This window comes from Coloeus monedula (genome assembly GCF_965178545.1).
Source record: "Coloeus monedula genome assembly, chromosome: 12".
Lineage (NCBI taxonomy): Eukaryota > Metazoa > Chordata > Aves > Passeriformes > Corvidae > Coloeus > Coloeus monedula.
Genome location: NC_138792.1, coordinates 4,701,181 through 4,770,476, shown reverse-complemented (window position 1 = coordinate 4,770,476; position 69,296 = coordinate 4,701,181). Strand labels below are relative to the sequence as shown.

General features: G+C 55.6%; 1 protein-coding gene across 5 annotated transcripts; it reads left to right on the top strand.

Annotated features, from left to right (window-relative positions):
• Positions 1-19,302: 19,302 nt before the first annotated feature.
• DLG3 (discs large MAGUK scaffold protein 3) lies at positions 19,303-69,065 on the top strand (the record flags this gene model as incomplete). Of its 5 annotated transcripts, XM_082289174.1 has the most annotated exons (21): positions 19,303-19,629; positions 33,318-33,371; positions 41,179-41,229; positions 44,260-44,384; positions 44,855-45,024; positions 45,398-45,534; positions 45,857-46,001; positions 46,145-46,304; positions 49,776-49,932; positions 50,319-50,421; positions 55,815-55,929; positions 59,471-59,647; positions 60,323-60,398; positions 60,971-61,070; positions 63,858-63,899; positions 64,604-64,654; positions 65,446-65,547; positions 65,724-65,896; positions 66,464-66,573; positions 67,160-67,251; positions 68,959-69,065. In XM_082289174.1, the coding sequence occupies 21 exons, from the start codon at positions 19,303-19,305 to the stop codon at positions 69,063-69,065; spliced, it is 2,574 nt and encodes an 857-aa protein (XP_082145300.1). The 5 variants fall into 5 exon arrangements, with proteins under 5 accessions (XP_082145300.1, XP_082145301.1, XP_082145302.1 ...); XM_082289175.1 differs by lacking the exons at positions 33,318-33,371; positions 60,971-61,070; positions 63,858-63,899 and adding an exon at positions 62,767-62,812; XM_082289176.1 differs by lacking the exons at positions 19,303-19,629; positions 33,318-33,371; positions 41,179-41,229; ... (6 more) ...; positions 50,319-50,421; positions 63,858-63,899 and having other exon boundaries at positions 55,832-55,929.
• Positions 69,066-69,296: the final 231 nt, after the last annotated feature.

Genomic DNA, 69,296 nt, shown 5'->3' with positions numbered 1-69,296 from the left:
TCATCACACAGAAACTGGGTGGTAAAACAGAACATGCAGCTTCATCTTTTGCTACCACAACATCCTCTTATGGAGGCTTTTCAGGTATTGCTGCTCTTAAAGTGCACGGGTGAGGCAGACTTGTGTGCAATTTGCGATGCTCCTAAGAAATGAGGGAAACCAGCATATATTTAAATTATCTTTAATGCCACGTGCACGTGTCCTAAAATGTACTTCTGTCCTTTGCTGCCTGAACCCTGTCCACCAATCCTGAAACTCGTCTAATCCCTGGTGCCAGCAACAATTCTCTCTTCTGGCAAGCACCTAAACTGGGCTGAGGGTTTTGGAGGTGGAGAGTGGCTGCTTCAGGGGACAAGTTTCCTGCCCTTCAGGTGCCTTGCCAGCTTGGCTGCCCAAGGCTCTGTTCCTGCAGCAGATGGGTGACAAAACGGGGTTGCCAGCAGCAGCACACCCCCACAATGGGGCTGTTCAAATCCTGTTTTCATTCTTGCAAAGTTTTGTGTGTTCCCAACGTAATCCATGCAGCCAGAAGCCGCTGCTATCCTGTTACGCAATTATTATTTTTATAACCAGGCGGAGAGATGTTTTAGCACGAAAACAACGTCCAGTTTCTCTGGCTGTGAAGTGAGTGCTTGCTGTGACCTCATGTCTGATTTGGGAGGGTTTCAGGGGCTGCCAGCAGCCTGTTTGGCAGCCAGGGGGCTGTAGAGGGGGTGCCCCAGGTGCGATGGGTACATCTGGGGACTCCCACTCCTCCCATCGTTGCTAGCTGCCACATGTCTCCCAGGGCACAGGACAGAGCCTGGCAGCACAAAACAGCAGCTCCGAAAGTGGCACTGATGCCAGGCAGTGGCACGGTGCTCCCTGCGCTCGGGCAGCCACAGAGCCTGGCTGGGCTGCCCTTGGGCACCCAGCTGGCCTGCCAGCAGCTGCAATTTATAGCAGCTTTCCCCCTCCAGCTGGGTGGTCAGCAGATAGGGCAGCCCCTGAGAGCTGGAAGATGGGGGTTGATGCAGCTCTCGTCCCATCTGCAACAGGGCTGTGCTGCTGAGGTGCACGGGCACATGGTTAAGCACTGGGAAAGAGGATAGGGAATTGTGTCTGGGCGTGCAGCCCTGCTCTGTGAAAGCATCCCTGGTGGCACAGGCAGAGTGGGAGCTTCAGATAAAGTTTATTCTAAAAGCTGTTGAGTCACAGGATGAAGAAAGGACACCCTTCCTTTCTAAACTCATCCTCAGAGAGGAGCCTGGGTGCAGCTGGAGCTGGACTTTGTCAATGGTATATGTCTAAAGGATTATACAGGTGTAATTGAACCTTTATACAACTTTGTCCCACAGGATTGAGGATGATAAAGCTAATGTATTCCTATAAATATATTAAATGATTTGTTTAAATTGATTACAATAATGGAAAGGATTAGAAAAGAAAGAGCTTAACCAGAATTATTTACTAAACAGTATGGATAACTATAACTACTACTGTAGTGCACTGTTTTTGAAGCAATATTAAAGCAATTGTATTAAAGCTAGCTAAACAATTATCAAATAGAGATTGATGTTACTCACCCATACCAATGACCAAGGGCAAATCTCTGACTCACCCCTCAGTGACCTTGAGGGGTGTCCCCACTCAAGGGAAGGATCTTCACGCAGCTTAGGGAGGTATGATAGAAGTCCTCACTGTGCAAAAGTGTGACTGGCCTTTTATAGTATAAAGTGATTGACTTTTTAGATTACGTGTTATCACTTTTTAGATTACGTGTTATCAGACTTAATCAGCAAAATACACTTTGTGCTGAAAAAGGCGTGAGCAGCTCTTTAGCTTCTTCTTCTCTCCACTCCTGACTCACTTCCATATCAGAGTGTGCACATTTGTGCTGCTCCCAGCTTCAGTCAGGGAGCATGTCTTGCATGTCCTCCTGGTGGGGTCAGAGTTTGGGCAAGCTGGTCTCAGTATTTTTCAGCACTAAGAACAGCAGACCCTCCTCACTTGATGTTATCACTGCTCCACAGACCCTCCTCACTCAGGCCTTCACTGATGAACTTGTGAGACAAATTTCCAGCTGCTCTATCCCTGCTTAGGCAGAGCATCCTGTTACACCTGGGAAATAGCCCTCAGGCAGTGGTCAGCATGTCCCTGCTTACACTGCCAATGCTCACCAGATCTCCTGTTGAAATCTTTGTGATGTGGGCGTTTAATACCTCGTGGTGCCTTGGTGTGGCATAGTTTGAGGTGTGAAATCACAAACTGGAGGGCAAGTTCAGGTTCTTCATCCATGAGTTCCCAGGGAGCGCCACGGGAATGGCCCCGTCCCCCTCAAGCTGAGACCCACAGCTTGCCCCTTGAGTCACTCACAGACGAGGAGCTCTCCAGCTTCCTCCGTAGCAGATGCAGGTACACAAAATAAACTCAGGCTCCTGCTGTGTCTTTTCCTGCTTCAAGTGATCATTTGTGCTGCCTTGAATTTTTGGCCCTGCTGACTTCACCAGGCTTCCTGTTTCCCAGGTGCTTGAAGGGATTTATTACTTTTTTTATGGCTTTTGGAAGGCGTTTACCAAACTCTTTTGGCCGACCTCTTGGAGCTTTACCTTTAACCTCTCAGCATTTACCATCCATTCTGGTTTTCTCATTTAGATGCAGCTTCAGCAGTTTAGATGAATGTCTTCTCATTTTCAATAGCCTCTTTTCCTCTGCAGTCAAGCCTTGCTTTCCTCCCTTTTGCCTTTACAGTATCCTCCAGGCAGACACTGCATGTCTGCTCTGTTGTCCCAGTGGGTCTCTCTAAATAGGCTCAGAGCCTCCCACAAGTTTTTGTTAGCCCTTTCAGTTTCTTCATAAAAACAGGTTCTCACTTTTGATATAGTTTCCTTTTTGAAATTAAATGCTTCTGCAATGGATATATTGACCTCTATGGAGGTGCTGGCTCTGGAGATGAACTGGGGGCTGCCAGGGGCCAGCAGCTGCCGCCTGAGTGTGCAGCAGTGGGGGCTTCCTTAGGGAGGAGCAGAGCCCACTGCAGCCCTTCTGCTCCCTGGAATCATCTGTGTGTGACCAGGAGAGGGTAGAATCCTACTGGCTGGGCTAGGAGAGGGTCTGGGCTCCCAGAGCCCCTCTGGAGCTATACCTGGGCAGCTGCTCTCAGGTCCCACTCTCACCCCATAACTCTCTGGAGCAGTGAGGGCTGGGACACCCCATTGTCATGCCTCTCTTTGGAGCTACTACGGTTTACAGCAGCAGACTCAGGTCCTTGGAGCCCAGAATGAGGGTGTTTGATGTCTCTTGTGGCACTGTGTGGGTGGGAAGAGGGGAGATATCAGGGAGGGAGCTGGGGATAAAAGAGCTGTAGTCATCAGCTTTAGAGCTTGTACACTGAGTGCCCTGTGCCCTCTCTGCCTGTTCCCCTGGGAAGGGAGCCCCTCCACATGCCAGGGGTGCTGGGGAACAGTGGTGGGGAGGGAAAAGCCCATCAGCATCAGGGCAGGCAGGCAGGGGCTGCCTGGTGCAGGAGGCTTTTCAGGGCAGAAGGGACATGGGACCATACCTGGGGCTGGCACAGCCTGGAGGAGAGCAGGATGGGGTGGGTTTTGGACTGATGCTGCTGAGCACAGTTTGCTTTTAGTCTTTGTGGACTGTGTGGTGATTGCTCCATGGACATTCCCATGCCTTCCAGAGCCACTGCACGGTGAGCCAGGCACCCCACTACACCTCTTGCCTTGCAAAGGGGATGTGGTGGGCAACACTGCCAGCACAGGGAGCCAGCAGAGCCCTCTCCCAGGGTGCCAGCCTCTCACAGAGGACTCAGATCCTGGGGACAGAGTGGGAGGCCACAAGTGCTGCACCCCACAGAGGCTGCTGTCAGGTATCAGGCTGCCTCCCAGTCCTGAGGATGTTTCTCCTGCTGTTTTGCAGATATCCACGAATTCTATGATTTCACGCTGCGCTCTGCACCCCTGCAATCTCCGAGCCTGGATGCACGTCATGGCACAGCCAGGCAGCAGCTTGGGGACAGCGAGTCCAGCTCCACAGTCACACCCAGAGAGCCCCAAAACCTACCTGAGGTAAGAGCCACCCTCATGGTGCTGCGGGGCCAGACCCTGCACACTCCTGCACTGAGAGGGATTCAATGGGCACAGCAGGCTGCTGGCCACCACAGCCTGCCCAGCTCGCATCCAGGCTGTTCCCACACATTCTCTGTGATAGCTTGTCTCATTAATGAGGCAAGCTCTCTGGTTCACAAGTGTTAATTGAATTACTCGTAATGCAGACAGCTCCAGCTCTGGCTCCTGCTCTGCAGTTGCAGCTGGATTAGTTGCTCCCGTCTGACGCTGTCTCCCATGGAGGCGTTTCAGCTCTCTGATCCAGCCACTTTTGATAAGTGAAGTAGGTTGAGTCTTTCAAGTTTCCAATTTCAGGATTTTTTCCCAGCTCCCAGATAACTTGTGTCTCTCTTATTTGCATTCTCTTAAATTTTCAACAGCCATCTAAAAGATACAGCACCAGGTGGAGAGGCAGGGATTGAGCAGTAGGGCCTCAGTTATCTCAAAGGCACCAAAGTAAAGGAAATTGCCTCGTGTCTTTGCAGGCCTTCTTTCCATCCCCCACTCACTGCCCTACCATGGGATGCTGTGGGTTCCTCCTAATCTAGATACACTTGTGCAGAAATGCAAAAATTCAAGGATTCCTCCTTTCAGTGAAATAACCCTATCAGATAAACACCATTTTCTGCCTCACAGATTGAACTGGCTCCCCAACATATACCTGGGGGGACTCCAGATTTGAGTGTCACACGGGGAAGATAGAGCTGAATGATATCATCTAGGGAAAAACAGGAATTTAAAGGAGTTTGGGGATCAAAAACAGAGGGACAAAACTGCCCACAATCACTGCAGGAGATACGTGTCCCTGTGACTCAGGAACCACTTTAGTTCCATCTGTTCTTGACCTTCTTCACACTGCCAGTCCCTCTAGTTAAAGTCAAACCTACAAATCTCGTATGTGGTTATGAACACATTCTTAGTGATGTTGTACGATAGGCACTGGGATCCTGCTTTGGTTTTTTTGGGTGTCCTGTAGCCTTGATCCACCCAACAGTGAACTCTGCTGGCAACAGCCACCAGTCTCTGTGGCCAGGCCAGTCTGTGAGTCCCCAAGGAGATGTGACATTCAATAAGGACATTTAAAAATCAGTGTGGAAACAAGCAGGGAAGCAGCTGTGGGCCTTGCACAGCTGGTGTGAGTGGTGCCCCTGCTCCCTCCACTGTGCCCTGTCTGCAGGGGGGATGAAAAAAACATCCAGTCTCAGGGCTTGCTTGCACTGAACACAGCCCAAGCCACTGACACCGTCAAATCCCTCCTCCTTTCTCCAAAATAATGTGTTTGAGGCATCTTGTGTGCTGAAACGTGAAATGCAACCCCTCAATGGCACAGCCCCAGAGTCCCTGGCCAGCAAACATCCACCATCACCTGCAGTGGCCCTGCTGGCCCTGGGGCCAGTGCCAGGCAGACTGATGCGAGAGATGGGATGCCCACCATCGCTAAAGACACTATTCCCCGTGCATGGGGGAAAGCTCATTTTGGCCCTTCCAGAAGCAGTGGAGAGCCTGGAGGGCAGCTGGCCTGCCTCTACCCACGTGTTCCCCCATGTCTCGTTTCAGGACTCCTCCCGGGACCGTGAGCAGAGGCTCCCCACGGGAGCTGGGGACAGTGCTCCGGGGACACCGCCACGGCTGGTGAGGGTGACAGCACGGCGGACGGAGGCACCGGCCAGCGTCTGCAGCCTGGTGCTCAGCTCTCACAGCACCCTGCCCCAGGTGAGCCTCCGTGCGCCCCACGCCACCTCCCGCCCTGCCAGCCCTGCCAGAGGCTGGCACTGAGGGAACAGCGCCGGGGCCGTGTGCCCTCAGCACTGCGGGGATGGCATTTGCCTCCCCTGGGGCTGGCAGCGTGTCCTCCTGGCTGCCCTGCTGATGCTCACACCAGGAAACCAGGCGGTCACCTGTGCCAGGGGCTGGATGGCACTGAAATCATCCCCTTGCGTTAGCACTTGCCGTGGCCCCGTGTCAGCCCTCAGGGCTCAGAGGGGCAGGTGGATGTGGCGCAGAAATAAAGAGGCTGCGTGGAGCTGGAAATCCTCCCAGGCCCATCCCTCTCGCCCCCAGCGCTGGCACGCTCCCGCGTTGCAGATTTCCGTATTTTTTTCTCCGAGCTCTTAAATGGCAGGTCCGCTCCTCAGCTTCCCGGGAGCTTTTCTCTGCTGTCTTGTTTACTTGGAAACACCATTTATTTGGATGTTCATCGTAAAGCTCAGCTTCCACCTGGTGCAAGAAAATCGTTTGGGCTACACATTTGAGGGGAGTTTTAGGGATGAGTGAAGGGAAAAATGCACTTTTGGGAAGGATGAAGTGGCCAGGAAGAATGGAGCTCACCACAGATTTAAAATTATATGAAAACGTTGTTTTTCTTGGCAAAGTTCGAAATAATGCTTGTTTGCTAAGTCTAAGTCTTCTTCCAAAGTATTTTAAATACAAAAATTGCACTGCCTCTTTCCTGTCCTTTTTTTAAATGTTTCCCTTCTTTTTCTGGACTGCAATAAAATGGGTAACACCCCATTTTTTTCTCTTACTGTTTAATTTCTCCTTTTCCTCTTGTTTCTCTCTACATTTTCAATCATTCACCATATCTTTAGCAGTTTTTCAAGGGCGAGAGTGGTTTTCTGAATATGACAAGAAGATGAGCTTGGCTGCTGATTTCCATTTGCCAGTGGGTGGGAACCACCACCACAGGGGAGTCAAAGGGCAAAACCCATGAGGGGGTGAGAGCCTGAGCAATTGGGAACAGATTCTGTTGTGATTTTAAGGGATTTTCTTCCTAACTGTTCCAGGCCATGACGTGCAGCAGCTCTTGCATCCAGCCCCAAACGTCTGGCTGAGTTGCAATGTCTCCTTTAGCAGCAGACATCTAGCTTTGATTTTAAAGCTTCATGCAATGAGGAATCTGCTCTGTCCCTGGCCTGGCTGGCCTGATGATTATTTATCCTTCACATTAAAAATGTGTATTTTACTGTTAGCCTGGATTTCTCTTGTTTTAGCTCCCAGCATCAGGAAATTTTGCTGCCTTTGTTTGCTAGGATAGAGGACCGTGCAATCAGAAATGTTCCCAACATGTAGGTATTTATAGATGCATTTAAGTTCCCTCTTAACTTTCCCTTAGATAAACTAAACAGATTGGCTTCTTCACTCGCTCGCTGTTGAGGCAGGTTGTTCCAGACCTGAAATAATTCCTGTCATTCTTTTCAGCCTCCTTCTTTCCTAGCCTGTGTCAGCATGGGGCTGGTCCTCAGTGCCAGGTGCTGGTGCTTTTGGGGTCACCCATTTGCAGGGACTGCAGCTGCCAGCCCCGAGCAGGGGGTCACTGCCCTGAGAGGGAGGAACAATGGGGACCTGGGTGAGCAGATTGGGACTCTGGGAGGACTGTGCTCTGGCAGGGCTCTTATCTGCAACCTCCTTCATCCCAAAGGATGGTCATTTCACAGCATGGCTGCAGGCAGAGCAGGGAGCTGGAGGTGGAGAGCTGTGAGGATGGTAATGTTCAATGCCAGGCTTTGCCTTGCCCGTAGTCCTGCCTGAAACTTGGCTTTCTGCAGAAACCCAGCAGCTTTCCTGAAAACTGGAGCCAAGCAGTGCTGGAGAGCTGCAGGCTTCAGCAGAGCTCCTCTGCAGCAGCCCCTGTGCTGGGATGCAGAGTCCTTTGTCACAGTGGTGAGCCTTTTCCTGGGATGTCACCTTCACTGCTGAATACAGGCCTTGCCCTGACAGAGGGGAGCATTTCTAGCAGACCCCCATGTCAGCGATTTGGACCATGAGACAGGATCAGATGCCTGGGGCAGCCTGTGCTGATGGACCACAACACACGCCCTGTTTCTCATCCTTCACTCCTGCATGAGGGCACTGAGGACACCTCAGCTCCAGCCAGCATCACATCCCTTGTCGGTTCTCAACAGCCCCAGCACGCAGGACAGCACCTACACACCCAGCTCCTGCCCTGCTCCATGGGGACTTCTTGCTTTCCAGCCTTCAGTGTGTGCTTTTTTTGCCACAGGCATTTCCAAAGCAGGTTTCAAAAACTAACTGAGATGGCAAATTGCACATGGAAGAACCAGGGAAGCTTTTATAATAAGTGATAGTTAATGCTAGGGCAGGGGAGCACAGGCTGCAGGGCAGAGCAGCTGCCACCCTGGTGCCATCAGCCCAGGAACAAAAGCTCTGGTGGACACCCTGCCACTGATAAAAGGCAAGAAGATGAGCTGGCTTTTCCTACCTGAAGTAAGTGCAATTCTCTTACTGCATCCATCAATGTAAATAAGTTTTCCGTTATCCTGGCTTTGTCCTCTCCCCTGCCCACAGCTCTCCACGGCATTGTTAACAGAGCAAAAGCTACCGTGACCTGCTTCAGCCAGGAAGATGCATGTCAAATATATTGCCTCTCCACACAAATGCTTCCAGGAACAGGAAATTTCTGCCTGCTGGTGAGGATATGGGTGTGCTCTGAATAGCCCTGCAGTGTGCAAATGGCTGCTACAAAGGAAGAGGTGCCGGTAAATACAGCAACAACATATGCTTCCTGTTGAGGTTTAGTGGGCTGAAACCATCCCTCCATGTGAAAGTGGATGTTCAGTCCTCAATGGGGCAAGAGCAAAGGGACTTTGCCAGATAAAATGCCCTGTTGAGGCTAACAGAGGTGCAATCCTGCCTGAGTGCTGGGGCTTGTGGGGTTTTATTTGCTGAATCCTTCCTTCCAACCTTTTTCCGAGCCCTGTCGTTGCCTTAGCAGGTCTGCTCAGGGCTTTATGTGCATGTGCAGCAGGAAGACTCACGAGGATGCTCCTCCTGTGGCCGGTGTTACTTGCCTGTGCTCCCAGGCTACCAAGGAGGCTGCTGCTCTCAGTAAACGCCGTTTTCATCCTCCATGCAGGGAGCAGCCAGCTGTAAAGATAAATGAAAAAGGAACAATGCCGCTGATGAGCGGAGCTGTGCGCCTGCGAGGAAGCGCTGCTCTTCCCCTGCCACCCCTCTCCTGCTTCCCAGCGCGGCTCTGCAGCCACTCTGACTTCATCCCTGTCGCCTCCCCTCCGCCTGCCCGTGCATCCCTCCCGTCGGCCAAGGCGTCCCTCGCTGCGCTGCCCGACGCCAGCGCCACAGCTCTGTCCTTGCTCAGCCTGACAGCTGACACGGAGCAACAGCAGGTCCTGATATGATGGAGAGCACTAGCAAGGCTGCTTCAGAGGACAGGCATTCCATGCATGCTCTGGAATCACCGGTGAATAAGAAACCTCGCTGGCAGGGGTCACTGCTGCTCCGGCAGGCTCCGGGTGTGTGGGATGCCTCTGAGCGTGCCCGCAGCGTGAGAGGTGCAGTCTGTGCTTCAGCCCTGAGGCCAGAAATGTCCCACTCCCCCTCCCTGTGTTCAGGGAGGACACAGCTCTGGCAGAAACGCCCTGTCAGGGTGTTAGGAGCCCTGTCTGCTGCACCTGCTGCTGAAGAAGATGCATCCGGCTGCCCTATAAGTCACGGCTCAAGTGCCAAAGAGGTCCATGGAGCTCCCCGGGGCATTTGGCAGAGAAAGGCAAGCTGTGCCGCCAGCGTGGCGACCAGCTGTCTGCTTCTCCCGTCCTTCTCTCAAGTGTTTTTTCCTCTTTCCCAGTATGCCTTTGGCCAGAGAGAAGGGCGTGCCCGTGCTGTGCCCCTTTGCCTGGCAGGAGCAGCGGGACAGGATGAGATGGGCGTGCGGCAGATGCTGCAGCTGCAGAGACGCCGGCTGTGAACTCCCTGCTCCCCTGCCTTGGCTGCAGCCTCACCGCTCTCCATTTTCTCTGTGAGATACAGGAGAGGGGAAGCACCAAGGAGCTGTTTGCTGTTGCATGGGGCGTCAGGGAAATGTAGCAGATCTCTGTTGCTGGCAAAGTCTGACAATGAGTGCAGCCCCAGCAAGAAAAGCCGCCTGTCAGGTTGCTTGGTTGCACGCGCCCTGCTGTCCCCACCACCCCATGCCCTCTCTGTGGGCTGACTGGGCAGGCAACTGAAGCCATTGCTGCAAGCCAGACTTTACCAGGCCACTGCTTTATCTCAACCTGAGCCCATCAGCATTGGCCCTGCAACCCCAAAATCCCAGGAAGTGGCTGATGCTCAAGCAATGGGAGCACAGAAGCAACCAGCTCCTGGGGGAACTGACCCCTCCCCATTGCATCCCCCATGCAAGATTGAGAGCATGCTTATTTTAGGAGAAGCAGAGAAGAAAAGCAGCAACCCACAGCCCAGAGGCTGCTGCCCAGGGTCACTTGAGCCACTTTGTGCCTCGAGGTCACTTCAGGGCATTCAGATGCTCTCCAGCAATTTTGTGTTTTGACACTGCAGACACAGGCTCAAAAGCCAAAGTGCTGAACTCACGAGGGTGTCTGTGTGTAGGAACACACACAGATTGAACCACACATCAGCCCTGCGCAGCGGGGACACCCAGCTGGGCAGCCGGCTGCCTGTGTCCCAGGCATGCTGCTGCTCAAAGGTGGGGTCAGCAAGGGCTGTGTCAGTAAGAGCTGTCACTTCAGTGGACATTTTGGGGTTGAATGGCCTCAGCTTTACTAGAGGCTCTTGCTGTTCCTGCTGCAGAGATGAACATGCTTAGACTTCAGTTCTCCCAGCTCAATATCCAGCTTCAGCAAAGGATGAAGAAGTCAGTAGAGCCACCAGGCTGTCAAACCAAAATCTCATGCATGGTCACCTATTCCTACTCTACTTGGGGACTTTTTGTCTAAAACCAGCAGCTAAAGGAAGATCCTTGCAAACACAAAGGTGTTTCTGTCTGTGCAGCATAGGAAAATCTTGATGGATATGGTGTCTCCATTCACCCAAGTCATTGTCGTTGTTTTGATGGTGTGATTGCATGCAGCACTCCCCATGTGGTGGTGGAAAGGGAACAGTGAGGGGGAAGCTCTGAGCAGTGTCCAACAGAGAGCCATGCTCCAGAGCCATCCAGGCAGGCTTGGAGTCCATCCATCCTCCCTCCAGATCCATGCTTCAGCTTTGTTTGCCTCCATGTAGTGTCTGTGTCTGCCTGTCCCCAAGAGAGCACAGCTGCTGGAACAACTTGCACACTGACATTCATGCTGATGGGTTTCATGTGTAGCTCTGAAAGCAAGAACCAAGACCATTCACAGGCATCTCCAGCAGGATGGGGACTGATCAGGGGCTAGGCCCATCAGTGCCTTGGCCAGGAGCTCAGTGAGCTGCTGCAGTGTCCCTGCTGGGTCTCTGTCTGCTCTGCTCATCAAGTTTGCCAGATGTGCTGATGCAGGGTCCACACAGCAGCACCCAGGTTCCTCCTTTCCTGCTTTGTCTTGTCAGGTGATGAACCATATTCCTGCTGCAACCGAAGTGAAGCACTGGAGACTGTCTCCTGTAGCACAGACCCACCAGGGGCTCTGGAAATGTGGAGCCTCCATGCCCAGAGCATGGGATGTGCCACCCTCTCCTCCACCCATCCACGTTGCACTCCCCCTCACAGCCACCCCAGCACCTCAGGAGGGTGAGGACAAATCCCCCAGGTGCATTTCTTCAAAACAAATGAGCTCTCCTCACCATTTTTAGAGAAACAAACCAAGCTTGAAGGCAGATCCTGGCAGGCCAGCTGCTTTCTATCTGGAGTGCTGGAGCTGGGGGAACGTCACTGCATCTTAATGGCATCAGGCTGGACAGAGATCAGGATTCTGGTGGCAGAGGCAGTACTGGAACTGTTATAAATAGAGCAGCCACGATAACTGCTCATGAAGGTTTATGGTCTTTAGGATTTGGAGGATCAGTATCAAGCTATGCTGTGAGATGTATTATCCTCGGCATCAGTAGGAGCTAGGGGAAGTACAGGGGGAGGACAGTAAATGAGCGTGGGTTTGGAAATCATCCCTCTTGTGAATCTAAGCGTGAGCCCTTGGAAAGGTGCTCTCTGCTGTGTGCTGGCTCCTCTTGCCTTGCTCTGCCTGCTCTGGGAGGGTTAAACCGTGCATGGCTACAGCAGTGGCAACATTTCAAGCCAATCTCTGTCTGCCCTGTTGCAGGAAGCAAGGATTTGCCCCAGGACAGCACCTGCCAGAGCCCTGCAGCCTGCAGGTACAAAGCACCTTGTAGGAGTCTCGCTGGCATCGCACCTAAAAATTATTCCAAGTACTGAGGCTCAGGCAAAGGCCTCCTGCAGTCTGTGGCCTGGATAGCTGTAGGGGCTGGCACTGCTCAGGTACACCGATGTCTGTGCCCAGAGCACTGGCATGGAGACCATTCTGCCTGGCCAACATCGCTTCCCCAGCCTCACAACCAGCTTCCCACCTGCACGTGTCCAGGAAACATGGCAATGTCCTGCCAGGCTGTCCCCCCCTTTTAAGGGGTATTTTTAGACCAGATCATTTCACAGCCCAGGCTACAGCAGACTGAGGGAGGAGCTGTGGCACAGCAAGGAGGGGGCACTGCACTGCAGTGCAGGGGGAGGCCAGGCTGGACCTGGAGCTGGGTTTAGTGCTGAAGCCAGGGGCAAGCTCTGCCCGCTGCTTCACGTGTCTATTGCAATGCCATTGTTGCACTGTTCATTCCCTCTCCCGTGGCACGTACTGCACAGCTATTTCCTCACCGTGCAGTGGTAGATTTTGCACAGCTAAGTCTCTCGGGGTGTTTCTGCAGGGAGATTTCATAAGCTTTAGGGCTCCGCTGCTGTGGGAGTGCTCCTGCATTCCTGATCTGGGCTAGAACAAGAGTAGGGTGATGAAACAGCTCTCCCAGCTGCCTGCTCCCCCTCACACCATGGCTTGGCAGCTCATGGCCTTTGGGGGAAACTCAGCCCAGCTGTGTGCTCTGGCCAATGTGGACGTCCAGTCCCTGCGACCTGACCATCCCATGTCCAAGCCCTGAAGTCAGGGTGAGGGAAACTGGCACATCACCTCTCAGTACCATCCATCCTCCAAGGCTTGTGTTGCTAGCGTGTCCTTCTTGAGGAAGGCACGGGTGTGCATGTGCCTCAGGAACGGCTCCTCACCCCGCGGCTGGGACCCGCGTCGAAGGTCACCTCGGGGCTTCCGAACGGGCCGTGTGGGGACGGGCGGGTGGCGGCAGTGCGCCTTTAAGAGAGCGCCGTGCGCGGGCTGCGGCCCTGCGGCACGCGCGCTGATTGGCCGGGCGGGCGGCGCGCGCGGCGGGGGCGGGAACAGCCATTCACAAATTTCCGAGCAGATCCTCCTCCCTTAAAGGGGCAGGGCCGGGCCAGCCAGGCGCCCACCTCCCGTTCACCGCGGGGGCCCGTGGCTCCAAGGGACACCAGCATTGGTTTTTCTCCCGGCGGCTGGGCAGGTTTCCCTGCCGGGAAGTGTGTTCTGGAGCAGCACTGCCCGGATGAGGCACCAGCATCCCTGTGAGTCACTGGCTGTGGGCTGTGGGAGTTGCAGAATGGGCTTTGCTCCATCTGGAAGGGGCAGATTGGAGCAGGGCTGGCCAGGGGAAAGAGAGAATGCGTGGACCCCACAGGGTTCCCCTTCTAGTTCCCCAAGCAGCGTGGGAATAATCGAGGAGGGGACATCTCTGAGCCCTGGATGGGCGGAAAGGTCTCTCTGGGCAGGTCTGTGCTAGATCTGGACAGAGTGGTGCTGAGCCCTTGCCTCCCTTTCAGAGCCACACGTTGAGCCACTCTGAGGAGGGTACCCGTCCCTACAGGGATGGGTCCTGGTGAGGAACCCCTGAGAGTCAGCCTATGGGGCTTTGTGGCCCCAAGGTCGTTTCAGCTTAGGCAGAGCCGGCCAGTAGATCTCCACTGGCTTGTACAGCCCAAGCGGGGTGTGTTTGGCTCCCTCTAAGACTCAAGTATGTAAGAACACCCATCTTGGGACTAGTGAAGGATGCAGGGAAACAGGATTTCTGGCGGTGTCACACTAGGCACAAGGCAGACATCAAGGTACAGGACCAAAAACACAGCAACTGATTCTCTTAAAGACAATGAGATTTCTTGCTGTGACCCTGGTGTGGAGTGGTGAAGTTGTGCCCTGGTCACACTGTCAAACCTTCCCTCTGCTCCATCATTTTCTAAAGGAAATGAGGCACACAGAAGGAGTGGGCACCCACAGACCACGGGACACATCAGTGCTGTAATTGCCGTGCCCATGCAGCAGCAAAGCTCCCTCCTGCCGTAGAGGGAGGTGCACAAAGGCAACCCACGGCCAGCCCATGCTTCAAGTGCTCCAACACAAGGCAGGAGCATCCCTGCCAGGTGATGGGGAGAGCAGCTGTGGGCATTGTGAGGCTCTCAGCAATTCCATAAAGCCTGCTGCATTTGATTGCTATTAAGTAACACCTCCAGGCTCTCCTTTACAGGCAGGGAGCCTGAGCCCTGCTGTAAGGACCTGCTTCAGGTCTCCATCGCTCCTCTCCCCGCCCCCAGCACAGCCATGGAAGACATTTAGTTGTCCCTGATGTGAGTTGCAGAAACCAGCCAATGGTGTCTATTGAAGGCTCTCGTGCCATTGCTGCCACAAGAGAGGATACAGCAACTGGGCGATGTATCCGGGATCATTAATAGAATAAAAATGGTTTTGCCCTGGAGGAGAATAATTTGTTGGGCATCTGCACTGAGAGTGCTGAGAGCTATTGGTCCCTTGGTATGCCTGGTTATTATTGCCCCAGCTGCACATTTTCTGGTGTGAATTGCTGCTGGTGGCAGGAACAGCCATGGAGTGAGGTGTTTCTTATCCTGCCCCTTCCCACTCACCTGTGACTGCACAAACCCTCCCGTGCTCACAGGAACCTCCAGCCCAATATGCCCAGTAGCTGTGCTCTACAGAGCACCTCTTCAAGTTCCAATTGACAAGCTCCAGACCCAGCAAAAGGCAAATCCCTGCTGGGTGGGGTCTGTGGTAGTGCTAAGGAACTGACTGACAGACTGAGCCAAGTTCACTTGGTTCCTTTCTTTGCTGCTCACCTCCTCCTAGCCTGCCCGCCCAGGTATATTTCCCTGCTGCCTCCCCGGGCTGCATGTGCTGGGTGTCTTTTTGCAGGTGATTGTGATGGAAAAAGGTACCTCCCCCATGCAGAACTGTCCTCCACGTCCTGCTGAGCGTTACAAAGATTGCCTGTCCGCACCCAGGCTCAGAGCTGACATGTGGCTTCGGTTCCCCTGGCAGGATCCAGCTCCTCTTGGGTGATAGTCAAGCACTCACATGACTGCTGTTTCTGCAAGGAGCTGGCTGCCTTCAGCCTGCCCCATCTTCTCATCCACTGCTCCTAGAAGGGCTGTAGGTACAACAAACCCACAGTGCCTGGTCCCTCACACTTGCCTTCCTCTTCCCGCAGGACTTCATGCGAGAGGAAGGAAGCGGCAGCAGGGGCTGAAATGCCGGTGACACCAGATAAAACCTAGCTCTGTGCCATCTTCATGCCTTGTAAATAGCATCACCTCCGGGGATTTCTTGACACTTTGCTGAAATTAGCACCTGTAAAAAGAGCAGCTGCCAAAGCTGAATTTAAATAAGACTGGGAAAGTACCAGTAGGAAGAGGGTAGAGAATGAGAGTACTCTTGTTTTCCTTGAATCACTTCCCTCCACGAAGGCACCTGCCTGGAAATCAGCTCATATCTCCTTTAGCCCTGCTCAATGCTCACATCACTGCAGAAAGATGCCCACAGCTGCCTGAAAATGCTGGGCACTGTGCCTGCCCTGCCAGGCAAAGGCCTGGGCACCCCAGTGCAGGTGCCCACCTCCTTTGGTCTCCCAGTAGGGCCACCCCCAGTTGCCAAAATGCCACCACTCACTAAAACAAGCTGGAGAAGTACAGAATGTGGGTGCCCCTGGCCAGCCAGCCCTGGCCTCCTCTTAGGCTTGATAAGGTACCCCAAGTCCTGTGCAGCATTCGGGAACGTTGCAAGCAGGCAGCAGCAACCACGGCTTAGTTTTGCCCTTTTAATTGGGGCTAGCAGGTGGCACATGCAGTTCATGACAAATGATTAGGAATTAACTCTCATAGCAGCTAAAATGGGAAATGTGGGGTTTGGGGATGGGAGATGCAAGCAGGTAGGGAAGGGCTCTAAAGAGCTGCAGCAGCTGAGGCTCAAGACCCCTCTGTTTGCAGGTGGCGATGAGGCACTAACAGATAAGAGAGCTGGGGGAAGTGGAGTGGGGTGGAGGCTGTAATACTGCACTCCAGGGCTGGCAGCGAGGGTGTTTCCCATGTGGGGATGCCCATTGCATGAATGGCTGTGAAGGCTGCCAGAGACTGAGCATAGAGAGAACCAGACACCTTCCTTGTGGAGGATGCACCAAAAAAAAAAAAGGGAGGAGAAAAAAAAATCAAAGGCTTCTCTTTATTGTTCACTCAGATCCTTATTAAAACATTTTTCCCTAACAGCTCTTGTCCTTTGCTTCTGCGCTTCCTCCCTGAGTGAATGCCCATGTCCTTACCTGCCCCCATCCCAGGACAGATCCAAAGGAGATGTGTCTGGAGCAGGGCAGGTGTGAGCAGTTGGGGTGACAGACTCTGCTTGTGCAGTTCCCTGGTGCTTTCCTCCCACTCAAGTCAGTCTCATCCAGACATGGGGTTCCTGACTGACCTTGGCCCAAAGATGGCTTTGGAGAAGGCCCCTGGCAGTGGAGAGACCTCACTGGGTGGCCACTGCATGATCCCTGCAACCTAACCCTGCAATCCCAGGGTGGGAACTGCAGTGGGAAGGAGGTTTGCAGCTGGGATGGAGCAGTAATTAGTTATGGTTGTGTTACAGGTACTGAGCACATCTCAGTGATGAAGTGATCTCAGAGGTGCTGCAGAGTGGGTAGCCGAGATGGAATTCCTGTCCTTTTGCTCTCATGTGGGAGACACTGGCCACCTGCCCTTTTTTACAAGGCTTTCTGCTCTACTTTGGTGCAGCAATCTCATCTCTGATTCAATCTGGCCCCAGTCCCTCCTGTCATTCCCATCTGATGGCACAAGGAGCAGTAGAAGATGTGGAGATGATCCTTATTTCTTAAAAGCTGAAAGTGTAAATACCTCTCTTAAAGCCAACACTGCCTGCTTTCCTGCCATGCACACAAACATGGTTTTTCATTGATTAATTCTGAACAAGCTTGCTTTGCGTGCAGGCATCCCATCCTGCCCTGCCCTAGTGACCTCCTGGGCACAGCTGCAATGTCCTGTGGCACTGAGCTCTGCAGGGTAGAAACACTTTCTTGTGTGCAGCCATTGGCTTCATCTCACTGCGTCTCTCTGGGTCTTTGGGTCAGTGCCACAGTGCCCCTGGGTTCCATAAGTGACCATCCATCAGCAAGAGCCCAGGGGAGCAGCAGGGTGAGCCTCACCTGTGGAGCTGTTTCCAAGGGCTCAGCAGCAGTGCTGTGTTCGGCTGCTCGAGGCCACCATGGTGAGGACAGCTGCTCTAGACTTGCTTGTCCAGGAGTACAATGACTGTCCTAAGCTTGCAGCTGGGAAATGTCAGTGTCTGAGCCACTCCACCACTCCGTGGCATTAAGCCACCGTGTGATGGAGGTAACCTGAGCAGCCTGGAGACAGTGAAGTGCAGGCAGTGCTGGATAGGACAGGTTCTGCACCGTGCAGTGGGGAACGTGGTGCTTGGGGACAACGCCGATCCTGATTATGGGGTGTCCTCTGCCCCCTCCCCTTCACCCAGAAGCAACAATTTCACTTGATTGCTTGGGAGCAAACTCTGCAGGAGCACTTCTGTCTGCAAAGGTGAAGTGCAGAAGTAATTTTGTATTGCAGTTTAAAGAGCTAAAGGAGCAAGGAGTGGGCAGGGGCATTTTATCTGACCAGCCATCATGCACTTCCTCTTCCCACAGCCCTGCTCGTGCCCAGGGCCATATTACACCAGCTGCAGGAGGCTGGGAGGAGCCTTGCAGACCTTGGAACCTGAACTAGAGTGTTGCACCACCATATCTTGTGGCTCAGCTTGTGGCCCCCTCCTGCTTCTGTGTTTTAGCCATGTCCTGTGCACATTTCATTGCTCTTCTACATATTTATGTACCATTTCTTTAAATAGTTTTTCACCCACCCTAGTGCTCTTTACAACCTTTAAGCATTAGGAGGCCGAGTTCAGGTTCTAAATGGTCAGATGTGGGATTTTGTAATGGGTTTTCTCTTTCCCCATCAATTTGTCTGGATGACTCTTGAGTTCCTTCCCGTCCTGCACTTCTGTGCAAGCGGTGAAGGACTGCCTGAGCTGCACTGGGAGCAGCACCCCTGCCCTGCTGCACCAGCAGGCATTTGTGCTCTGCTTTTACCATCCCCTGATGGCAGTAGGTAGAAGGCCCAGCAAAGACCCTTGGGGTTTCTACACCCCCAATGCACCTGTGGCTCATGGGGCAGTGGCAGCATCCCCAGGCTGCTGTTTTGGATGGAGCACGTGTGGTAACATTTCTAAAAAGGCACGGTGAGAACTGATACAGAGATGCAACAGAGGTGCTGCTGCCAGCCTAGCAACCAGTTCAGATCTGGAAAAATTATTTCATACTCCAGCGCAGACCACAGCTGAAGCAAAGTGAACCCCTCTTGGCGTCAATCACAAAGCTGGCAGGGCTGCCACGGCCGCGCTGGGGCTGGAGGAACGGCGTTTCACAAGGGCTGCCCGGAGCGCCGGGAGACGGGCTGAGGGCAGCCGCAAGGTGATGCGTGAGGCAGCGCAGGATTTCTGCTCCGCCTGGGTACCGCCTGCGCGGGGAGCAGCGGGGGCGGCGCGGCCGGGGACTGCCCGGTGCGGCGGGGATGGGAGCGGGGATGGGAGCGGGGATGGGAGCGGGGATGGGAGCGGGGATGGGAGCGGCGCCCCCGCCGCCGGGGCGGGGCGCGGAGGCTCCGCCGGCGCGGATTGGCCGCTGCGGGGGAGGGGGGGCTCCGCGCCGCCGCAGGTGCCGCGGTCCGCACCGAGCCGAGCCGAGCCGGACTGGGCTGAGCCGGGCCGGGCTGAGCGTGTCCGAGCTGCTGCCCCGCGCCCCGCGCCGGGAGCGGCCCCGGGACTGAGTGGCGTTGCGGACGATGCCGCGGCGCGCCCCCGCGGAGACCACCGCGCTGTAACACCATCCCCCTCCCTTCCTCTTCCTCCTCCTCCTCCTCCTCCTCCCACGGGGCCGGGGGCGCCGAGCGGGCGAAGAGGCGGCAGGCGCGCCTTGCGTGGGGCGGGGGCCGCTGCCGCCCCCTGAGCATCCCTCCCTCCTTCCCTCCCTCCGCCCCTCCGCGCCGCCTCCCTCCCTCCCTCCCTGCCGGCTCTATGGTGTGAGGGCAGCGATGCACAAGCACCACCACTGCTGCAAGTGCCCCGAGTGCTACGAGGTAACGCGGATGGCGGCCCTGCGGCGCATGGACCCCCCCTCCTACGGCGAGTGGCAGCACGAGCAATACGGCTACGGCGGCTACGGCTCGCAGACCCTGCCCGCACCCGGGGGGGCCGCGCCCGCCGCCCGCGGCAAGGCCAAGCTGGGGCCCCCCGCCCGCGACCCCGCCGCGCTGAAGCCGCCGCCGCCGGCGCCGGGGAAGAGCGCGGCCAAGGTGAACGGGAGCGGCCCGGGCTGGTGGCCCGAGTGCACGTGTTCGAGCCGCGACTGGTACGAGCAGGTACGGGCCAGCCCCGGGCAGCGGCTCCCCGGTGCGGGACGCGACGGGGCGGGCGGCTGCCGGGGTAGCCCGGGGTTCGTGGCGTGTTTCTGGCACGGTGCAGCATCACTCCGGGGGCGTCGCGGGCAGCCGGGGTGGATGCTGGCGCTGCTGGGGCTCGATGCCGGCGTTGTTGCGTTGGCCGTCGTCGTCACTCGGGTTGGCCGTCGGAGTCGGTCGGGTTGGCGTTGCCGTTGTTCGGGCTGGATGCTGCGGTCCTGCCCAGCGTCGGAGCTCAGCGCTGGAGCAGCCTTCCCAGGGCCGAACGGGGCCAAATGGATCTTGCTTGGCACAAAGTGGTCGTCGGGCGTGATGTATTTTGGACACCATACCTGAGGTGCTCGCTGCTTACGATGCCGTTGCCTGAAGCCGTGGCAGCATCAAGGGCATCCCATCATCCTGTGTTTAGCAGGCTTGGTGCGTGCTGCCCGCTGGGCAGCCTCGTGGGTTCGCGGTGTTGCTTGCCAGCGCTCCCAAACTGTCACCCACTCTCCATTGAGTTGTGGTTTCCTTGCTCTGCTGCTACGTCCCTGCTCCCCGAGATTATTACGTAACCCTGCTCTGGTCGCTGGCGTGCTGTGTGCATTCTGCCCCATTTCACTGCCTCCATTTCTTCCCACACACATTCATTTTATTAGTGTTCTCCTGGACCCATTCTCGGGCTGTGTCTCTCTCCCCTAAATGGAGAGACCAGTCTTGTTTTGAACCCACAAGCCAGCTTAGAAAATGGTTGGATCTGTTTGCAAAGCATTAAAATGGAGGCTAGACCCTGCCTGAAAAACAATTTACCCTGCTTGAGAGAAAGGCATTTCAGTTTGCTTCTTCTGCTTCTTTCATTCATTATCTTCAAACCTCACATGATTTCTTATTGATCCTTCTAATTATTATTTCAAGATGCTATAGCAGGCAGACACACGGGAATCAATGGGAATTCTCTCCTCCTCTGCTCTCAGGAAACACAACCCTCTTCTTCCCTTCCTCTATTTTTTCTTCATTACTGTCTCAGTCTGTAGCTCTGGTTGAAATAATTAGATTCATAGCTGATAGCTCAGATGATATTTACAGAAGGCACCAAAAACCCCAGCCACCTTCCTATGAGCCTGGTCCTGCTTTCTGTCGCTTTCTCTGCCACTCTTTGCATCAAAATCAGCCTCAGCTCTCTCTCGCCTGCTGATTCCTGGCAAGCATTCTTCCATCTTTCCTCCACTATCTCTTTCCTTCACTCCATCCAAAGCAGCAAGCTTGGGGAGCAGAAAATCGAAGCATGTTTGCTCCCTCCTTTCTCCTCCTGCTTGCATGAAAGCTCCGGCCCAGTATTCCTGGTAAGACGATTGCAAGCAGTGTGAGAAGGAAGTAGTGCCAGCTGCATTGCTGCCGTGGCAGGCTGGGCAGGGGAGCCTTTCATGTTTTTGCAATGGTGGAAGAGAAATCATTGTCTCTTTGTGGTGCTGCCATGGAGCTTGGGCTGCTCGGAAAGTCGTCCGCGTTGGGAATCTCTGCTCTGCCTTTGCCTTTCTGAACGTGAAAAAAAAAAAAAAAAAAAGAAGGAAAATCAAAAGCTCCTCGCAGCATTGCAAGCAACAGAGGATGCCTGTGTTTGAGGCTATGTGGGCATAGCGGGCTCTGCATGTAGAATATGACGTGTGTGCTATGTGCAGTGCCTGTATCCGAGCAGGCAGCGTTGCTCCCTGGTGTGGAGCAAATGTATGCCGTGAGTAAAGCTTTGCAGCAAATACCTCGGCAACGCTCTCCTCCTGATCCAAGGGTGCGAAGTGCCTGAGCCCTGAGGAATCCATGTTCTTCCCAGTCCAGTGGTGGGCAGAGGGACAAAAGGTGGTAACATGGAAACATATAGGCATGGCTTGTGCTCTGGCAAGCAGGTCCGTCCAGTTGGCTCTGGGAGGCTGGGAGATGTTGGGCTCTGGGTAGATTTGGCTGGATGTTGCAGATGCAAAGCAGTTTCCTTCACAGGCTGCCTCCGTGTCCAGGAGAGCCTTGGCTGGAGGCAGGGCTGCCATTTTTCAGGGCTGCCCCTTTAAATGAGCTCACTGTCCCTGAAAGCACTTCCAGCAGCTGAGGTGGGAAGGGGTGCACAGGCCAGGAAGCTCTCCCGGGTAAGCAGGGATCTGTTAACCTCCTGGGGAGCTTCACCACCTCTCATTTAAGCCTTTTTTCTCCCCTTGCTTCTTCACTCAAGCAGAGAAGCATGTGCTAGTTCTCTGCCACCAGAAACGTGCTCACAGTTGCATATGGTGGTGTATGTTCTCTGACATCATGGCATACTCACATACTCTGTGTGCAGCTCCACGGCATGTGAGACGTGCCCACACGTCCTGCCCAGCACACGGCACGGTCCCAACGTCAACCTGCACCTCCTCCCACTTCCAGCCCCCGTCTGTTCTCTCCTCCTGCCTCTCCCCTTCTCTAGGACACATTTTAGCTTGCTCAGGCAGTGCCAGTAACTGAGAACCCCTAATCCTCACCGGAGGGAGGGAGGAAATCTGTGAGCTCTAGGTATCTCATATCTTTTTTGCTTTGCTTTTCTTCTCCCCTCTGAGATCTCTTCCATTTATTTTCCCTTATCTATCCATGTTCCCTGTTCATTAGTTCCCGGTCCCTGCACTTGATGTCATTGCTGTCCTCCATTGTTTCCATCACCATCCCTCCTGTTGGCCCTGTGCCCTCCTTGTCCCCCTTTGCTTGCTGGTGGGGGACTCAGTTCCTCCCCTGCCAGACTGGGGTGACAGGAGGACTCCTGGCTTTGAGGGAGGAACAGCAGTGTGATCCAGGGAAGCATCCCTGATGTGCAGCACTAGAGGAGCAGGCTGCTCAAACCCCTCCTCTCCCCTGCACAGTGACGCCCACAGCCCCTCAGGAGAGGGGTGCTCAGCTGCCTGGCCATGCCCAAGCCCCTTCCCCAGCACTGCTCCAGGAGCTGAGGGGCCAGAAGTAGCACCTTTCCCTCCCACAGGAAATGTCCAGCCCTGAGTCTTAGTTCACTCTAAGGACTCTGGTGCCAGGCACAGTGACCAGAGAGAGGCCCCCCCATGAGGGTCCCAAGGGTCTCACCAGCATTTTCATGTGGGGCATGGGCTGGGGAAGGGGCCTCACAGTTCCCTGGCATGTGGTGAGGAAGTGCCCTCAACCCCCAGGGCTGCCCCAGGTTTGCTGGCCCTGCTTGGCCAGGAATGTAAAGTCCTGCTGCCTCCCTTTCTGTGGTCCCTTTCTCCCCCTTGGGGTGGTCACGAGGATGCAGAGGGGAGTTGGAACAGCATTGCGATGAGTCCTTGACCACGTGCAAATACCCAGAGCATGCCAGGCTTGTGTGGCCTGCACCCCTGGCAGAGGTGTTTCATGGCCAGGCAGGTGGAAGAGTGGGACAGATCTTCCCTGCCCACCATCAGCCATGAGTGCTTCACTGATTTTCAGGCGTGGTTTTCAATGCACAAACGTTGCTTGTTGAGTTCCTCCCATGCCCTGGGCAGTTAACTGCAGTAGGTAGGCACAGGACAGCACATCTTGGCCAAAGCACCAGCCTTTGCTGAGCCTTCAGATGATGTTGGACCTGGGGTTTCTGTCTCTTGGGACATGGGTGGCAGGGGAGGAAAGAGCCTTGGAGAAACCGTGGGGGTTCAGACCAGGGTTTCTGAGTGATGAGCAGGTATGGCTGGAAGGAAGGAGGGAGAGCACCAAGGGGGCAGGCAGGAGGCCAAATACAGGTTGCTTTGTGGGAAATGGCTGAAGCCCCAGATGTTCCCTGGGGAGGTGCGAGGGAGGGTGAGAGGAACAGGGTGCCGGGGACATGGAGGCAGTGGAGGTGGTGAGGTTGGCAGGGTGATGTTGCTATGGCTACTCCCGTGCTATTCATAGAAGAAATTAGCTAAATCTTTGCACTGAAACGTGGAGGAGGAGAGAGGAGGAAGGCGTTCTCCGTGTTTGGAGGGAAGGAGAGAAGCCAAAACAGGAAGGGGGTGAAGTTTTCCTTCTTTTCTCTGTGCCTGCACTGTGGAGGGGCATTTCAGGGAAGCACCACTGCCTGAGCTGCCCAGCGCTGGCAGGACGTGGAAGGATGCAGGCAAAGAGGAGCTGTCCCGTGGGAAAGCCCCCCCCGCAGAGCTTCCACACAGAGCCCCACATGGCAGGATGAGTTCTGTATCGTGCCAGGAGCACAGGAGACATCCTTTTAATTAAAGACAGCCAATCTGTGAAAGGTATTTTTGGCAACCTAAATGTAGATGCAACTGTAGTGAAACTTGTCCTTTGCGTCTGGCTCCATTGCTGAACACAGTGCTTGTCTGTTCCTGGCCCCATCCATTTGCTCAGCCCCTGCTCTGTGATCACTGCTGGGCCCCCTGTCCTCCCTCCACCTCCAGCATCTCTTCCAGCCTGTCCCCCTGCCAGCCGGAGTCCCAGGGAGTCTTCCCTCTCCCTCACTCCTCATCACACTTCACTCCCTCGTGAGAGTTTGAGTCCCCTTCCACAGACCTGTTTGTCACCTCCTCACTCATGATGTGTAAATCTGCGTGTCTGTTCCTAATATATCCCCCTCCATCTGATCTCACCTCTCGGCTTGTTTCTTGGGCATCTCCATCTGGTGATCCTGCCGTCATCACCCAGTTGAGTTGCTATAACCAGGTACTGAGCTGCTCTCCTTCCCCCGAGCCCAGCCTCACATCCATCCTCAGCCCCTTGCCCCGTGGACCTGGGAAGAAGCTGATTTTTCTGATGGTTTTGATGTTCCTTTCCTGCCCCTCAGATGAAATCAAGGCCCAGATAATGCTTTTTAAAGTCATCCCCCTTCCCTGTGCCTCTCCTGGGAAAACCTTACCACACAGATGCTGAGTGAGCTGGTTCTCCTCACCCACCCTGGAGCATCCCATGTCCTGCTGTCACCCATAGCCTGGACTGAGGAAGGTCAGATGTTCTCAGTGCTCCTTCACAAAACATGTTGAATTCGTTTAGGAGTGGACAGCTGAGGACATTTGTCTCCCTAGTTTATTTATTCACCTGTAAGACTCTCCCCCCTTTCTCTGGGCATATGAATCCCTTGGAAAGGGGCTGTACACTTGTGCATGTTGGCTTTTCTGACTCATCCCTTTAATACAGTAAGGGATAACACTGGAATTAGAGAAGTGAGTTGAAGGACTGAGCTTAGCTCCTCTCCAGCTGGATTACCTGCCAGCCAGCCCAGATGTGCACACTGCAGCCCTCGAGCTGTGCCTAGGTTTGGGGTCTTGAGCTGCTGGAGGAAGTCCTGGAGCAGCCCAGGGAGAGGTGCTGGAGCTGGTGTCCAAACAGGCTGTGGTAGAGATGTGGCTGCTGCTCTAAAGGCAGCATCTGAAGCCGCACAGGTGGGAGAGACCCCGTCAATGCAACATGTGGAAGAAGAGCAAAGTACCTGCCAAAATCAGGAGGATGTGCCCCTGTCACACTGCTGGAGGAGGAGGTGGAGAGCACGTTGGTGAGGCATGCAGGGCCAAGCACAGGCATGTTTCAGCAGGGGTGTGTGCTATGTGGAGGAAGTTGCTCCTCGTGAAGAACCTGGGGGCAGCAGGAAGCCCATCAGCCTCCACTGTGACAGCATCTGCTGTCATCCCTGGTGGAGGGATGCCCCCGTGACTGCGCTTTCCACCAGCTCTTCCACCACGACTGGGACCTGCCTGAGCCCAGTCCTGCCCAGTGCCAGGGATTCAGCGGGGATCTGCTGGCCATCCTCAGGGCGTATGGTCCCACAGAGGGGTGCATGAGAGGGAAACCCAGGGGACAGCTGTCCCAGAGGCCCAGTCCGGGTACCCTGGGCGCAGAGGAGGGTGGGAGGAGGAAGCGGAGCAGAAACTGTCACTGTTCCTGGAGAGTTGCCTTGTTCGGGTAAGCCCCTCGGCACGTCGTGTGCTATTATGGGAGGAGAGAAGCTTCCGTTCCTTCCAGAGCTGTGAATGCTCATTTAGAGAGAGGAAGTCATTAAGACTAATCAGGACGTAATCAGGGCCGTGGTTCTGTGCCGGGCGCCCGCTGCGCACAGCTCGGTGCAGGATGCTCTCCAAGGGGACCGTGGTCTCTGGGTGCCAGGGGAGAGCAGGTCCAGCACTGCTCCACGCTGGGCCACCAGGAGCTCGGTGTGGGGGATGAAGGTGCTCTGCCTGCCACCCCAAACCCCACGTGCTGGCAGGAGGAACAGTGAGCCTGGGGCTCAGCCTGGCAGCTGTGATTCAGGGATGGGTGAGGTTGTGCCAGCACTGTGGGTGCAGTGGGCTGTGTTAATGCTCGCAGCTGGTTTTAACACATGCAAAGATGGGATGATGTAGGGAGTCCTCAAGGGCCCTCGTTGCAAATCCAGCAATATGCTGTGAGCGTCTATCAGGGACTTAGAGATGAAAACTTTTAATACAGCGTTTAACAAGTTCAGAATACCTGAATTTGGAATGAACTTCACAGTTTAGCTTGCAGAGCTCGCTTGGTGGGGCTTGCAGAGGAACTGCTCCAAGGGTGTAATTATTTTTGGGAACATGTAGTGCTTCAGAACACCCTGGACCAGGCCCTAGATACCTTCTTGTTGCCTTTGTATTAGCTAGAATTTAGCTTGAAGCTCTGTTGGTGGATCTTGGTTTGCCTTTCTTCCCACAGAAACAGGTTTCTTAACACGTATTAACTGGGTGTGCACGGGAATTTACCAAAAAGAAGAAATTAGGATATTTGAAACCCAGGAACCAAAGAAATCTTTATTTTACCACTGTTCCTTATTCACTTTTTTCCCCCCTATACATGTGTATTTGTCTAAGAGGAAGATAGAAGCATGTGACTCTTTCAGATAATAACAACTCTTCCTGTGAAAAAAGGAATCAAGTCAATTTTATTTGGTACTGCCAGGTCAAAGAGAAGCCACTGAAACCCAGCACCTCTGCAAATTGGGTCACTTATTTTAGTGGGCTGAGCCTGGAACAGGATGTCTAACTTTCAAGTTTGAACACCCTGGCCTTAATGGTTTCTAAATGGAAACTTGGATTCCACAGAGCTTCTGTTTGGGAAGCTTTCTTCCTTCCCTACTGCGTAAAGGCTTTTTCCAGTCCCTATTTAAGCTACTCTTAAAAAAAAAAAAAGGCACCAAAACAAAGATTAAACCTTCAGTAGCTGCTTGTGTTCACATTACACTTTGGACACTTCAGTGGCTTTGCCAAAGATCCTTGTGACCAGGGACCTTTCAAGTCCCGTGTTCCCTGTTTCCGGCTGGCCGCGGTGCTTTGAGCCAGTGCCGAGGTGCAGCCATGGGACAGGGGCTCTGCTGCCACGGCCCCAGAGCCTGCTCATGCCACCAAAACGGGCCAGCTCAGATGGGCAGCCTGGAGAGAAGGGCTGCTCTTGCCTGCAGGCCACCAGGCTGGCTGGGAGCCGAGCACAGGGACACAGGCAGCAGCTGGCGCCTGGCTGGGTGAGACTGACGCAGGGGGTCTGGGCACCTGCAAGCTCCACAGTCTGCCCCACCATCATTTCCTACATCACTGATGCCATGTTTTGAGCTGTGCAGGAGGGCAGGGGCAAGGCTCAGCCTGTCACTCCCCTTCATGCAGGCACACTGTTGGGTGATGTCCGCCCCCTGCCCAAACCGTGTCAGCCAACAGGCTGCTCTTGCAGTGAAAAAGTGAGAAAAAGTGCACAGAGAGTTACTTTATATCCAGCCCAGTTAAAAGGATGGGTGATTCATCTCTGGCCAAGAACTTCTTCAGCCTCCAAAAGTTTCCGTCCTCTGTTTTCTTTTGCTCCCTTTCCCTGTCCCAGGCTGTGGGAACCCTGAGGGATCAGCTCTCTCTCAGGGCTCTGCAGCTCTGCTGATGCTCCCAAGCACCCTCAGCTCTGGCCACCATGCAGAGCCCAGGAAAGCAAAGAGAATTGAGCACAGGGATCTGTGAGGATGGGACCAGCCCTGGCAGCAGTGTGGTACCTCTCCCCTTGAGAAGGGAAAGGATAGGTCAAAGCATGGATTTGGTGTTGAGATGTCAGAAAAGCCCTACATCTCATGGGCCAGCTGGGAGCAGGCTTTGGTCTGGGAAAGGATACGCCATGCACTGCTTCTTAACAGGAGGACTGTGAGGTGGCTTCCCTGGGCACAGCCAGGTGAAAGCCAAGGGGGTCTTTGGGGGGCCAGGAGCAACCTGGAGGGAAGATGCCAGCACCTCTCTGCTGCACACACCTGCTCTCCAGCAGGGGCAGAGCCAAGGCTCATCCCCTCCTTGCCTCAGGGAGCCTTAGGAGTGGGTTTCTGTCCAGCCTCAACCTTGGAAGTACCCAGAGGCTGCTCTGGAGGAGCCATATCATCTCAGGTGCAGTGGGAGCTATGTATTGGGCTCTGGCTTGGTGCAGGAGGTAGCCCCAGCACTGGGAAAGCCAGCATCTGGGCGAAGGGCAGGCAAGCCTGGCACAAAGCAGATGAGCGTGTCAGCGCTCATCAGGGTGCGTGGCAGTGAGCACGGGCTCCCCGTGTGTGCCGTGCACGCAGGACCTGAGCTTGTTCCTGTGAAATTAATTCATCAGCTTGGTGCAAAGCTGCTCCCCCCAGCAGCAGGAGCCTGTTGGTGCCTGGGCATCCTGCAGCCGACCCCACTGCCGCAGCCTTGGTGTCCCTGAGCCAGTAACTGTGTGTTCCCAGCCAGAACTCGACACGGTGGGGTCCTGCGACAGAGCAGCTGCTTTCATAGCTGTAAATCCACAGCTTTCTCCATGGTTTAACACCCTTTAAAAAAAAATCAAAGCAGATGGAGCTGGACTACAAGCAGCTCAGTGTCAGCCCTGATTAGATAATTCTGTTGGGCATTTCCCCACTTGTGACCTCTACCCCTGAGAGCTTTTAAAAGGATGTAAAGACCGAATTTCACTTATCTCCAGAGCCATTTCCTTCTGACTGCTACTATTATACCTCAGATGATATGAAACAAAGGATATTAAAAGACACATTGACTTTTCACTCTGATGCAGTCTGGGGAATTTGCAGAAATAAAGAAGTTAGTACTTTGCTTCCCATGCACTAGCCCAGTGTCTCAAGTAGTCACTCTGTCCTGCACATTCCTTCTTGCATGACATGTGGGGCACACCAGCCTCCTGCAGAGACCAGCTCTGTGTGCTAGGCCTGGTATTTGCCATCTCTGGAGGTTCCTTTTAGTCCTGTTGCTGGTTAAGATGGAAATGTGTTTATATGTGATCACAATCCAGTTGCCTTTGTCCTGGGACATCTGTAGCACGTGTATTTTGCCTGGAGAAAGTTTGTAACTCCTGACCTCTGTGGGTTGGCACCCGTGCCAGTTCTGTGGAGGATGTGAAGCTATGGCAAAGCTTTGGGCTTTCATTTCTGGAGACATTATCTTGAACTTTCAGTTCAGAATCTCCCTGCCCAGCTCCTGTGTGCCAGCCCTTGGGGAGATGCCACAGGGCAGGACCCAATCCTCAGCAGCAGGCTAGTGAACCTCCTCCATTTGCATGTAATTGCAGCTTTTCTTTTGCTTGGGAATTTTGGAAACTCATCATGTTTTGCAATTCCTACCTTTGTGCCAGCAGAGGACAACAGTAGAAACTGAGGTGGGGGGTGACACCTGTAGATGTTTGGGGCTTTGGTGCTCCCAGGTGATTTTGTTTTTGTCCCTGGGCTGCCACGGCCCAAGTGGAGCCCAAATAGCAGCAGTCCCTCTCCTATCACTACCCAGAGGGGATACCTAAGGGTGTTTCTGAAAGGCTGCATCCTGTGCCTGAGATTTTCTCCAAGCACTGCTGGCCTGCCTGGCTGCTCCCTGCACGTGCTGCAGTGGTATTGCTCCAGCTTGCAGAGCAGACATCCCTGCTGCCCTGCATACAGCCCCACAGCCTCCTCCTGGTTTGAACCACAGAGGCAGCTGCCCCAAACAGGCACAACGTTCACCCAATGCCTCTACAGGGAGCCAGTCCCTTTCTGGGGACTGCCTGGGGCAGATTGCTGCTCCCTCCATCAGCACCTGGGCTGTGGCTGTCACTAGGACTGTCATGCAGAGCTCAGTGAATGCAAGGCTCTGCTTCTCTCAGCCCCCATGAGACCAGAGAGCTCTTGAATCCTGACCTTCAAACCTCATCCCTCTTCACCACGGTTCCCTTTGACTCCTGTTGCTGCCCAGATTTTCCCAACAGCTGTCCTCTTCCTCACTGGCTTTGTGCCCAGATCAATCTCTCTGCATCTGTGCAGTGCCCTCCTCACTCCCCAAGGTCCTCCTCGGGTCCCTGCAGCCTCCATCCCCTGAGACCAAGTACAGTCCCTTGTGCCTCTGCCTGATGGAGAGAGTTCAGGGCACCTCCAGCTCCACTGGACTTTGGTGATCCTGCTGCCATGGAGTGAGCACTGTAGGACTTGGACCTCTTCTCTTTCCATCTGTAAACCCCCCCAAGTGCAAACAGGGCTTGGTAAATAATAGTGTGATGAAGGGGTTTAGGTGGAAGGGATCTGACAGCCCCCATTGAATGTGATCTGAATGCACAGCCCTGTTCCTTCTCCTCCCTGCATACACCAACCCCCTGCTCCTTAGGGCATAAATTACCGTTCCCTATAGAATTGAGGGTGTGGTTAATTCACCAGCACGTTCCTGCTGCCCAGCAAAAAATTATGATGCTCTCTCTCTTCCCCTGGCTAGCAGAGCTGCTCGGTACTTCTGCCTGACTGGTGGAGGGAGGCAAAAGGTTTTTGTTTTCAGGTCCTCTTCTTATTTCTGAGTCTTTGGTCTTGTCTGTCTCTTCAATAGGACAGGCAAAGTGCAAATATTGAAATATTTGCAAGTGAAAGAACTAATGCCCAAACACCTTTCTTGTGGTAGCTGGAATAGCTGGCCACAAGAGGCAAGTGGGGATTTCCTGGTCTGAGTTCCTCCTGACCATGTGTGACTTTGTTTTAGAGCAGCCACTCACATTCGGTATCTCCTGGGTCCCATCTGGAGCCTGAGTGGGAAATTGTGCTCCTAGCAGTATTTTGAGATGTAAAAAATCACTAGTGTGGAATGGCTGTGAAGGATGCTCAGTGCACAGGGAGCAGGCTAAACAAAATATGTCCTTAGGGCTCACCACTGTGTGAGCGAGGCAATGTGATGTGTGATTTTTGGGCTATTATTAATTCAACAAAGGGTGCAGTGGGGCTCAGTGGAGGACTCAGGCTGGACCTGCAAAAGCCTCTATAACATTATTATATAGAGCACTTCTCCCTGGGAGGGATCCAAAGCATCATTTGTGGAGTTGAATTCTTTTTATAAATCATGGGGCGCGTGATGGGCTGCATTCACTTAGGCTGCCTCTTCTGCATCCTTCCTGGAAACTCATCTAATAAGAGCTGGCCTCTGGATGTTCAAACCTTGATGTGCTACTGGTTGTTAATTGCTGGCAGTAGAAGTGCTTCTTTTTTGCCTTGAAATGTGGAATCCCTTCCTAGAATTGCACTGGGGACTAATAAAAGCCACTGCCAGGTTTAATATATTCTATCTCTCAAATTATCTGGATTAAATACAAGGACTGTGTAGTGCCAGAGAGGGGATATTCCCAGTTTAACATTGCTTCTGGGCCTTGGAGATCCCAAGACACTGGACCTGAAAATTGTGATTCTCTTTTGTGTGGGGGAGGGGTTTGACAGGAGTGCTTGGAAGTGGTCATATATGCCTGAATTAGAGAATTAATTGCCATAAAAACTATGGTTTTGTAACCAATAGTTACAGCTGCAGGAAAGATCAGAAAGCATCTGAATAAATCAAATTAACTACCTCCTGCTCTATCCATATGAGAGCAGAACCTTCCAGGGCGGGATTTAAACCACAGTCTGGTTGAACCTTAGCTCTCTCATCCACTGATTGAGGAGAGTGAATAGTCTAGAAATAGGGCCAGCTAAAACAGGACATGGTGAGGACTGCCGTGCTGGGTTATGGGAGGGGGCTGGTCGCAGTCAGGGACGGGTAAACCCAGACAAGGGCAATAAGGAGGTAGCTGGCTCCTGTGAAAATATTCCAGACTCACAGAGGCTGTTGTTCCCACACCTCTGTTAATGGACAGACCGTGGTCGCTGGTGATTGCTTCACTAGCCCACCACAGCTTGACTCGCCGGTTGCTGACTGTTGTTCGTGATGCCTTAAGGCAGACGGTTCACTTCACCTCCCCCTGGTAGCTCATGTCTCTTGGCGTGTCTCACGCTGGCTGTTCTTCTCCTCACGAGCCTTGGGATGATGAAGCGAGTTCCAGCTCACCGCTGACCTTCCAAGCTTTGCACTACTCTCCGTGATGTGCCAGCGAGGAATGTCAGTCTTGGTTGGGATTTTGCTTCTCGCTTTTGTCCGCCCCTCCCTCACGCCCCCTCCCAGAGACCGGGGAGGCTTCGCGGAGCCCCGCGCCTTCAGCAGCCGGCGGCGCTGGACAGCTCCGGCGAGCGGGACCCCGCAGCCCTGACCCCCCGGCCCGGCGCTCCTCCTCCGGCCTCCGTTCCATCCCGCCCCTCCGGCCACCCTGGTCCTCCTCCGGCGTCCCGTTCCATCCCGCCCCTCCGGCCACCCCGGTCCTCCTCCGGCCTCCGTTCCATCCCGCCCCTCCGGCCACCCCGGTCCTCCTCCGGCCTCCGTTCCATCCCGCCCCTCCGGCCACCCTGGTCCTCCTCCGGCCTCCGTTCCATCCCGCCCCTCCGGCCGCCCTCGTCCCTGGTCGCCGGCCGTCCCATCCTGGTTGCTCCGGCCGCTCCGACCGTCCCGTCCCGTCCCGTCCCGTCCCGTCCCGTCCCGTCTCTCCTCCGGCTGTCCCATCCCTTCGGCCGTTCCGGCCGTCCTGTCCTGCCCCTCCTTCGGCCCCCCCTGATTTCCAGCCGTGCCGTCCCGTCCCGTCCCGTCCCGACCCTCCTCTGGCCTCACCCCCCGTCCGGCCGCCGGCTCTGCATGTTCGCCCATCCTCTTCTCCTGGGAGACCCTCCCTCCCTTCCTCTGTCCCTGCCTCCCTGCCCTGCCTGCCCGAGCTGCCCTCTGCACATGTGTCTGCCCTGCGATGTGCAGCGAGCCGAGGGGCAGAGGGCAGCCCAGGAGGAGCAACCCCGAGAGAGGTTCACGGGGAACCCTTCAGGACAGGAGGATGCATGTGGTGCTGTGGAGGATGAGCCGAGGCTGCCGAGCAGAGGGTTTACCCCAGGAGTAATGAGGATAAGGGACCAAATGCTGTCACCTCTCCCAGGGCGTGGTGGCTCTGTGCTTAGAAGGAATAAAAGCTGTCGGAGGGTGCTTGAAGGCTTGGTCTGCTGGCCTCTCTCAAAAGGACTTCTTTTCCTATTCCTATCTCCTAACCCCTCACTAGTGTGAATTTCACATAAATTTTGGTGCTGGTGGGAGCCTGACACAAGGCTGGGAGAGTTTCCAATCTTCCCTGTCTCTTTCCCAGTAGCCAAGGCCATGGGGTGTTTGGGACACACCGAGTCTGAGGACCAGACTGATGCCCAGAGCCATGCTGTGGCCCTGCTCCTGTCCCAGGGCTGTTGGACACTTGGAGGAGGGACAAGCAGAGCCCTTCCTGAATCTCTCTCTGCTGCCTGGCCTGGAGGGTCTGCGCTGGCATGACCAGGGGAGAGGCAGTGCACCACGAAGGGCTGGGTTCATCGCTCAGCTTGGTGACATCCCACTTTTGTCTCCTCACAGGCCAACCCCGCTCCCATTATCGTGAATACAGACTCGCTGGAACAAGGGCTCTCTGTAAGTCTCCCGGTTTCGTTTTGCTTCCTTTGATCAAGTGCTGCATTTTCCCTGCTCAGCAATGCAGGAAAGACTTTCCCAGCTCGAGGAGGCCCTGGTAAGGCAGCAAAGGAGCCTGATACCCACACCACTTCCCCACAGCTCATCCCACCCCCAAACCTTGCTGGGGCTGGGTGACACTGCGCAGAACCAAGGCCAGCAGTAAGTGATGCTGGGGACTCGAGCACAGGGAGGTACAAGGCAAAAGGCCTCAGCAGAGGAGCTGGGCATCCGGGCTGGTTGTGTTCAGGGTTAATCATACAGCCATTTCCTCTGCCTCCCATGCAGGGGGGCCGGGAGGCTCTGCTGGGGCATCCTTTACCTTCCTGCACTGCCTCAGCCTCCTTAGGCAGGGCTCTCTGGGTACTTGCTGGCATCACAGTCACTGGTCCTCAGGGCAGCAAGGCCCATCAGATGTTGCTCCTTTCCCACTGAAGGCTGCCAGCAGCTGAGCAGTACTTGGTGAGTGTTTGCAGCCACAGTGCATTTGGCACTCCTGGAGTAGCATAAGGTAATCTTAGTTTGTTGCAGACAGGGTTTGCATCCTGCTGCATCCGTCCCCAGAACATTTGTAACTCATTCCTGCTGGGGGGATGAAGGGAGGAGGGTGGCCAGCATGGGTTTCTGGCCAGCAGCACTGGCTCTGTGCTTGTGGGGTGCTTCCCTTTTTTGCCCAAAGGAGCCCAGTTAACAGCTTCCCAGGGCTGGGTGCTTTGCATCTGATTTACTTCTGATGCATCAAACTTCAGCTGCCTTCCACAGCAGTGAAGCAGCACCAGGACTCAGAGCTGGGGTGGGTTCATCTTTGGAGTCAGGGTAGTGGGCCACAGGTGACCTCCGGGGGTTGAATTTCCCCTGTAGAAAACTGCAGATCTCAGCCTGCAGCCTGTGGTGGGGCCCATGCACATCAGAGCTGTACTGGGCTGGTTGAGAAGGGCTAGGGAAAAGAAGGAGAGCCTGGCTGAGGCCCTTCCAACCCTGGCTGTATGGTTTAATTAAGCCTGAATTAAAGCCACCTGACACTGGGGAGGAAGGCAGTGGTGCATCTCTCAGCGTGGTGGTCCTGGGTCCAGCAGCTTTGTGTGAATGTGGCAGAGGAGAGCTGCTGTCCCCAAAGATTACCTTCCCAAACACACAGCGTGTCAGGGGCTTTGTGGGTTGGAGGTTCTCTCATTGTGCTGGGCACCCTGGCTGCAAGGCAGTGCCATGTGCAGCTTCCTATCTGCGCTCTCCTGGCTGTTCTGCAGGGAACTGGAAAAAGGGCAGTGTCTCCTGGAGGGAAGGGACCACCATAAGGCTGGACGGAGCAAGTGAGAAGTGTGCTGTGAGCAGAGCAGGGCAGGGCAGGGAGGTATTCCTGGATGGAAAGTCTGCTTTCACATCCGTGTTGTACCCTCCCTCAGTACAAAATGTCACACCTTTGGAGGAACATGGCCTGCTCATCACTGCAGGCACCAGCACTGCCTCTTTTGCCACACTCCATCCATGCCAGTCCTTCCTCCCTGTCCTCCCAAGGGCAATGAGAGGTTAGCCCAAGAGCCAAGGACAGGTTCTGTCACCTCGGGCAGGTTCCTGAGCCCTGCAGAGGCCAGCAGCAGGGAGCCCTCATGTGGGGCCAGCAACCACTCCTTCCACTGCAGGGCACTCCACTTTCCTGCTCTCCCCGCTGTCTCCCTCTACTCCAGCTCATTAACTTCACATCCCTCCCTCTCCCTCCACCTCCATATCCCTGTCCACACCTTCTCCCTGCACCTCGTCTGGGTTTCAGGGGGTGCTCTGCACCCCAGACAGGCGCCAGCATCACGCTGGGCGTGGCAGTCGCTGATCCCATCCATCCAACCTCAGCAGCACATGCTGAGAGCGACTGTCCTGCAGGGGTCAAAAGGTCCACCGGGCTGTGGCTGTGATCTGCTGGCTGTGATCTGCTGTGTGTCACCACTGGGGTGCCTGGAGGTGCCCAGGGCAGGGGAGACACCTCACTTTGATTCCTCTCAGCATCCAGCCTGGAAACCCTCTTGCCTTCTACTTCATGTTATACCAGAAAACAGGCCTTGCTCCATCTTTTCCTTCTCTGGGGTGCTGGATTCCTCAGGCTTCAGAGAAAACAACCCCCAAGACCTTGGCAAGTTTCCCAGGTCAGCAAAGGAGCCACACCAGGAGCTTGCTGCAAACACCAAAATGCCAAATCTGGAAGCACAGGTTTTTTACAAACCCAAAAGCTGAAGGCTGTTGGTACAGTATGTATTTGGAAGGGTTAAAGTCACATCTTCCAGTCTTTAATTACTTAACTATTCAGTGCTTTCCTTAATGATAAACAGATGGATGTAGTCTAGTTCCTTCCTGTTCTAGCTCCATTGATTGCATTGGACTGGCTGCTGGGCTGGATTTGGCCCTGACTGTTTATCAAGAAGTCTGTTCTGCATTTCAATGTCCCCTTCCACCCACTTCCATCCCCAGAAGCATGTAGCTCCTGCAGCACTGTAAGGTAGGAGCTGCAGCACTGGGATGGCTGGGGCTCAGCGTGTGGCTTGAGCAGAGTCCAGCACCCCCAGGGTGTAAAAACCCAAATAACCCATTATAAAATTCCTGCAGTATTAAAAGTATCCCTTGAAGGGTAAGGAGGGTGCTGGAGGGCATCACCCATGCCAGTTCCAGGTCGTTGCTCACAGTTTCACATCTTGGTATATTTTGCCCAGCATGTCCATAATGGGGAGACAGAGAATTGGAAACAGAGTTCCTGTGGCAGATGGGGTCTCTGCATTTCAGAGCTGCCTCTCTGAAGCTAAAACAACTTCTTGGTGCCAGAAAGTTCTAAAATGAGCAGGGAAAGTCACTCCAAAGCCCCTGAGGAGTTGAAGGTTTCAGAGTCTGAGTACCTGGAGCCTGATTTGGTGCTTCATTGCCCAGCAGTGAGGTGCAATCACCTCTTCAGTCACTTAAAAGCCAGGTGTGAGGAAGACAACTGCTTTCCAGGCCTGATCTGAGCCAATGAGTCCCTCACACTTTGGTCCCAAGTGCACATCCCACTGCCAGTTCCTGCAGGCAGCATGACTGTGGTGTCCTCCCAGCTGTTGCTGGGGCTGTCAGGCTGCAAACCCCTTCACTCTGCCCGAGCTCGGCAGGTTGGTCCCTGCAGCCCTCTGGCAAAAGGCTGACCAGAAATAGAGCATTTATTCATTCTGTGCACAAGGCCAGCACCGTGGGCAATGCACACAAGGGGGTTGAGGCCAGGGGGTAGCTGGAAGCGAGTCAGTAGGTCTCAGTGCTGCAGCAGGACGCGTGGACACGGGGAGGTGAAGAGAGGGAGCTCTTGACCTATTTTCCCTGGGCCCCCTGCCATGTGCAGGCAGGGAGAGTTCTCCCTTGCCAGCGCTGGCAGTGCCCGTGCCAGCAGGGAGCTGCCCCTTGCACCCGCTGCCCACAGGGCTTCTCCCCTTTCCCTGTGCACAGGGCAGGTGTGGGGCATCGCCAAGTGCCCTCCACACTCGGGGCTGGCTGGCACAACCAGGGGCTGGCTCTCCAGTCTTCAGACTTATCTTGATAAATGGCTGCTCCACCAGCAGGTCCCAGTGCTTGTCCTCATCGCATCCTAAGCACGGGATATGGGCAGGATCTTGCTCCAAAAGGGGCTGTGAGCAGTGTTATCTTTCCTGCAGGTTATTTCCTCTTACAGCCTAGTTGGCTATCTGGGTTACATTTGAGGAACCTGATCTTTGTCTTCTAAATCTGGCCTTCTTTTTTATTTAAAAAACAAGCCAACAAGCAAAACCACACCACAAAAAAAAAAAAAAAAGGCCAAACAACCCCCTGAAAAAGCCTACCTCAAGCCCTTACTCTCTAGCAAATTGCAAGGGGTGTTCCATGTGCGCTGTTGCGGTGTTGGCCAGCAGAGCCTGCAGACAGCTTGCAGTAGCTCTGGAAGGTGTGTGCTCTTCTGTTTATCAAATGAGTGTTAACTCTGCAGCCTTCTGTTGATGATCTAAGTGCCATCATCGGTAACTATTTCCCTCCTGCTCCAAAGAGGAGAGGGCCAGTAAAGGCGCCTCTTCCTGAGCCCTCAGGTGGGCTTGTTGCATGGGAAGAGCCTGGAAAAAAATACCTTTACTCTTTTCCATGAGAAACCAGACGATGCTTAGGATTAGGATATGCTGGGAAAAGCTAATTAGCCCCTGACACTCCTGTCAGCTCTGCAGGTGTTACACGAGGAGAGGAGAGCAGGGTGTGGTGTGCTCTTCCTGCCTGGAGGTGATGGAGCCAGGCATCCTCCCACCGGAGATGGCCCCAAACAGGAGCTGGAGAGGAGCACAGGGCACTGGTGAAGGACAGGGGGAACAGCCTGCAGCAGAGCCGGGTCATGGCAGCTCTGGTGGGTATCATGGGGAGGTTTTTGCCATCAGTGAGTGACTGGTATTTGATTTTCCAACGCTGGAACGTTTGCTTTGTTGGCTTGTTCCCTTGGTTACATGGTATATATTAAGTTCTTCATTTGGCTTCCTTGTACAATTAACTGGCATTCCACTGGCGTGAATTTTGGAAACATAATCGGAGCTAAAACTTCATGGTCAGGCCTGGGTGACCCCAGCATGCCTGGCCAGCACAGACTGCTCCCAGCAGACGCCGCATCAAGCAAGCACCTACCCCACCGGTTTTCTGGGAGCAGTGCAAAGCACTGCTCTGCATTGGCAGCCTGGAGATTTGGGGAGTGGGGCTATCCCAGCCTCAGCTGCCTGGCAGCACCGGGGTGTCTGACGGGGTCTGTGTGCTGGGGTGTGGGTGCACCCCGGGTGCCGCTGGCAGCGGCCGCTCCCTCGGCGGGGCTGGCTCTCACCACGGCTCACAGATTGTCACAGCTTTCTGCAGATCCCCATCCTGGAGGGATGTGTATGCTGTTCCTCTGCGGCCGTGGGTGTGCATATGGCTGGCTGTGTGGCAACTGTGTTGAATGCCAAAGCAGAGAGGACAATGTGTGTAGTAGCAAAGGGTGCCAGGAATCCGAGTTGCTGGAAAGCCGGGGAGAGGCGACGCCGCGCCCCACGCACTGGGATACCAACTGCAGAGAGGGGATGGGCTGGAGGCTGTGCTGGGGGAGGCTGTGCTGGGGGAGGCTGTGAGGGTGGCACAGGCCAGCGAGCCGGCTGCATTTAGGATTAGTCAGTACAGGAGGATGAGGGGGGGAAAGGCAGCCCATGCCAAAGAGGGAACCTGTGGCAAGGGAAGCAATTGCCCCTCTGCCCACAGGGACGCAGCCCAGGCTGGCACTGTGGCAGAAGATGGCACTGACCACATGTCCCTGTCCCTCTGAGGCTGTCAGGGATCCTGCCGTGTGTTAATCCCACCACTTCCGCTGCTTTTCTGCTGCAAGAGCCTCCTGTAAGAGCTGGCCAAGGCCTTTCCCAATGTGCTGGGAGGATCTGCACATCCTACTATTGGAGTATCTGGATGTCCCAACCCTGAACTGTCCCCTGGAATCTTCCTGTCACTGAGAGGCACCAGGCACAGAGCACATCCAAGGACGGACAACACAGCCTGTGTTCCCTGGAGCCTCATTCCTGTCTCTTTGCCCAACCTCATCCTTGAAGCACAGTACAGGGTGTGGGATTGCTTTGGCCTCCCAGGGCAGGGGATGAGGCTGTGTGTGGCACAGGTGGCACAGCCCTATCCCAGATCCTGTCCTGCAGAACTTCTCCTCTACCTGGGCCCCTCATTGTTGCCATCTAGAAAAACTCATGTTTCTTCTTCCTACCTATAACAGACCCTCACTGTTGCCTTGCTGACTATTCTTCTGTGGTGTCAGATGATGGATTTAGCATAAATAATGGTTGCTGTCCCCTCCATGGAATGACCCAGCACTGTGGGGGTGTGGAGGATGGCAGGGCTGTGCCTCTTCAGGAGCTAGGAAAGCAGGACACAGCCAGCATGCTGGTGCCGCATGAGGCTGTGTCCAAAGGCATGTCAGCTCCAGTTTGGGATACAGAGCGTATACAGGAAGTGGCTCCATATGATCTATGAGCCATCAGTTAATGGTGGGTGTAAAACCCAGACAAGGAACCTTGCACATTATCCAGAGGCCACAGGCAGAGGCAGGACTGCACCGTGGGAGAGATGTTTGCCTGCTGGCTCCAGGGTTCTGCTGCCTCTGCCTTTTCGTACAGAACTACCCATGTCCCATCCCTTGTTTCCCAGAGTGACTCAAATTATGACATTGAGTTCAGTCCCCTCCAAAAAAAAAAAGTGAGCCAACAGTGTGCCCCAGTAGCCAAAAAGGCCAACTTTGACCTGGGGTGCATGGGGCACCAAATCACCTCCTGGGCAAGGGAGGGGATTGTCCAGCTCTGCTCTCACTGGGGCAGCCTCACCTTGAGTCCTGGGGCCACAATATGAGGATACGAAGCTATTAGAGAGCGTCCAAAGGAGGCTACAAAGGTAGTGAAGGATCCAGAGGAGACTGTGTGAGGAAAGGGTAAGGTCACTTGGCTTGTTCAGCCTGGAGGAGAGGAGACTGAAGACAGAGCTCGCCACAGTCTGCAGCTTCCTCGTGAGGGGAATCAGAGGAGCAGACACGGATCTCTTCTCTCAGGTGCTCAGTGACAGAACCTGAGGGAAGGGCGTAAAGCTGTGTCAGGGGAGGTTTAGGTTGGACATTAGGAAAAGGATTTTTGCACAGAGGGTGGTGGGACACTGAACAGGCTCCCCAGGGCATGGTCATGGCCCCAAGGCTGCCAGAGCTCAAGGAGCATTTGGACAACACTCTCAGGCACATGGTGGGATTGTTGGGGAGCTGTGCAGGGCCAGGAGTTGGACTCCAAAACCCTTTGGGTTCCCTTCCAACTCAGTTTTCTTTGAAACTGTTGCTGTTGATCGTTGGATGTTTCAGTAGCCAATTGCATTGCAAATCTTGCTAAATTTTAGACCTCAGCAGCTGTTTCTGGCCTGATCCTGATGACTTGGAGTGAAACTGCTGCCTTGTTTTCCTGTGCACTGTTCATTATGAGGAAAATGGATTTGAGGAAAATGGATTTTTTTTTTTTTTTTTTTTTTTTTGACTCTACATTTACCATTTTACAGCCTACAATTGCATCCTTTTTTGTTTCTATTCATTATGTTTCCAAGAGCTCTGCTTTGGTACTCTGGATATGGGAGACCTTTAAGCGTGGGGATCAGTGTGGTGTACAGCCCTGAGACAGGCTACACCATTTTTGTACATGAGGGCATCACAATATTTTCACCTCTTACTGTGCCCCACTCTCTCACACCTTGTTTCCTTCGCACCCAACTAATTTCGTAGAATAAATTATTCTGAATTTCCTGTTAATACAGTCATGCTACGAAAAGATTTAAAAAATATAAGCTGCTAAAGGTGTTTATTATGTTGTTATGTACAGACATTTTTTTCCCTTTAAATGGACCGACCCCCTCTCTTCCCTTCCTCAAGCAGTGAATTCCTGAGGTTAATTATATGCCGCGTAACGGAGGTGTTATTTCTTTTTGTGCCTTCGGTTGTGTTCCTTTTCATGGCTGGAGAAATGAGCTGGGAGAATAAAGGCTTTGCACAGAAGTGCATTAAAGTCAGTGGGCTTTGGCTCATGCCCAGGAAAAAAGCAGCACATGGTTTAATTCCAGGGCAGGCTCAAGCAGTTGCATTTAAGGTTTTTTCAGTGGTGATGATGCAGCTTTTAGGTTGGATTCTTCGTGTTCAGCTATCAGAGGGGAAAAACGAATTCCCCCAGGACCAGCAGAGAGTCGTAACACACTGTCTCCCTCTCTCCAGATGAATGGCAGTGATGGGATGTTCAAATATGAGGAGATCGTCTTGGAAAGGGTAAGTACTCCTTACTCACCCACCAGCAGCCTCTTCCCACTCGCCCACCCCTCGGCACAGCAAGCCCCCCACGCATCCCTGCACAGCTGATGGGGAGAGCTTGGTCTCTACTCCCCGCTCTCTCTGGAGGCTTTCGTGGGTGTCACACCTGCTTTGCCAGCCTGGCTCCCACCAGGGTGGGCTTGCTGCTCCCCTCTCCCCCTGCGCACCCCTCCAGAAGGGAGGGAGGAGGGCTTCTCCCTTGCGTCCCTCTTTCACACCCTCACCCCCACAAACCCGTCAGTGCAGAGTATGGGGGGAGGCTCTTTGTCATTGCCTTTGTCAGAAAACAGAGGTGTGGAGGGCTCTGCTTGTGCAGACACAGGTGGGTGCACCCCACAACTGGGCAGAAGGACCGAAGTCACCCTGCCACCAGGCTCCCTGTCCCTCTCGGGTATATGGTCTAAAACCAGGTTTTTTAGTAAAACAAATCACAACGGAGGAAGTTCCTGCTCAAGCCTTTTCTTCGCTGGCAACACACAGGTGATGGCGTGCACCACACCAGCCGTGGCTGAAATTACCTCCCCCCCATGTATGGGATTTATCCGGGGGCAAGCCAGCACCACACAGGGCAAGAAGGGCTTTCTTGTTGCCCAGGAAGCAGCAGGGGAGGAGGGATGGAGAGGGAGCGGGAAAAGCTGGCCCGGGGTTTACTCTGAGGCAGGCACAGCCCTGCTGGCTGGGAATGGCTGTGGTGGGAGGCTGCCCGCGGCTCTCACAGCACACCTTGCCTCCCCCTCACTGCCGTGCCAGGCGGCTCAGCCTCGCCGCGTGGCCGGCATTGCAGGGGAAGACACATCGCTCATTATTCTGTTCCTCTCTGCCTTTAGTCATCTCCCTCCTTCCCTTGGCTCTGCATCACGGAGGTGGGTGGACGGAAGGTTATCTGGGGCTGCTGCCTCACCCACAGCTTCCCCGGCGTGCCTGACGACACCAGTCCAGGGGATCCTTCCTTTTTGGGCTAAGTGCTTCTTGCTCCGGGCCCAAGTCACAGGCAAAATTCTTGTTTTCGGGGATTCTTCAGAGCATCCTCTGTCATCAGCCCATAATGGGAACAGGGGAAGAGCTGGCGGGACCACACAAAGAGACAACACTCATTGATGCCCCCATTTCAAAGCCCCAGGCAGCAATTCCTTCTCCAACAGCAAGAAACCATGAGGGAATTTCAGCGCTTAGCAGTCTGGGCTAGCATGGACCATACCTAGGACCTTCCCCTTCACCTGGTCCCCAGTGGGATCCAGCAATCCTGTCTTAATGCAGGAGGAGCACTCTGCTGCCTGTAGGTGAGGCTGTCCCCTTGCTGAGGCTTCCAGAATTGACCCCAGTGCACTCCAAAATGGCTGGTCAGTCACTGTTAGTAATCCTTGTCTTTCTTGTAAAGACAAAGGTAAATGCAGCAGCATTTTGGGGACAATAATAGCAGAAACACAATCTGCAGAGGGACACAGCTTTGTGTTTTACCCATCATACATGTGTCGACAGCAGGAGCTACCCTGGCATCAACACTGATACCAGCTAAGAAATCCCTTGAACTCCTTTTTGAGGTTTATCAGAATAAAAATTGGCACCTCCCAGATAATTTCCAGGTTTTGTAGCTAGCAAAGGACCTTCCATAGACAGGCACAACGAATGGCTGGAGATCATTTTGCAGTCTCACCTGCCTTGCTGTGGCCAGGCTGGGTCTCTGTGATAGTAAGGAGCTTTTTCGAGCTAGGCCCAGGGTAGTCAGAATCCAGCTTAGAGGAAAGAGAGCAGCCACAGACCCTTTACCGCTGAATGCCTCCGTGCCACATGCCAGCCAAATCCCAGCTGGCCAGAGAGCATCCGGGAGTGTTGCACGGTGACAGGCATTGGTGGCTCCTGGTGCTGTGTCATGAGCATCATAAAGTCAGCTCTGCATCGCTTCAGGAGCTGATGCTGGGGCAAAATTGCTGGGGAAAAGTGCAAGCCCCAGATGGCTGTTGGTGCCAAATTATCCCAGGGAGCCCGAGTTCCAGTGTGACCCTCCCAGCCACAGGTCCCCTGGAAGAGCAGAGTACCCCATCATCTCCCAGTGAGCAGTGGGGCCATGGGCAGCCAGGAGAGCTTGGCCTGAGCCCACTTGTGTTCGAGAGAGGCAGGGACAATAGTATGTGACTAAGTGTCAGCTCTTCCGCATGAGGAAACACGGCGATGAGCCATCTGATTTTCAAGGCAGAGCAAAAAAGGCAGGAATTGTCCACTTGCATCAAGCACAGATCTCGAAGCAGCGCCTGTGAGTGTGTCACTAATGAGGATCCTGCAAGTGGGAGAGGTGGCACAGGGCCACAGCCACTCATTCCTGAGATGCTGCAGAAATGGCCTGGAGATGAGCTGTGGTCCCTGCATTCCCCCCAGGCATAATTCAGCAGAAGTTCAAGTGGTGCTCCAGGCATGTCTGTGAGGAAAAGGAGGCAGAATTGGAGAGCCCACTCCCTCCTGATAGCCACCTCTACCCAAACCTGTATATTTTGTCATCAGTGTTGCTGGTCCCCGGCTTGGCTCTATGCCAGGGCTACATCCCAGAGTGCAGAGGGGCAGGAGTGGGATGCTGGTGACTGGCACAATCCCCGCTGGTCTGTGCAGGCTGCAGCATCAGTGTCTCCTCCTGGGGAGCAGCCAGCAAGGGGAGGTTTTCTCCGCCAAGGACCACCTCCTCTTCCCCCAGCTCCCCGCCTGCCTTAGAGTCTCTCCGTGGAGACACAGTGGTGAGGGAGGTCCTCGGCGGCTCCCACTCTCCCACTCCATCTGTTCCGTGCTCCACGCTGCTGTGCTGAGCACTCAGCTGAGGAACGCCGGCCTCTCCTCTGGCCAGCATCCCTCTGCCCCCTGAGCTGGGCACCCTGGGGTGTGACAGATGCTGTAAGGGCTCCCGTGCCCCAGGCGGTCCCACGGCTGGGGGGAACCATTTAAGGAAGGCTGGCAGCAAGCAGTTGCCCATGGGGGAAAGACGCGGCGTTTGATTTCCCACAGGGTAACTCCGGCCTCGGCTTCAGCATAGCAGGAGGCATCGACAACCCCCATGTTCCAGATGACCCGGGTATCTTCATCACCAAGATCATCCCCGGGGGAGCGGCAGCCATGGATGGCCGTCTAGGGTGAGTACAGAGCTGGGGGAGCAGCCAGGGTGTCACCCAGCATCTCTGCATGGACCCTCTAGGCCTAACCCCTTTTCCTGACATGGTCCCTGGCCTCCATATATCTCTTCCCCACAGCCAGATCCCTTCAAGACAGGGATGTCCACCATCCCTGGCCACCAGCCTCCTGTCTGTAGTCACCCCTGCTCCCCTCCCTGTATCAGGCTCCTGCTCCCATCCATCCTGCTACAGCTCAAGGCAGGGATCCAGCGTTTCTTCTCATCTCCCATCTCCATCAGGGTTACACTAAAGGGTCCAGCTGTGCTCTCCCCCACTTTGGGAGGGACCCCTCTTATCCCAGCAGGGCAGGATCTGGCCAGCTTGAACAGCTCTCCTTTGTGTGGCTGGAGGAGGGTGGCACAGGTGACCAAAGGAGGGTGGCATGGGTTGGTGGTTCCCCAGGGATGCTCAGAGCCGTCCTGTCCCCACAGGGTGAACGACTGCGTGCTGCGGGTGAATGACGTGGACGTCTCTGAGGTTGTGCACAGCAAAGCTGTGGAGGCCCTGAAGGAAGCAGGCCCCGTGGTGCGGCTCGTGGTGCGCCGCCGGCAGCCCCCACCAGAGACCATCATGGAGGTTAACCTGATGAAGGGCCCCAAAGGTGAACCCCTCACTCTGCTTGCTTGGCAAGGGTGCCCCACTGCCCCACAGGACAGTGTGGGGTGACCCCTCGGTGTGAGATGTCATGAGATGCAGGGCAGCCTCATGGGGGATGTGGGATGCAAGGAGGCACCGCCACAGTGCAGGATGTTGCAGGGTGACCCAGCAGCATGGGATGCTGTGGGGCACAGGGTATGGGACAGACCCACAGTGCAGTGCATGGTGGCCAGGCTGGCCTCAGGCAGCAGTGGGGTCCCCCATTGCCTGCTGGATTTGGGCAAGGTGCGAAGCCCAGCGAGGCACATGGGCTGTGGTGCCAGCCCAGGGCTCTGTTTATCTGTCTGTCCCTCACCTGCATTCTCACTCTCCCTCAGGCCTGGGGTTCAGCATTGCAGGGGGTATCGGGAACCAGCACATCCCTGGGGACAACAGCATCTACATCACCAAGATCATCGAGGGAGGTGCTGCCCAAAAGGACGGGCGCCTGCAGATCGGGGACCGGCTGCTTGCGGTAAGCCCCATGGCCACAGCCAGCTGTGAGGCAGAGCTGAACAGGTTCCACTGTGATGCGATGTTGATCCTGAACCCCAGCCCCTGTCCTGTCAGCAGCCTCACACCTCTTCCCCGCAGCTCCTGCTGGGATGTTGCTGTGGGAGGGCAGGCACAGCAAAGGCTGCAGGCAGGAGGGTCAAACCCAAGGCCATGGAACCATGCCTCTGGAGCTACTGGGGCACCTCCCCTATGGAAAATCACTGCTGCAGGGCTGCCCTGGTCCCTGCCCTGGTCCTTGCCCTGCTGCTCAGCCATGTCACCCAGCCCTTTCCCTCCGGCAGGTGAATAACACAAACCTGCAGGACGTGCGGCATGAGGAGGCAGTGGCCGCTCTGAAGAACACCTCTGACATGGTGTACCTGAAAGTGGCCAAGCCCGGCAACATCCACCTCAACGACATGTACGCGCCCCCCGACTACGCCAGCAGTACGTACGCCGCTGGCCACTGGCTGGGCACGCGGGGCTGTGGGGCACTGAGCTTGTTGGGGTGGGGAGCAGGGCTTGGGCTGGTCTCCATGTCCTCCTTGTGTATGGATTTCTGCTCCTGATGACCTTCTCCTCCCCTGCAGCCTTCTCAGCCTTGGCTGACAACCACATAAGCCATAACTCCAGTCTGGGCTACCTGGGCAGTGTTGAAAGCAAGCCTGCCTATCCCATCCCTGCCCAGGTGACTCCATCCCGGTACTCGCCTGTCCCTCGGCACATGATCGGAGATGACGACTTCACCAGGTGAGTACCAGGCATGAGCATCCCTCTCATGTTCCTCATTTCCTCACTTTCCCTCTGTGGCGGCTTGAAGTCATCCCCACTGCCAGTGCAGAGCCTTGAAAGACCATTTGTAGGTGCATGGTGCAATGCTTGAGGTCCCCATAATGAGCTTTGTGCTCACCCCCTGAGACCAGCCCTGCTGTGCCAATCCCTGGCTTGCTGCATTCCCTCCCTCTCCAGTCCCTCTCCTACTCTTTCACAAGCTTTACAAAACTGCATTTCAGCTTTGTTCTCTTGCTTATTTTACAATACCTGGAATAAAAGGTGTTCCCTGCCCTTATAGTGCCATCCAGCAGTGCCACGGGCTCCCGGGATGTCCCCAGGTGGAGCTGTGCTGGGGGTGAAGGGCCGGGGGGATCACAGCCTTGCAAACAGGTGGGGTTCCTCCCACGCTCCGAGACCAGCATCCCAAACCACCTACACTCAGGTGCCATTGCAAGGACTGCCAGCCCCCCTTGCCCCAGTAGAATCCTTTATGCTGCATGAACAGGTTTGTTGCCTGAAGCCAGGAAATAAAGAGGAGCACAAAGAAAACATTGCTCTGAGCCTAAATGCAGTGTAAAACTTTTCTAAAGCCTCAAGCTGAGGATGGGAGAGCAAGACCTGGCAAGTCCTGCTCTACTAGCCGATTCTTACAGCTTTCCCTCTTCTTGTCAAAGCCTTGGGGCCAGTGCTCTGAATGTGGTATCCCCAGGGCCAGGACTGTAGGGATTAGGCTGATTTCTAAGGACCAACATCCGACTTAGGCTTAGGGCTGGCTCTGCTGTTTGGAACAAGGTTGCAGGCTGGTTTTGGGGGTGTGTTTACAGTGGAAGATGTGGTAGCTTTGTCCAGGATTCTCCCATTTGACAGGTCAGTGGTGGATGCTGGAGTGGGAGACCCTGACTTTCCATCTGCTGTCAGGTCTGCCAGCCTCCTGGAGAGTGTCTGCACTCATCTTTGTCACAGGGATTTCTCACTTCTTGGTGCTCAGCCACAGCTGGGTGCCTCTGCAGCCCGTGACCTGTGCAGCACTGCCTTCCACCCACACCCCACCTCTCCCGCTGGTCTCAGCATCATCGATGCTGGTTCTAGAGCCTGTTTCTGGAACTGCATCCTCACCAAGTGTAGCCACTTCTGTGCTGCCAGGGCACTGGGGGATGATGCCACAGGCAGGAGCAGTGCTGTCTGCCATTACAGTGCACCACAGAAGGGACTGAGTCCCAGCGCTTGGAAAACACACCAGGGACCCTGGTCCCACCAGGGTGTCCCTTCTCACATGTGCCAGCATTCCCATTTGTGGGCTAGAGAGCAGAAAGAGGCACCCAGCCTAGGCTGGACACAGCCAGTGGCAATGGCACCCTGAGGGCTCAGTGGTGGCTGGGCAGTGGCAGTGGTATGATCAGGGCTTGCCAGTGGCTCAGCAGTGGCTTGCCAGTGACAGTGGCACAGTGATGGCTTGGCAGTGGCCCAGTAGTGGCTTGGCAGTGGCAATGGCACAGCGATGGCTCAGCAGTGGCCCTGATGCAGCACGTGCTGGTGGCCACTAGAGGATGGTGCTGCCTTGTGGAGGGCCCCGCTGCGGATGGGCTGGCTCCACTGGGCCAGCGTGCCCAGACACAGCCCCGTGCTACCCAACAGATTCACAGCCTGCAGTGGGCTCAGCACTTCCTTCATTCTTCCCAGGACAGTGCTGAAAGCCTCATGTGCATCGCTGACCCCCCAGAACAGCTGCATCGCTGCGGGTCTGTTGGCACCAAGGTTGTGCACTGGGACCGGTGTGGTCCAAACGCAAGTTACTGGTGTGGGGAAAGGCAGAAGCTGCCCTGAGAAAGAGGCTGTTTCTCATGAGGCATCTGCCAGCCATTCCCTAGGAAAAGCAGAGGTCCAGTATCCAGCCTCTCCCCCTCCCATGGGCACAAGTGCTGCTTGGATGTGGATGTGGCTCCAGAGATCCTCATGTCCTGCAGCACCTAGGGCTGGGAACAAAGAATCTGTTTTCTGGTGAGCTCTACCACTGCAACCCAGACCCAGCACAGCCCCACAGGATCCCCTCAGCTGCTCTGTGCCAAGGTCCCAGTGTTAACACTGTGACATTCAGCATGGGATCTGCCTGGAGGATCCATGTCATGCCTCCTGTGAGGAGGATGGAAGCCAAGAGTGCATGTCATGACTGAGAGCTGTAATGGACCTGTCTGGGGCTTCATTTCCTTTCCTCATTCTTGCAGGGTCTCTTCACCTTCCACCAAACTGTCTGGTCCTCATGAGTGCTGGGCATACTTCCCCCCACGCTGAGTGGAGGTTGTGCTTCCTGCACGCTGCTTGGGCAGCAGCAAAACCCAAGGGGCAGAGCAAGTTCATCTCCTGGTTGGAGGCAGGGTTTGCAGACCCAGAAACCTGACCTATTTCTTCCCCTGGGAGAACTCTAGCCCTAGGCACAGCTCTGCTGCAGAGGGACTGAGGGCTGCAGCCCTCCCTGCCCCCTCACAACTGCCCGTAAGCCAAGCACTGGTGACATCTTGAGGATTTGTGGCTGAGCATCTTTTGAGTGAGCAATTCTGTGGCTGTCCTGATCTCCTCCTGGTTCTGGTATATTCCAGCCCCACCACCCCAGTGCCCCAGGGTCCTCTTAGTACAAGTCTGCCAACATTTTAGGGTCTACAGTGGGTGCCCTCACTCAATGTCGTGCCTGGGCTCGAGCATCTCTGCTAACACATCCCAGAGATCTCCCTCTGATACCTGGCAGGTGAGTGGTTGATCAGGTTGCTGAGCTCAGGCCTTTGGTCCTTGTGGTACCCAAGGAAGTGCCCAGGATCCAGCCACAGCAGATGCCCTGATGTTCCCCAGTATCATGTTGGCTGACAATCACCACCAGCCTGTGCTAATTGTCTGGCATCACTTATTCCTTATTTCAATCCAGAGCTTGAGCTGGGAGCTGCCGTTGTTCCCATCACATTGGGTTTTTCTCCCAGACGAAAATTGACGCAGGAGTTTTGCAATGCCAGGCAGTCTTCCTGCTTTTGCCTGCCTATTGTTTGAGCTGTGATAGAATTAAGTCATCATCAAAAAATTTAGGACTTCTGTTGAGCTGTGCAGGGTCTGTGGCATGGAAGGAGCGCATGGGGTTGTAGGCATACTTGCCATACTGTGGAGGGGCTTGCTCCCCCTCTCCTGGCTCATGGCATCTGATGCCATCATGCAGTTCAGTGTTTCTGTGTGTGATTTCACAGTGGATGCTCTTGTCTCTGTCCATGCTGTGTCTCATGTCACACTGCCTGCACCTCTTCTGGTTTATCAGTCTCCACAGTGCTGATGGCTGAGTCACACCAGACTGCACTCGGGTGACTCCAGCCCCACCAATGTGCCACAAAGCCTGGGCACAGAAAAGCCTGTCACCAGCTTTGCTGCTCCTCACCCTGATGATGTCTCCCTGTCCCTTATGTGTCCCTCCAGGGAGCCCCGGAAAATCATCCTGCACAAAGGCTCCACCGGCCTGGGCTTCAACATTGTTGGAGGGGAAGATGGCGAGGGGATCTTTGTGTCCTTCATCCTGGCTGGAGGCCCTGCTGACCTCAGTGGGGAGCTACGAAGGGGAGACCGTATCCTTTCGGTGAGTTGGTGGGGCACCTACCGCCCCTTCGTGGCCTCCCACAGCCCCGGGTGGGCTCCCACAGGACACCTGTCCCCTGCCACCCGAAGCGCAGTTCTATGGGATGCATCCCAGGTGCCGGTGTGTTGACACGGCCCCGGGGGTGCCTGCGGTGGGGCAGCCCTGATGCCTGGGCCAGCCGGGGGCGGGTACCGGGGATGCCGGTACTGGAAGTGCCGCTACCAGGCATGGTGCTGGGGGCACAGTGGCAGAGCGATGAGGCTCTGAGAGTGTGGGTACCGTCGGTACCAGTACAGAGGCGGGGCAGCGGGGCCGAGGCGTAGGGCGGACCCCCTCGATTCCTGCCCGCGTGGGTCCGGTCCAGCGGAGCCGCTCTGTCCCGGCAGGTGAACGGCGTGAACCTTCGCAACGCCACCCACGAGCAGGCGGCTGCGGCGCTGAAGCGAGCGGGGCAGACGGTGACCATCATCGCGCAGTACCGGCCCGAAGGTACCGCCACGGGCGACCGCGATCGGGATCGGGATCGGGATCGGGATCGGGATCGGGATCGGCACCGGCAGCGGCAGCGGCACCGGCGGCGGGCGGGGCATGCAGATGAGGGGGTTGATATGTAGATTGGGTGGGCGGGGATATGCAGATAAGGCGGGCGGGGCGGCGGCCGGCGCGCGGCTCGAGAGGCCGGGGCGGGGGGCTGCGGGCGCGGCGCCGGCGGGCGGGGGGCGTGGCCCGGGGGCGGGGCGGTCGCTGATTGGCCGGCGCGGCGGAGGGGCGGGGCCGCGGCGTCCCGCCGGCCGTGCCTGCGCGGCTTTGTGTGCGGGCCGGGCGGGTGCGGGGCCGGGGCCGCCCCGCCTGCAGGTGAGCGCCCGCCGCCGCACGGGCAGCCCGGCCGGGCCCCGGCCGGCATCGGGGTCGCGGGGGGGAGCTCGGCGGCACGGGGTCGTCTTCGAGGGAGGGGGAAGAGCTCTGCTTGGCGGAGGGCGTCGCCGCGAGGCCCGGTTCCGTGGGGTCCCACGGGCCTTGCTGGAGGGACCCCGTGGTCGGAGGGGCTCAGGCGTCCTGGAGGGTGACCATGGTGCGGGCGGGGCTGGAACTGGGTCGTCGCTGGTGAGTTGGGGCTCGTCCCCACCTCTGAGCATCCCACCTGCGGCGCCACCCGTAGCCTTTCGTTATCGCTGAGTTCCGATTCCCTCGGCAGCGGCGGGGGCTGGTGGTCCCGGGATGGGCAGCCCGGGGTAGCGGGAAGGGAGCCGGCAGCTGCCTGCACAAAGCTTCCCTGGGCGGCAGCGCTGGAGCGTGGCCCGTGGGCTGGGAGGGTGCCCCGCCAGGCAGCGAGGGGCCGGGGCTGACCCCGGGGCTGCGGCCGTGTCCAGAGCGGCATCGTGCACGTGCTGGGATGCAGCCGTTCCCGGCCGCTGGAAAAGGTGTCTCTCCTGGGCCCCACTGGCTTTCTCCACCAGCAGTTCTGGTCCTCTCCAAGGAGGCCAGTGTCCCGCCCTAGTCAAGCCCTTCGTCTAGTGCCTCCTCTCTGGCATCTCTGGGCAGCGTCCTGCTGGTCCCTGTCTCCACTGTTCCTCCTCCATCCCATGGCAGAGGCCGTTGGAGCGCGGAGTCACTGGTGCTGCTCCGGCTGTGCTGTGGGTGTGGGGTTTGTTTGTTTTGGCTTTTTTTTTTCTCTTTCTTTCCAGGAAGCACTTAATGTTCTTGTATTTCTGGCTCCCTTTGCCACTTGAGATTTGGCAAAGACACCAACCAAGAGTGGTTCTTAAATGTCAAACTGGACAAGATGTTTTGAAACCCCCTTAGACCGAGGCGGAAATGTCAATGTGTTGTAGCTAGTGACTTTCCATGTCTGTGATGGCTCCTGGCACATGTGGGCAGCAGCACCCAGCACAGGGGCTGCAGCCATCCTGGGAAGCAGCGCTGTGGCTGTGGAGTACAGACTGTTGTATCTTGGAAGTTGCCTTCAGGGTTCAAGAGGCTTGAAGGGCTGGGAGTCATGGAGAAAGAGCTCCCTGGTGTGAGCCCTGCGTGTGGATGAGTCTGGGCCCCCTCGATGGCCCATGTGCTCTCAAACGTTTGCCTTTTCTATGTTCGTCATGGCTGTGGAAAGAGCAGGAGAGCTGGATTGTAGGATGGCCAAAGGAGGAGATGCTGGTGAAAAGGAGATCTGAGAAGTTCTTCCCCGCTAGCAGAGGCAGAGGATGGCACCTCTCTCTCGTACCTGAGCGTGGGCAGGGCTTGCCTTGGGGTGCTGGATGAGTGCAATGTGCTCTGTGTCTGACCTTGCTGGGGCTCCAAGGGGTCAGAGAGGCTGCTTGTGCAGGTCTTGCAGGATGAGGGACCCTCCCTGTGGTGTCCTGCCAGGCACTAGGAGGGAAAAGAAACAAAGACCAAACCAAGAAAGACTAGAAACTAGAGGAGCTGCCATCCTCCCTTTCATCTGAGTACCAGCACCTTTGACCACTGCTACATTCTGTCGAGGAGGGGGAGTGATGATTCCTAAGTTTTTGTGAGGTCCATTGCCTCTGAGCACTTCTCCCCCTGACCTTTGCTTGCTGCTATCACCAGCGCTTGGATTTGGCAATTCCCCTTTCTCACACCCCATGCAACAAAGCCTTGATATTCCTCACCTGAAAATACAAAAATTCTCATTATGGCATTTCTCTGAGCCAGTCTGTTCAAAGGGGACTTCCAGGGGTGTGCAGTGAGTTCTAAAAGCTTCTGAGCTTTCCCTATGGCTGTGCTTCCTTCTGCTTTCCTGGGCCTGCAGAGGGAAGGTGTCTGGGGTCAGGGTGCTAAAATGCCGGGCTGAAGCTGTGCATAGTTTTTGCAAGTGGCTGGGCTGAAACCTGTGCCTGAGCATTTCTGTGCTCTGCTGATGGCCCAGCCTGGGCCTGGGCAGAAGCGTTTGGATACAGGGCTTTATGTGTACTCAGGAGTTGCTTTCCAATGTAGCTCCCCTCTCTGCCAACGCCTTCCCCTTTGTGCTGTCTCCTGGTGCCCAGATGCAGACCCGCTGCTTTGTTGGCTCTGCTGGGCGTGTTTGCAGGTGTGTCACACTCATGTATGCTGGTTCTGGGATCCTTGGGGCAGGCAAGAGATCCCTGCCTGTTGATCGTGGTCTACAGCATGTGCACACTCAAGGACTCCACTCCCAGCATGGAGCTCACCCCAGGGGCCAGAATCAGGCGCAGCTCTAGGAACACCCACACCCTGGAAAGGGAGAAGCGGTGGGAGGGTACAGAGGTGTTTTTGTCAAGCTGCTGAGTGAGGAGAGCAAACATCCTGGCACACGGCACAGCGCCGTGATGGCCCTCACAGCAAGAGGTGCCGGCTCACCTGTTACATACTTTTCAGTCTTGATAAGCATGTCCTGAACGTGTTGAACACTGTGAGAGTCAGCCCTGGCTCACCCCCCTGCTGCACCCTGGGCAAGCTTCCTGGGAGGGTTTCAGCTGCACAGGAGATCTCCTTACAGAGAGTCAAGGTGCAGAGTCGAGGTGGCCCGAAGTTAGGGAGCAAAGGCAGGAACACTGCTTGCTGGGGGTGATCTGCTGGTAATTGTCTGAGACTGTTCTAGTGTGCAGTTAAGAGCACCTGGGAGTACCCCTTGCTCAGTCCTGGGGTAACCTTGCCTCCTGTGCTCTGGGAGGGAGGCAGCGGGTTTGCTTTGGGGCTGGCTGCTTCTCCACTCTGTGCCCTCCCACAGCTGGAGCAAGTGTGGGTTGGTGGCTCCTTGGAAAGCCCTTCCTAGGGCGGGATTGCGTTTGCTCTTTGGGAGTTAAAGCCAGAGCAGCCCTTGTGTCATTCAGTTTGCTGCAGCCAGCCTGGTTTGTGCTTCTTGTCATGTCAATGGGCTTTTTCTACCCCTCCAAGCAGCGTGACCACTCCAGCAAAACCATGAAAGTCCCTTTGCATGGAGGGCCCCAGCTGAAATGGGGACATTTGAGGACTTTGGGCTGCATGCAGCGGGATGCATATGCCATTTCTGGCAGGGCAGTGACACCCACAAGTTGCCCTCCCAACACCCCCACCCTGCTGCTAGGGGTGGAGAAACCTCCTTTTGCCCTTTGTTTCCTGTCCAATCCCAGGCAGTGTGGGGTGTGCAGGGAATCTGTGCCCCCAGCAGGGTTTGCAGTGACCTGGCTGGGGACGAGGGTTGTAGTGGTGCTTTCTGGGGGAAACAGCCCTTCTGTACCAAAGAGCGTTTATGAAGAAGCTGTACCCACTTCTGACAGATGCTCCTCTGGGATACAAGAGTTTATGGCAGAATGAGCTCTTCCAGGGCAGCATGAGCTGTGTGGGGCAAGAGATGTGGACTGGGATGAAGCTCGCATCCCTCTGCTGAGAGCTCCGTAAAACCCTGGTACTGCTTTGGTGTCAGAATTCAGTTTTCTTGTAAAATAGGCGTTATCCGTGCCTCGCTGCATCTGTGTTTTCCTCTGCCAGCAGGAAGGCAGGTGAGGCAGTGGGTGCCCCTTGGCATGGGGCAGCCAGGAGTTCTCATGATCTCCACACTAAGCAGCTGACCCTGCCCAGTGTTGCAGCAACTCTGGATGTTGTGTGGCAGGAGAAGGGGCTTCACATGGAGTTTCTGTGTGCCACTCAGCAGTTTTTGTGTGTATTGCCTTTCTTTTTCCCAGTCCTTAAGTAAAAATGTATCTTTGGCAACTGGGTGTAGCAGGGGGATACCCAGGCAGTAGGGCTGGAGAGTGAAAGGCTGGAGAGTCAGGAAATGCTGAGCTGCAGCTGCCTCATCCCATAACCCCAACTCTGTATTTGTCTGCACTGAGAGTCCATGGGAGAGGGGCTGGCTCCCAAACTAAGCCCACAGAGCGTTTCTGAGCAGTGTTGCTGCTCCCCCCATGTGATGTGGCTCCACAGCTGTGGCTCTGCTCTGCAGCGAGCGCTTGCTTCCACAGCTGAGCTGCTGTGCTCCCCTCCCCTGAATTAAAACCCAAGCCACGTCTAAACCACTGGGTTGTGGATAGGGTTTTCTAGGCAAGTCTTACAGCACAGATGAGGCTGGTCCTCTCTCACCTGTGACTGCAGGATGTGCCCAAGGGACAAAATCGAGGGTGTGAGGTGCGATCTGGCAGTGTGGGCTGTGGCAGTGCCAGCAGCTTTCCTGGAGCCGCAGCTGCACTTTCCTCATTCGGCCCTGGGTAGGGAGGCCTGGAGCCTCCACCCTCTGCATGTCAGCCCGACCTTTACACCCGGCTGAAGGTCGGGCTGGCGCAGCAGCAGGCGCCGGAGTGGCTGCTGCTCCTGCCCAGCTACCTGGCAGGAAGGTGCTGGTGTCTTCTGGAGGGTTCCCCAGCTCTTCTTGCGTGTCTCTGTCGCTGGGATGTAGAAGCAAAAGGTGAATTCCTCCTCCCTGCTCCTCTGCCAAGGGCAGGTCTTTGTGTTTTGCCTCCCTTTCCCCATTCCTGCTGAGGAGGAGGTCTTTGCTGCCAGCAAAGCGGTAGCTGGGGACTCCCCCAATGGCTGTGGTCGTGTCTTGCTGCTCCAGCTCGTGGGCAGTGGTCTCCTGGAGGGGCTCTCACTCTCTCTGCATGTTTTGAGCTGCTCTGTAGATCAGCAGCTTGCCGAGTCCTTCCCAGCCATTCCCTCATGAAGCTGCAGCTCAGCAGCAGTGGAGGTCACAGCAGCTCTTGCCTGAGCTGCTGTGTGGGAAGTTGTGGTGGGGTTGGGAGCAGCTGGAACGCTGCCTTCTCCAGATGCCCTGCCTGCACTCCTGCAGAGTTCTGTAACCTCTTTAGCTTTGCCCTCCCTCGTGTGCAGGGACAGACAGGCTGTGGGCAAGATGCCTCCTGGACAGGCCTGGCTGGGGATCAGCCCGGGGGCAGCTGTGCCTGCACTGACCAGCCCTGTCCCCACAGAGTACAGCCGCTTCGAGTCCAAGATCCACGACCTGCGGGAGCAGATGATGAACAGCAGCATGAGCTCCGGCTCCGGCTCGCTGCGGACAAGCGAGAAGAGATCACTCTATGTCCGGTAAGGCTCCGCAGCCCCACTTGTTCCTGGGCTCCCGGCAGGTGGGGGCATGGGCACATCCCCACAGCGTGGGGTGCAGGGGGGATGGTTACGGTTCAGCCTGGGCTGTGCAGTGCCTCTGAGGTCAGTGTGTCAGGGGCCAGGGAGGGAGTGAGTGCCGTGGATGCATCACAAAGCCTGGAGGGTGCAGCGGGGAGAGCAGTGCTTTTGCACTGGCTTGCCAAGGCTGGGTGCTCTGCACTTGGATGCCTCTCCTGAGGACTGCTCCAGTTTGGAAAGCAGTGGTCTCTACAGAGCCAGGATGGCTGCTGGCCAGGCCAATGCACTGAGGACTACTAGAAGTGGTGGGCATCCAGCCCTGCTTCTGCCCCAGGCAGCTTGTGGGAGCTTTCAGGGCGCTCTCCTCAAACCAGCTAACAGGCTTCTCCTTGTCTCCTCCTGCCATTCCTGTGGCAGGATCTGGCTGGATGGGAGATGAGCTCTTAGGAGGATTATTGCTCTGAGCCCTCAGTGCACTTTTGGTCTGGAGCCAGGTGCAGGACAGGCAGGCAGGGGTTAAACAGCCATGAAGCTCAAACTGCTGCAAGTCCTGTGTGGACAAGACAGCCCCTGCCTGCCTCCTGCCACCTCCTGCCTGCCACAGCATCAGTGGGATGAGAGCTAATGAGTAATTTTAACTTGGTAGTTAAAATAATCCTGTAAATCCTCGCCCTGCACAGCCTGTTGCAGGTGAGGCTGGCAGGAGCAAGGGATGCTTCTCCTTCTTCCTTGTGAGAAGGATGGCAAGGGCCGAGGCTACATGAGTCAGCCTGCAAGTCCCACTGCATCGCTGCTCCATGCAGAGGGACTTCAGGTGTGGTGGATATGTTGCAAGCCCAGCATGGCAGGAGGGGAGAGCTGCAGCTCTGGGTTCCTGCAGTTCACACCTTCCCACAAGTCTCTGCAGGCAGCTTGCTTGATTTAGCATCTCTGGGCTTCCTGGGGGTGTGCGACAAGCTGGGCGCAGTGTTGAATAAACATCATCTTGTTAGTCCTGCCCTCGCTCCCCTGCTGTCCTGTGGACACCCTCATGTGTGGAGGAAGATTTAGGCTGGGCCCAGCTTGAGTTGAGCCTGTTCTCTGCCTGGAAAGGTGCTCATGTATTGAAGTATTCCTGTGAATCAGAGAGCTCCCTGTTGCCTCCATACTACTCTTAGCATTTCTTAATTCTTGGTGCATCCCCCCACGGGGCTTTGGAGGCCTCCACAGCACTGTGTCCCCTCACACATACCCAGGTGGAGCTGGTCTGTGCCTTGCTGAGACGGTTTTCCCCAGCATGGCCCTTCACAACACTCTGCTTGACACACACCCTGAAAACGTGCTTGCAAGAACTGCCGGGTGCCCAGGCTGCCCCAGCCCTTCTGGGCGGGGTAGTTTCAAGCACAGTTTACCCGAAACCAGCTGAGCTGCTGCTCTGTGGACAGGACATCAATTACAGGACTTGCTACCCAACTGCTTGAGTCAGCCCTGTGTGGCTGCGTTGCGTCCCGTGTGCTGTTGAAGGGCTGGGGCCGGGCACTCATGTGCCTCCTGGAGCCAATTTGGGGGTGCTGGAGCCGATTTGGGGGTGCTGGAGTTTGCAGCTGTGCAGCACAGGCAGAGGCAAGGCGGGTTCATGTCCTGCCTGTCGCCTGCCTGCGCTGCCGCAGGGCAAAGTCTGCCAGCACTGGGGCCGTGCCGGGTGGGGATGGAGGTCAGGCAGGCACTGTGCCTGGACACCAGGAGGAAGCCATGGGAGGCCTTGGCAGTGCTTCCCTGCCCTCCAGCCAAACCATCTGCTCTCCTGGCTGTTAGTCTGGGGGCAGAGCGGAGCTGCCGTCTGGCCCCTGTGCACCTGGAGGAGCTCCCAGCCACGGTGGGTGCCATGTGCCGGCACAGCCAGGGGCTGGTGTCCTGGAGCATCGTGCCTTGGGGTAGCAAATGCCTCATGAGCTGGCTTTGCAGGTGTCCTGCCCGTGCACAGACCTTGCTGTGCCTGTCCCGGGATGCCGGTGGCTGCTGCGGGAGGAGCCGCGGGCCCAGCGCTGCTCTGCAGGGCAGGGTGCACGGAGTGGGCAGGGCTCCTCACAGCCTGCCTGGCTTTGGGAACCGGCCTGACCAGTTCCCCAGGGCCTTGGCCAGCGGCACTGACCTCACAGCGGCCTGTCAGCCGAATGCAGCCTTATCTTTTGGCCAGGAGCTGCCTGCAAGGCTTGATTACCTCCAGCCAAATCACCCATTGGTGCTCTGCTGCCGGCTCCAGCCACTCTGCCCTGCAGAGGGAATGAGCACAGGAGCTGCCCCAGCCCTGAGCAAACTGGGGAAAGAGAATGGATCTGGTGGCTGAATGTATCTGGATGCATAGGGCAGCCTGGGTCTTGTCCCAAAGAGCCCTCCCTGTGGGGCAGCCCTTCTTCCCATTCGAGACCCAGTCCCAAGTGCCCTGAAAGGTTTCACAGCCCAGCACTCCTCTGGCAGAAATGCCCTCCAAGCTCTGCTGCTCCACAGGGACCTGCCATATGGTCCCTCAGCCCTTCCACTTACAGTGTGCTTTTAGACCCTCTTCAGAGTCCCCACAGTGGAAGGGGGTAATGAGCAGAACAGGGGATGTCTCTCCTGCTTGAAGAAGGTTTATTAGGGCCAGGATTAAACCAGCAGCAATCCAGTTTGCAGTGCCTGGGCTCATGCTGGGCTGTGGGCCAGTGTCCCAGGAGCAAATACAGAGGTTGTGCTGCCAGTACTTTTAGTGGCTCTTCCCTTTCTTTGTCTTTTTGCAAGTTGCTGCGTCAAAGCAGACACGGTTTGTGATCTGACATTAGTAGAACGAGTTGCAGGTGAAGCCACTGAGAGCAGCTTATGGTATAGGCTGCAGTGCTGTGTGTGATGTATGTGTGCAGGAAGAGTATTAGCACTCCTCTAGTAAAAAAAACCAAAATCTTTTCTGTATCTGGTTAGTTTAAATTTGAAGATAATTTTAAACCAAATAAACTGTTCTCAGGGGAGGTGTTTAGGAGTATGAAAAGGATCAGTCGTGGAAGCAGATCTATATACTCTGAGATGCATTCCTAATTCACAGGCTCTGTGCTCAAAGCCTGGTGGTCTCTGCCTGTGCAACCACCCACCAGCAGTGGGGTCTGATGTTCCCCATCCCATTCCTTGACCCCACAGCCACAGAGGGATGGTGGGAAGCAGCCCTCCTGCAGGCTGCTGCTCTGGGCCTGGCTTGCTCACTAACCACAGACTCTTTCAGTGCATCTATGGCTCGTGTGCATCCTACAGCTAGGGTCAGCAGTGAGTTCTCTCAGCCCAGCACTATTGTTCCTGCCTTACACTCTTCAGGGCTTGTGCTGAGCCTGCCAGTCGAGGGATGTGCTGGGGCTGGCAGTACTGCTCACCTTGGCAGGGTTTGGGTTTAAATCCTGTAAGGTATGAAGGTGACAGTGCCCCAGGAGGTTGTCAGTGCTGCTGCCCTCGCTGCCTGGCCATGCTCAGAGAAGGCATCGCTCTCTCTGCTCCTCCACAGAGCCCTCTTTGACTATGACCGGACCCGGGACAGTTGCTTGCCCAGCCAGGGACTCAGCTTCTCCTACGGGGATATCCTGCACGTCATCAATGCCTCCGATGACGAGTGGTGGCAAGCCAGGCTTGTCACACCCCACGGCGAGAGCGAGCAGATCGGGGTCATCCCCAGCAAGAAGAGGTGAGTGGCCATCAGCAGGAGCTGTCACATGCAGTGACCCCAGGATTTCCCCAAACTCCATGAGCCCTGCAGCCCTCAGGGCTCTGCTCAGGCCGAGATCTCCTTGTGGTCCCAGTCCACCTGGCAGTGTGCAGGGCACCTTGGTTTTAAGCTGGGGCTGTGTGCAGGTCTCCCTAGGGAGGTGTTCTCCAAAGCTGGGTGAGACTCCAGGTGAGGAGGGGAGTGGTCAGCCCCCTCTGTGGTCCCTGTGGGGATGGAGAGTTGGTGTTAGCCAGTCTGGGTCTCCATATGAGAGCAGAGTCACAGCAGTGCGTGTGGGCTGCTCCTCGTGTCCTCTGTCAATTTGCCCAGCTCTGCAGCTCACAGCCTCACTGTGAGGTGAATAATCATAGGGAGCAGAGGAGCTGGTTGCTGCTGCCTTCAGGTCTGCAAAGCCAGCCTCAAGTCTGTCCTCTATCCCTGTTGGGAAGGCTGGCTTGGCTCCTCTCCTGCTCCTGCAGACACTGGCCCGGGCCAGACCCTGTGCAGGCAGCTCCACACCTGTCCCTCCCTGGGAAGGAGCTGCCTTTTGCCAATGGGGCCACCACCTGAGGGTGCCTGGAGCTGCCTGAGGAGCCACATGGGCAGCGTGGAGGGCACACGCATGGGACTAGCAACTCTTTCTCTCCTGGTCAGGGTGGAAAAGAAGGAGAGAGCACGGTTGAAAACAGTGAAGTTCCACGCCAGGACTGGCATGATTGAGTCCAACAGGGTAAGTGCTGATCTGGGGCTCAGTGGGGCACCTGGAGCTGGTAACTAGTGAGGTCAGGATGAGTCCCAGCACCAAAAGCTTCTCAATCCCAATGCAAAGAGCTATGTGACTGGACCTGCCCCAGGCCCACATCTGCTTGGCACAAAACCTCCGTGAATATGCAGTGATTGAGCAGAGGAGCCCAGGATGGTGTGAAAGTACTGGGGAAGGACCCATGTTTGGAGTGATAGGGTGGCAGAGCCCATGGCTAGGAGGTGCCTTCAGGCAGCTGCTGAAGGTAGCCACCCTCACACCTCAGGAGCAGTGCCTAACATGCCAACGAGCAAGGAAGAACAGCCTGGCTACCCCTGCAGAGCTGCTGACTGCCCCATCAGCTTCCCAGCATCCCTACCACATGTTTTTCTCCATGCTTAATTTTTTTCCTGCATTACAGTTCTCATGTAATCTCCATGATTTCATTTGAGGGTGACTGCCCTGACACAGCTCCTCATTGTCTCTTCATTTTAATTTTCCCCACATGCGTTAAACACCATTGTTTTTTCTGTCCTCCCTTCCATCTCCATGTTCTTCAGTCGATCAAAACGAAACGTAAAAAGAGTTTTCGCCTCTCTCGAAAGTTTCCATTTTACAAGAGCAAAGAGAACCTGGCCCAGGAGAGCAGCGGACAGGAACGTAAGTAGCAGCTGGCCAGAGAAGGCAAGCCTGCAACCCTCAGGTCGCCTGCCCTGAGGGGAGAGATCCAGCATATTTCCATAGCCAGGGGTCCTGGCACCTGCCTGTATTCAGGTCTGTGCTCCACAGTCGTGCCAGCAGCTAGGGAGAAACTGGAGCTTGAAACGAAAGCAACAGCTGCAGGCTGGCACTCTCTTCCTTTCTCTCATGTTCAATGTCTTCATCTTTTCATCCAACTTTACACCCACCCAACTCCCTGCTCTGCCTCCCCCTGCTCTCCCCCCTGTGCTGCAGGCTCTGCTCCCTCCCTCTGCCTGCTTCCCTCCAAGCGAGGGGCTGGCTGCCTTCTGCAGAGCTTCTCCTGTCCCTCTCAGGGCTCAGGGCCTGGGCAGGTCCCAGCTCCATCTTCCCTAGAAGTGACTTAGAGCTCTATGTTCCCACTAGAGAGCCCTTCCCAGTAGATTAAGCCCTGTGGACACGGGGGAGCCATGACCCTGCTGCCCACCCATGACTGAGGCACATCTTTGGTAGTTGGCTGCAGATGTTTGGGCTCCACAGCTCTTGCCACCCTGGGAGGTGGCAGAGGCAGGGCACTTGTCTTACTGCCCCAAATCCTGATGTGGGTAGCATTGGAGCTGCTCACCAAACCCAACCCCTGCTCCGAGTGGTGAACTGCATCCACTCCTCTGGCAAGCATCCAGGCTGGAAGTGCTCAAACCTCTGGAAAAGGGCAGTGGACAAGGCAGAGCTGTGTCTGTGCCCCAGTGCCAGCGCAGCAAACACATCTCCTCCCTCTGGGGCTGTCTTGGGTGTCATACAGAGGCAGGAGGTTGCTGCTGGGCTGCTCCAAGGGCTGCCTGCATTTCTCTGCTGCCCATGCCAGGCTGGTGCCAGCTTCCAGTGATTTTAGCAGACAGCACAAGCCTCTGGCCCATGCTGAAGGTTGTCTGTATGTCTGCCTGTCTCTAGTAGTGCTTGGGCACAGCTGGGCTCCAGTCTGATCCATGCTGAAGCTGGGGGCCCGCTTTTGGCTGGCCCTGCAGTGAGGTTGACACAGCATGGGATGGGGCAGGCCACTCTCTTTACCTGCCTGTGCCACAGACACACAGCCAGCTCCCTCCCTGTGCTCTGCCACTGTCCATCCCAGCTTGCAGTGGGGGGTCTCTGCCTGACATTTCCACAGCCTGTGCAAGCATTGTGGTGTGGGGCAGCTGACACACACAGGTGGGGAAAAATGTGTCCTCCTGCCACGTGTTACAGGACTGCGGGCTGTGCTTGGCCCCAGAGAGGCCAGGCTGTGCTGGGGAAGCACAGAGCCACTGTGCCATGCCAGTACACTCCACAAGGAGAAACGCTTCAGCCCCTGTGCCAGCAGCTCAGGGCTGCAACTGCTTGGTGCCAGCTGATGCTGCTGTGGCTGCCCTGCCCTCCCCAGACCCAGGGTGGCCCTTGGGGGCTCTGGCAGAGAGGGCGAGCTTGGGGGAGGAAAGGTCCAGCTGCAAAAGGCAACACGCTGGCAGCGGGCTGATGGTGTCAGCTCTGAAAACATTTAACCTCACTTGCAGTTGCAGCTCTGGGCCATTCTGCACTCCTGTCACTAATGCTGGTCTGGCTCTGTCTCCCCCATCCCTCTGACTCCCCTTTCCTTCGCTGTCTTCTCTCCCCCTCTCCCCCTTCTTGCTGTCTGTGAAATCAGGACTTCCCTGGGTTAAGTGACGATTATTATGGAGCAAAGAACCTGAGTAAGTTGAATTCCAATGCACATTGTTCCCTTTCTGTGGCTGGTGGTGCCTGGGGAAGAGCTGGGCTCTGGCCGGGGCAGCTGAGCTTCCCTGGGTGCGGGGCAGGAGGAGCCCCGGGTGCTGCTCTGCTGCCGGGGACCGGCGGAGGCGGCGGGGCTTGAGGTGCCTCTGCTGCATGTGGGACGGGATGGGGGAGCTTGTGTGGGGATGTTGGCCATGCCTGAAGTGCCTGCTGCACCCAGGGTGAGCTGTACCTCTTCATCCTCTTCTTCCTGCTCCTATCTGGGTTGGTTGTTGCTTTAGCACTTGGAGCCGCTGCCAGTGTGGGTGGGAAGTGGCCATGGTGGCCCTGCTCTGAATGGGGTGGGGGACAACATTTTGAGGCGTTCCCACCTTTCTCTGGGTTACCACGTACCCAGAACTGCAGAATAATGACAGGAGCCCCGTGGTCTTCTCAGCTGGGGCATGAGCTCTCTGCCAGGCTCCGCACCCCCTGACCAGTGCAGAGCCTGACTGGGGCAGGCAGCGGCCAGCGAGCCTCTGCGGGGTGGTCGCAGCACTAGGATCAGCCTGAGCAAGCAAAGCCCCAAACTCTGTCCCATCCTGTCACTGTCTTGTCTCTGTGCATCCCAGCCCCATCCCCAGAGGCAGGCTCCCCCATCCCTGTGCCGGCACAGCCGTGCCCTCCCCTGCCCGCTGTGTGCATGCTGCACCTGCTCCCCTGCCAGCATTCTCCTCCCTGTGCACTCCACCTTCCCTCGGCCTGGGAAGCCCAGTGCCTTCACGTCTGCCAGGCAGGCCCTCCTGGCATCCTTGTCTTCTCCTGGAAGCATCCCCCTGCATGCCCCCGGGTTCCCAGCAAAGGGTGAAAGATGTCGCCCTTGCCCATGTGGCACAGACTCGTCCCAGTGGGTGCTGGGCTGCAGGTTTTTCGGGAGGCCAGTGCTGTCCTGCCCTTGGTCAGTAGTGCTGGGTGGCAGCCGGGGTGCCCCCGTGCCTCCTGCCCATGCTCCTTCTGAAGGGGATCTCTCTGGTTGCTTTGCAGAGGGCGTGACATCAAACACCAGTGACAGCGAGAGCAGTTCCAGTAAGTGTGTGTCCTCCTGCTCTCCCACCCTGTGTGCGTGTCCCCGTGTGAGCGTGCATGTTCTGGCACTTCCATCTTGTCTTGTCCCAGTGGTGGTTCTGTTCGGAGGCTGGTCCTTCCTGCTGGTGACACTGAGATGCTGCGGCCAGCTCCCTCCTCGGAGCCAGGGAGAGCAGGGGCTGGGGAGCAGGAAGGAACCTGCCTGCTTCACTGCTCTCTCCTGGCTGCAGGGCTCTGCTCCAGGGCAGGGTGGTGGGTTCCCAGTCCATGATGATCCCCCATCCTCAGTGCCTGCTACAGGAAGCAATGGCCAGAGGCCAGGCCTGTAGCATAGATGGCTCCTGGAGCCCAAGCCTGTACAAGAGCATGGGATCCAGCTGCAATAGATGCTCCCTTTGTCCCCAGAAAGTTCTCTAAATACCTGCAGGGAGGACACTACATCCCAATGGGCTGGGAGCCTGCAGCAGTGGGGGAGGGAAAGAGGAGGTTTGACCCAGAGCTGGGACACGAATAATTAAAGTGGCTCAAGGGTTCATAACTGCATGCCCGTCATGCTTCACATCCATGGGTGGAGTGATGGGGACAGCCTCGAGTGTCCCCAGAGCTGTGGGAGGCTGAAGGGGCAGGAGCCAGCTCCTCACAGCTGCAGAGGGGCTGGAGAGCTGCTGCAAGTGCTCACCTACATCCCCCTGGCTCTGTTGCAGAAGGACAAGAGGACACCATCCTGTCGTACGAGCCAGTGACGCGGCAAGAAAGTAAGTCCTGAGCTGAACTGCCCCGTGCCCGCTGCAGTGCGGCCACCTGTGTCCCCAGCACAGCCAGGGTGTCCGGTGCACCCTCCCCTCCTGCCACACCAGCACGGCACGGGGTGGATGCAGGTGGAGTCTCGTGTGTTGCGTGCAGCAGGGGAGCCAGGTGTGCACGGCTTTCCCTGGCCTCGACTGCCCCGTTTCAATCAACAGAAAAGATTTGTGTCATGGTCTGCAAGACCAAGGGAGAGATGCAGAGCTAAAACTGAGCTGGGCTTTAGTCCTCAGCTGAGGACAAGATTATCCCTTCCTGCCTCAGACCAGGTCCCTGCTGCAGAGCAACCCTCCCCCAGCCCTCAGCCTGTAACCCTGCTTGATGCTCAGTCCCTGCAGACCCTTTCGCAGGCTGAATAGTCCCAGCCTCGGTGGTCTGTCCTTGCCAGAAGCTGGATCTGACTCTTAGGCTCCCGTCACTCCCCCAGCTCCGTGGCATCCTCGCCCAGCTGTCCTGGTTGCCTGGCTCCTGCCCCAAGCAAGGGAGCAGCTTTGCTGATCCGCGACCCTGGAGACCTGCAGAACCTCCCCCGGGGCCACGCAGATGGTTTGGGTCAGATGGGAAGGACATGTTGACCGTGACCAGGAGGAGATAAACTCGCACGGAGGAGGCACCTTTGGGTGCCCATGTGAGCAAGAGCACCCACTGCCAGCAGGGAGAGGGCAGGTCAATGCCAAAAGTGGCAGTAGGGTCAGCTGCCCACAGCACATGTGGGGCCTCAGGTTGTGGCTCTTGTTCACAGTTCACTATGCGAGGCCAGTGATCATCCTGGGGCCGACAAAGGACCGAATTAACGACGACCTCATCTCTGAGTTCCCACACAAGTTTGGTTCCTGCGTGCCCCGTAAGTCCCGGCCGGCACTCGGTGCCCTTGCTGGAGGGAGGGGAGAGTGGTGGTTCTGCTCCTTGCAGGGTCCCGCCCGCGGCGTGGGGAGGGGGCCGGGAGCACAGGTGGGTTTCCTCCCTCCCGGTTTCTCGTGCATCACTCTGGGTTCACTCTTGATGCCCGCTCTCCTCCAGACACCACCAGGCCTCGGCGCGAGAACGAGGTGGACGGACAGGACTACCACTTTGTCGTATCCCGGGAGCAGATGGAGAAGGACATCCAGGACAACAAGTTCATAGAGGCTGGGCAGTTCAATGACAATCTCTATGGGACCAGCATTCAGTCAGTGCGAGCGGTGGCAGAGAGGGTGAGTGTCAGGTGGCATTCCTGGGACCGGGATGCATCCAGCCCGAACCCACATGCATTCAGCAGTTCCCCTCCTTTCCCTGTGTTGTTAATGAAGGGCTGTAACCACATTAAGCAAGTATGGCACAAGCCTCTCCTCCCTCCAGAGTCCTGCCAAGCCATGTGCCTGCTTTTCTCAGCTGTGTTACTCTACCTCAGCGTGGTACCTCTGTCATCCAAACTCCACCCGAAACCCTGGCACTGGTGGCCCAGCTTTGTGCTTGGGAGCTCACAGGACAAAGATACCAGGGTGCCCTCAAAGCAGCAGCATTCCTCTGGAGGACTCCTGGAGCTACCCAGGGCTTGTAAATAGTTTCACATGTCCAGACAAAGGTTCAGTCCCTTTGCATTGCTGCTGTCCTGCCCTGAGCAGGCAGGAATGCGAGGCCTCTGGGAGCTGGCTTGTGTCTCAGGACTGGGGTTTCATTTCTGTGGCTCCTCCCTTTTTAGGAACATCTGTATGAGCAAGCTGCTTCCCACACAGAGTAGACTGTGTGGGTAGGTCTGATCCTGATTGTCTCCTTTCCAGGGGAAGCACTGCATCCTGGATGTGTCTGGCAATGCTATCAAGAGGTTGCGACAAGCACAACTTTATCCCATTGCCATTTTCATCAAACCAAAATCCATTGAAGCCCTCATGTAAGTGCAGCACCGTGTTCTGTGCCTCTCCAGCTGCTTGTCCTGCTGCTCCTGGCCCTGGGTAGTGCAGGCTGGAAAGGATGTGAGAGCTGAGCTTGCAACTCTGCTCAGCAGCAGCAGCAGAGAATATTATCTGTGAGGAGATTCAACAGCTTGAGACTGACCCTGAGATCAGAAGAAATTCTGCTGGCACCAAGGGGCCTCAGAAAACCCCTTTTCAAGTCAGAAGGGGCCAAACTGTTTATTTCTATGTTTTATAAAGATGAGAAAACTTAGGCAAGCAGGGAGACTTCTGCAGTGGTCTCACAAATTTAGGGAATTGCCTGAATTTGAATTCACTTCCATGCTATGGTGAAGGGAGGTGGGGTAGGTGGCAATGGGAGGAACTGGTGGAAGTTGAGATGGAAGTGCCAAGGCAGCCCAGAGCCTGTGGGGAAGGGCCCTGCCTTTGAGAGCTGGGTCCTGCACAGCTTCCATTCCTGTGAGCAGAGGATTCCCAGGCACCCCGGCTCTGTGGGCTATTTTTGCTTCTGTTCATTGCTAAGAAAAAGAGCTAAAAAGTTTCTCCCTTTTGTGTGTGTGGCAGGGAGATGAACCGGAGACAGACGTATGAACAGGCCAACAAGGTCTTTGACAAAGCCATGAAACTTGAGCAAGAGTTTGGAGAATATTTTACAGGTGAGTGTCCTGAGCAGGCTTGTATCTGATTTACTTCGTTTTTCCATCTGGCAGCTGTGACCTCTCTACCAGCACTGTCCTACTGCAGGGTCATGGGAAAACATCCAGCTTCATCAAAGCAAAAAACAAATGGCACTTTGCCAGGAGGGCTCTGCAAGGGGACTGCTCCAAGATCAGTGGATAGGAGTAAACCAGTCGTAGAGGAGGAGACAAGTTGTCAGGCAGGATTTTCTGAGTTTGTGCAAGCTTACTGCCAATTTCAACAATAATAAAAAGTCTAAAAATCCCCGGCCAGGGGAAGCACAGGGTTTCAGGGTGCCACAAGTCTACAGGAAGTAAACTCCCTGCATGGGAGAAAAGGGGAGCATTTTCAAAAAGAGAAATTTCTAAAGAGGAAAGATAAAAAATTAGTGACCTAAATGGTGGAGACAGTCCTGAGTTAATTACAAAACATCTACCAAAAAAGACTGGAAGTTTGGCTTGCTTCCTAAGTAGTCTTTGCTGAAGAGCCAGTCAGGGGTTGCTGACACTTTGTGCCTGCTGAGATGAGCTGCTCATGACACAGGCATCCTTGTGCATTAAGGAACTAATGTTTGTAACATGATTAATTCTGGAAAACCACAGGCAGGTGAAGAGGCAGAGAAACTGGTCTTCCATCTTTTCTCCAGTGTTTCTTCTTAAGCTGAGGAGTGATAATGTTGCCAAACTCTGTATTACCCACCTAACAGCTACTGGGAAAAACCCCAAGCAGGATGTTTTCTAAAAATTTATTTCAGCTGGGCAAATATTTGGGTACAAACAGGGTGAGCTTTCCCCAGACCTCCAGCTGGGCAGCAGTTCCAGAGCTGCTGCCTGTTCTTCCAGGAAGACCTGCCTCAGTTTTGCAGGCCCTCAACATGCCACTGTGCACTTGGAGAGTGAGTTTGATGTTGACCTGGGAAAGGAATGCTGTTGGCTGAAATGTGTTGAAAGAACTGGGTAGTGGGCAGAGAGATGGTCACTGTCACAGGTTCTGTGCCAGCAGTTTAGGATGAGGGAACAGAGATGCTGGAGGATGGTCTTGGCTGGATTACAGAGGCAGGCTGGATTACCAGAAGTCTTTGGCCCTTCCTGTGATGTAAGAAGCACAGTGAAATGCCTCGTGCTGTGTCTGTGCTAAGCAGCAGGACTGGGCAGGAGTTGCTGCTGGGAGAGCGGCCGCACGCTGGCCTTTCCCAGCCTGACAGCACTGCGTTCCCACCCCACAGCACAGGAAGCAGCAAACATGAGGAGCCCTCAGCAGATGGCCAGAAGGAAAACCAGAGGGAAGGGACAAAGCTGGCACTCCAGGGCAGGTGCTTGGTGTGCTCCACTGAGCTGCCCCAGCCCTGCCTTCCCTCGCTCCAGTTCAGCGCCGCCGTGGTGGTGCCAGGCCCGGCCACAGCCCCAGCGCGGTGCCTGACACAGTTTGCAAAGCTGATTAGCAGCCTGGTGTGGAGAGCCCAGCCGGCCCTGCACACAGCCAGCAGCTCTGCCAGCGGGGATCAGCGCTGGCTAATCCCTGCCGAGGTGCTGCTTTAACCCTCTGTGTCGCTGGGCCCGCTGCAGCGCCCCTGGCACCGCCTGGGTCAGGCCCTGCTGGCTGCGGCCTCCAGCCCTTTGGGGCAGCAGGAGCTCATGGCAGTGCTGCCTGGTGCTCAGGGTCTTGCTTGTTCTCTCTTCTTCCAGCCATTGTACAAGGAGACTCTCTTGAAGAAATTTACAGCAAAATCAAACAGATCATTGAGGATCAGTCCGGGCACTACATCTGGGTCCCGTCCCCAGAGAAACTCTGAAGATGTCTCCCACCTGCTTCCCTGTGAGCAGAAGATCTCCGAAGTCCCACCCATCCAAGCCCTCTGCCCCAAGGGGGAGGGATATGAAAACTATTCCTGCTCCCTTTTTTAGATCGTCGCAAAATTGAGTTTTCTAGTCCTGTTTCTTTTGTTGGGATGAACTCATATCATTCATCACGTGACTGTTCCCACCATTCCTGCATGGACCTTCCCACTGCTCCATTAGAGACA